At 31.6% G+C, this 72,089-nt stretch overlaps 6 protein-coding genes across 8 annotated transcripts; all 6 read left to right on the top strand.

The window, feature by feature from the left end:
* The first annotated feature begins 12,850 nt into the window (after window positions 1-12,850).
* FH (frataxin-like protein) lies at window positions 12,851-17,545 on the top strand. 3 transcript variants are annotated; one of them, XM_020363453.3, is made up of 7 exons: window positions 12,852-13,048; window positions 13,686-13,826; window positions 14,990-15,233; window positions 15,589-15,661; window positions 15,946-15,993; window positions 16,278-16,372; window positions 17,011-17,545. In XM_020363453.3, the coding sequence occupies exons 3-7, from the start codon at window positions 15,007-15,009 to the stop codon at window positions 17,138-17,140; spliced, it is 573 nt and encodes a 190-aa protein (XP_020219042.1). In that variant the 5' UTR covers window positions 12,852-13,048; window positions 13,686-13,826; window positions 14,990-15,006; the 3' UTR covers window positions 17,141-17,545. The 3 variants fall into 3 exon arrangements, with proteins under 3 accessions (XP_020219043.1, XP_020219042.1, XP_020219041.1); XM_020363452.3 differs by having other exon boundaries at window positions 12,853-13,048; window positions 13,697-13,826; XM_020363454.3 differs by lacking the exon at window positions 13,686-13,826 and having other exon boundaries at window positions 12,851-13,048.
* Window positions 17,546-19,530: 1,985 nt separating this feature from the next.
* Window positions 19,531-23,729, top strand: VAR3 (zinc finger (Ran-binding) family protein). The gene is made up of 5 exons (XM_020363856.3): window positions 19,531-19,920; window positions 20,020-20,137; window positions 21,374-21,648; window positions 21,821-21,919; window positions 21,999-23,729. The coding sequence occupies exons 1-5, from the start codon at window positions 19,568-19,570 to the stop codon at window positions 23,566-23,568; spliced, it is 2,415 nt and encodes an 804-aa protein (XP_020219445.1). The 5' UTR covers window positions 19,531-19,567; the 3' UTR covers window positions 23,569-23,729.
* Window positions 23,730-34,590: 10,861 nt separating this feature from the next.
* Window positions 34,591-37,431, top strand: LOC109802537 (putative lysophospholipase BODYGUARD 4). Its single transcript, XM_020363938.3, has 4 exons — window positions 34,591-35,115; window positions 35,474-35,823; window positions 36,524-36,720; window positions 36,963-37,431. The coding sequence occupies exons 1-4, from the start codon at window positions 34,608-34,610 to the stop codon at window positions 37,279-37,281; spliced, it is 1,374 nt and encodes a 457-aa protein (XP_020219527.2). The 5' UTR covers window positions 34,591-34,607; the 3' UTR covers window positions 37,282-37,431.
* Window positions 37,432-51,122: 13,691 nt separating this feature from the next.
* On the top strand, window positions 51,123-56,003 carry CBR (NADH:cytochrome B5 reductase 1). The gene is made up of 9 exons (XM_020364012.2): window positions 51,123-51,392; window positions 52,783-52,924; window positions 53,132-53,222; window positions 53,335-53,412; window positions 54,304-54,384; window positions 54,482-54,571; window positions 55,163-55,228; window positions 55,409-55,495; window positions 55,611-56,003. Exons 1-9 carry the CDS (start codon window positions 51,284-51,286, stop codon window positions 55,701-55,703), a joined length of 837 nt encoding a protein of 278 aa, XP_020219601.1. The 5' UTR covers window positions 51,123-51,283; the 3' UTR covers window positions 55,704-56,003.
* A 2,270-nt stretch (window positions 56,004-58,273) lies between these two features.
* On the top strand, window positions 58,274-61,579 carry LOC109802658 (putative arabinosyltransferase ARAD1). The gene is made up of 2 exons (XM_020364075.3): window positions 58,274-59,488; window positions 60,699-61,579. The coding sequence occupies exons 1-2, from the start codon at window positions 58,511-58,513 to the stop codon at window positions 61,227-61,229; spliced, it is 1,509 nt and encodes a 502-aa protein (XP_020219664.1). The 5' UTR covers window positions 58,274-58,510; the 3' UTR covers window positions 61,230-61,579.
* An 825-nt stretch (window positions 61,580-62,404) lies between these two features.
* LOC109802057 (S-sulfo-L-cysteine synthase (O-acetyl-L-serine-dependent), chloroplastic) lies at window positions 62,405-67,207 on the top strand. Its single transcript, XM_020363264.3, has 10 exons — window positions 62,405-62,662; window positions 62,747-62,856; window positions 63,867-63,924; window positions 64,007-64,270; window positions 64,410-64,547; window positions 65,112-65,163; window positions 65,263-65,312; window positions 65,707-65,766; window positions 66,338-66,418; window positions 66,632-67,207. The coding sequence occupies exons 1-10, from the start codon at window positions 62,435-62,437 to the stop codon at window positions 66,710-66,712; spliced, it is 1,122 nt and encodes a 373-aa protein (XP_020218853.1). The 5' UTR covers window positions 62,405-62,434; the 3' UTR covers window positions 66,713-67,207.
* The last annotated feature ends 4,882 nt before the right edge of the window (window positions 67,208-72,089 follow it).

Here is a 72,089-nt window from a genome sequence, read left to right as displayed (position 1 = left end):
AGAAAGGATCTACCTTCTGACCTTTTCTAATTTCATCTATCAAGTTATTAGTCACCTTCAAGGTTCCCAACCTAATACTCTTAGAGGTTAGTTCACACCCTAAACTCATATCCCTAAATTCCTCAATCATGTGCAATTCCCTCATCATTAAAGAAGAAATTCTCAAGGATTTCCTACTCAAAGCGTCAGCTACCACATTAGCTTTGCCTGGGTGATAGTTCAACTGAAAGTCATAATCCTTAAGAAACTCTAACCATCTTCTCTGTCTCATATTTAATTCCTTTTGGTCAAACAAGTACTTAAGGCTTTTATGATCACTAAACACCTCAAATCTAGATCCAAACAAGTAGTGTCTCCACAACTTAAGCACAAATACTATTGCAGCTAACTCAAGATCATGGGTAGGATAGTTTTGCTCATGGGTTTTAAGTTGTCTAGACGCATAGGCTACTACCCTTCTCTCCTGCATAAGTACTCCACCTAAACCTGATTTGGAAGCATCACAAAATACCTCAAAAGTCTTGCTAGGGTCAGGTAATACTAACACAGGGGCACTAGTTAGTCTTCTCTTAAGTTCTTGAAAACTCTCTTCACACTTAGAGTCCCACACAAAAGGTTGGTTTTTCCTAGTCAATTTGGTCAAAGGTAAAGCTAATTTAGAAAAACCCTCTATAAATCTCCTATAATACCCAGCTAGTCCTAGAAAACTCCTAATCTCAAAAACTGACTTAGGTGTTTTCCATTCAAGAACCGCCTCTACCTTAGAAGGATCTACAGCTATCCCATCCTTGGATATCACATGCCCTAGAAAATTTACACTCTCCAACCAAAATTCACATTTTGCCAATTTAGCATACAACTGTTTCTCCTTAAGGGTTTGAAGAACGATCCTAAGGTGCTCAGCATGCTCCTCCCTATTCTTAGAATACACTAGGATATCATCTATGAAGACCACTACAAATCTATCCAAGTAAGGGTGAAAGATCCTATTCATGTAGTCCATGAAAACACTAGGTGCATTAGTCACACCAAAAGGCATCACTAAATACTCATAGTGCCCATAGCGGGTCCTAAAAGCAGTCTTTGGGATATCCTCAGATTTCACTCGGATTTGGTGATAACCTGATCTCAAATCTATCTTACTAAACACACAAGCCCCAACTAGCTGGTCCATAAGGTCATCTATTCTAGGCAATGGATACTTATTCTTAATGGTTACCTTATTCAATTGTCTATAATCTATGCACAATCTCATGCTCCCATCTTTCTTCTTGACCAATAGAACAGGCGCTCCCCAAGGTGAAACACTAGGCCTAATGAATTGTTTCTCTTGTAGTTCCTCTATCTGTTTCTTAAGCTCAACTAACTCTTTAGGAGACATCCTATAGGGTGCTATAGATATGGGTGCGGTACCTGGCACTAAGTCTATACTGAACTCAATCTCTCTCTCAGGTGGTAAACTAGACACATCCTTAGGAAATACTTCTGGAAATTCTCTCACTAAGGGAATCTCATCTAGCTTATTCTCAGTCTCAACTGTTAATGAAGATAAGATCATGTATACCCTTTCATTTTCCTTTAAACAAGTTTTAATGTCAGAAGCACTAAGAAATTCCGTACTCTTACATTCACCAAATGAAATGGATTTATCAAAGCAATTTAAAAGAACATGGTGAGAAGATAGCCAATCCATACCAAGGATTACATCTAATTGACTAAGAGGCAGACAGATTAAGTCAACTAGAAACTGTTTATCAGAAATTGTCAAAGGGCATTTTAAACACACTAGGGATGTAGTTACTGAACCATTAGTAGGAGTTTCAACAACTAAATCAAAATTTAACAAAGACACAGGCAATTTCAGTTTTTGGACACAAGAGATGGAAATAAAGGAATGAGTTGCACCAGAATCAAATAGTACAACAAAAGGAGTCTCAGCTATGAAACAAGTACCTTGTATCAAATTTTCTGACTGAGCAGCTTCAACACCACTAAGAGCAAATACTCTTCCTACAGTCTTTGGTCGTTCGGTTTGCGATCCTGATCCAACGACACGTGTTCTTGGTGGTTCAGAACATTGAGTGCTAATATGTCCTTTACCACTACAGTTGAAACAGGTAATCTCCTTGTCACGACATTCTGACTTGTTATGACCAACACGTCCACACTTCCCACATCTCCCTGAAAAAGTAGATCCTCCAACACTTCCAGTAGTATTTACAGTGGTTCCTCTAGTAAAGGAATTACTTCTATTATTAGTAGTCATATTCCCTTGAAATCTTGTAGGGTTGGAATAAGGCTTACTTCTACCAGAAGTATTAGAATTCACTGTACGAGCAGGGCCTCCAGCTCCTTTATAGAAAGCAGCACGAGCACGGTTGTCACGATCATAAATACTGCACTTATTGACCAGAGTGGGAAAATGATATATCTCCTGATAATTGATTGCTGTTTTCACTTCAGGACGCAGACCATTTACAAACTTTATGCATTTGGCCCTTTCCCCACCTTCACCATGATAGTGTGTACAGTAGCGGACCAAAGCATCAAACTTTGCAGCATATACCTCTACCGTATCGTTTCCTTGTTTTAGTTCAAGAAATTCCATTTCCTTCCTACTCCTTACATCATCTGGAAAATATTTTTCAAGAAAGACCCTCTTGAAGTTCTCCCAATTCAAATGTACGCCTCCATCAATTATCCTCCGAAGTGCTCCTTCCCACCAAAAGTAAGCATCAGCTGTCAGCATGAAGGTGGCTAGCTTCACTCTCTCTGTAAGGGGACAATCCATAACATTAAAGATTTTCTCGATCTCTGATAACCAATTCATGGCGGCATCTGGGTCATAACCTCCTTTGAAAGTGGGTGGATTATTCCTCTGAAATTGCTCCAACCAGTTAGGAGCAACTCCATTCATATTATTGTTGTTCATAGCTTGGGCTAATGCTTGGAGAGCATCAGCAATCGCACGATCATTTCTACCAGCCATATTCTAAAGAAATAATACAATTAATAGACATAGGCAAGCATCATATCAACATAATAGATCTCACAATCAATTCATTTATCAATAAATATAGTAGACACATAACTCACGGCCGATAAAACCGACCTGGCTTTGATACCACTAAATGTGACACCCTCTACCCCAACATTATTAATAAACCTAAACTATATTTATAAAAGATTATCATAGAATGATATAAAACAATAAGTATCATAAGGTAGAAGATGCACATTCATAATTCATACACATAAATATTAAACTCAAGAAGTTATTATAAAACAAAGATTATAAATCAATCCCAGTAAAGGTGGCAGTGCCTCCTAGTTAGGAATCAATTTATAATTTATTAAATTACACAAGAAAAGAAAATATTTTTAGAACAAGAAATACATAAGAGAAATCCTAGCTAAACCCGATGTCACATCCTATCAGAGCATGCCCCAAGAAGCCTTTAGGCCTCATCACCAACATCCTCATGATGATGATCACCTGCAACATAAATTTAAACATATACAAAAAAAATAACAAGGGAGTGAGAAACATCTCACTCAGTTGTAGATGAAGAAATAAAAGTTAAATAGCACACACACATAATCATTATCATATATAATAATTATTTATCATGCAATGATGTCATAGACTCAACTCATAAATATATGCATGTGGCGCCATACGGAAGTTCACATATCATCATTGGTGACCCTAAGGCACACCTAGTTAGCATATCGTGGGTGACCCAAAGGAACACCTGGTTACATCATTGGTGACCCAAAGGCACACCTTGTTAGTCGTGGGTATGCGGCCTCAGCGGCACACCTGGAGTATATATGCATATGATGCATGTCATACAATCATAAACTTAACATTTCACATATTACAGAATTTCCTATAATATACCATATCATAAGCATAATTCATACTTATATTATATTTTATTAATCCAATAGTCCAAAGGTCCAATAATTCAATAGTCCCATAGTCCAAAGGTTCAATAGTCCAATAGTCCATTGTCCAACAGTCCAACAGTTCAATAGTCCAAGGTCATTAAGTCAAGGGTCCAATAGTTCAAAGGTCTTTAGGGATCATATAATTTATATTTCCTGGTATAATTATATCCTTAAGTAAAATAGGAAGCTTAATGAAAATAAGGAGGCTCGGCCTTCCATTTAGATAATAAAGTCTAAATTTATAAGTTAATAGGAGACTTAGTCTTCCATTCAATGAATATTTTAGAATAGTAAAAGTGAAATTATCCATTAATTATAATTATTAATTACCGCAACAAGAAAATCAAGTAGTACAAACAAAACACAGTAATAATGTATATTCAAATAATCAAACAACAGACAAGGGATCGGGAGCCAATCCAACAAACAGACTATTTAACAATTATTTCTACACCCCCAAGCAAGGTTTCCCACTCCCCCCTTACCTGGATAAATAGGAATTTGGGCAGAATCTCCTCTCTTTCTCCTTAAACCGGAACCGGAACTAGAGCAGAACCTTCTCTATTCTCCTCCTCTTTTCACAACCTAGGCAGAACCTTCTCTCTTACTTTCTCTCTCTATTTCTCTAGAATTTCCTTCTCTCTAGAATTCTAAATTTTCCAAAACCTTAGGCCCCTATTTATAGAAATTTTGAAGTTACTATGCACTATGCACTATTCATTAAAATAATATTATAAATTACTATGCACTATGCACTATTCATTAAAATAATAATATAATTACTATTCATGAATAGTAAAATACTATTCATCCAAATAATTTGAGTTTTGCGTAAGCGCTTACGTTTTTTTTCAAAATTACTATTCATATGAATAGTAAAATACTATTCATAAATACGTATACATAAATAGTAAAATACGTATACATAAATAGTAAAATACGTATACATGAATAGTAAAATACGGGAATAAAATACTTATTCACATAATAAATAACTCTTTTCATTTGAATAAAATTTTGGGATATTACAATTTTTGTGAGTAACGATGCTAAATTCTTGTGTACATAATATAATAAAAAAATATTTGATTTTTCCAAAGTAAAGAATTGTATTTTAGACGATAAAATACGTTTATAATTATTGATTATAAAATTAATAATTAAAATTTATGATAAAACTAAATTCTTGTAAAATTAAAATTAATTATAATATTATCTATTAATTTTTAAATCAATATATTATTATACTTTATTATTTAAATTGAATTCTGTAAAATTAAACAAAAAAGAAACATATATTATTATGCATACTCATTAATTTTAATTGGATAATAAACATCACATATATTTTAAAAAATTATTTTAAAAAATTAAATTAATGCTTTTAATAACAAAGAGATGAAATTAAATAAATAGAGAATTTAGCTTTTAAACTAAAAGAAAAATCTTCCTTACGGATGATGATGAGTGGATAAGCTCTGTTTCCAAGGACTATGGGTACTGGCCATGAATTTAAGGCAATCAATTAGTTAGATTCTGACCTTGTATTTGATTGATGTAAAACAAACCACTAAATTTATTTCGGTGCATGATCATGACCACCTTAATAACACAATCATCACAAGTTTTTAATGACTTATCATAAATCTAAACAATTTTTTTAATGATTGTGTAGCTTATTTTCAACTTTTGTTTTCTTTTGCCAAACCCTTTGGCTTTGAGATTTTTACTTCTGCTTCTGTAAAGTCTTGTCATATCCTTGGTTTGAAAAGGACACCACTACAATTTCAAGAAAAGCAAATTCCTCCTCATAGATGAGTCAATTATACTTAACCATGATAGAATTATTATGAACAATTCTTCTAATTAAATTAAAATAATACATGGAACTTGATTAATCATGAATTTGAGACTTGTATTAAACATTTGAGAAATTTGTAGAAATGGACGAGTTTGAAATTGTTGGGATGCTATAATTGATGTTAGAGGAAAGAAGTAACAAGTGACAGATGAAGGCAGTAGTGGCAGAAAAGGTGTAGTTAGGGCGGTGGATTTATGTGGCAAAGACATGACATATAAATTTGTCCCATTATTAGTTCATGTGTGAGTGTGAACATCACTTATGTCCCATCCCTTTGTGTTGCTTCCCACCTCTCCTTTGCTTCTATTTGGTGACGTCAAACATAACATGTGCCAACCATTTTAGCTTTCAATTATTTATGTTACAAGTGTTGTGTTGCTTAATATGAATTCTTTTCAAGTGTTGCAAATAACTTTGTAACTAATTAATCAAGGGGATAATGAGCATTGTTTTGGGCTACAACTTTGTCATGTCCAAAATCTTCTGAGTAATGTTGGTTTGAACATGTGGTTGGCCCAATGAGCGTTTGAGATCATATATTTGCAAGCTCACAAAATACTATTAAATAACAACCCTCAAAAATCACTGAAGATGTAATTATCCAAACATGTGAAGCATTACCAAATACAAAATAATACATAATACATGTTCCCATCAATACAGCATAAGTTGACAGAGATAAAAAAATAGTAATAATAATGTCTTGACCAATTTCAACAACTGGACAATTTTAAAAGCCTTGTCAAATAGAAAAAGAAAATGCTAATTAGTCTTCTTATAGTACTGGGTAAAAAGAATATTAAAAAAAGAAAAATGATAGAGCTTCTGAATTTTTGTTCCGAAAAACATTCCAAAAGATCAAAATATTAACTTAAATTATAAAATATTAAATTAAATAATTATTTAATAATAAATTTATTAAAAAATATTATTATTTTAAGATTCGGACGATGTTTCAAGAAAACTCGAAGGATGTATCACAACTCTAAAAAAATGCAATAGCACACTATACTAGTGAGGTTGGGTCTTCTAGCACATTTAGTCATGATTGTGTCACAAATAAAATTATATATATATATATATATATATATATTAAGTATCTGCAAAAATATTTATGTCTTGTGTCAGTCATTGAAAAAAAACAAATTTTCAGTTTTAGATTTTTGACATATTTTCAGTGATGGTTTAGTCTTTATCATTAATTTCAGTTAAAACATATTCAATTCAATACTGATGCTTAGGAATGGTTTATTATTAAGATATGTCGTTTAAAGAAAATTTGCATTAGAATAAATGAGTTGACAATGAGTATTTTAATTGATATGCTTAAATAAATAATGTTGTTTACTAGGTTTAAATAATTAAAAACTATTTTTTTTCTATAGATAAATGTTACACTAGAGATAATGATAATGTTTATTGTTTTATGTGAGAGATAAAGTTGTATAATATAATCATAAATTAGAGTTAAGAACTCGCTTATATCAAAGAGTGACATTTGATAGAAGTTCTTACATTTACATGGCATTGTAAGGTCCATAAATTTAAAGTAACAATCTACTTAAGCAATTCATGGTTGAAGATGCTCTCACTTTAGTATAAACTATACTTATGATTCAAAATTATCATGTAAAAAAATTATAGTTTTAATTATAGTATTATTATTTTTATCCAATTATAATTAAAAATTTGTTATCACAGTAGATTGTGATAAATGAGGAATAATTCTCTTGATTATAGGATTATTATGAATAACACATTAATAATTTAAATCAATATATGTGTAATAGTAATTATTAGATAAATATTAATAGATTTTATTTATTAAATTATACTACATGATGTATATAAAAATGTGGTCTGTTAAATTAAAAGACAATTTAAATTTTTTGAACTCAGAGTTTTAATATTAATAAATAAAACGTTTTTATAAAGAAAAAATATCTACAAAAACTTCTTTGAACATATTTTTGAAAAGTTTATTAGATGATGTATAAGACACAAATCATTTGTAAATAAAAGGTACCATTTGCTTCTATTAGAACACATCAGTGCATATAACCCATATGTCACCACAAGAAAAGACAATAAAGATAGACGAAATAAACCTATGAGTTGGACTTAAAGTGTTGCAACGGTCATCTTTTCTAAGCTACTGTATAAGAAGATACAAAGTTCAAAAAAGACATAGACATAGAATTTACATGCGATATATACATTTATACATAAATACTCTATAAATTTATTTTTTATTGCAAACACTTATAATTCTCTATTGATTATATAATGTCTAAGTTAGATGACCATAATATTTGTGTAACCTTTATAGTCATTGTTATAAGGTTGAGTCTAGAGAGATGTACTTGTCTAAAAAATAATACTTGTTTTTAAGTCTAAAGAGACTTGATTGTAAAAGAATACTTGTTAAGTCTAAATAAGCTTGTTGTTAAAAGAATTTTATGATAGCTACTTGAAGGGACAAGTTAAAGAAACTTAGGATTGAGTTAGAAGTAACTTGTTGAAAAATATTTGTATTTTTGTTTTAAGATAATGAAATTCAATCTAGTTGGATTGAAAACTAGACACAATTTTGGTAATTAAGACAAATTAGTATAAAAATACTCAGTATTTCATTTAACTACTCTTTGTACTTCATCTCACTAGAGTTACTATTTTAGTATGAAAATCATGCGAATTTTTTTATACACATTAGTCAACTTTCTTTTTTAGTGTATATCTTTTCTCCAGATGATCATTGAACTAACTTGAAAGAGAATTCCTAATGGTTAATATTACCTTGTATTGTCAATAGGAAATTTTCAAAAAGAAATATAAATTTTTCTTTAACATAAAATTATCATAGTAATTATTTAAGAAGAGATCTATCAATTCTGAGTAATGATTATGAGCTCTATAATAAAAGGAGAGGGTAAGTAAATGAATGAAAGAAATGAGTTTCCTATGTCATTTTATGAATAAATTTATTGATTAGCTTATTTGAATTTGACATGAATACCATATTCAAGAGTTATAATCTAGAGCTATAAATGATGGGAAAAAAGTTTATATTATTCTTTTGTTGGTTCTTCAAAAGTAAAAATATTATTTCATGGATGTTGAAAAGTGTTACTAGACATTGATTAGTAAAATTAATTTGATTAATTTATTATTAGTTTAATATTGAACTGAAATCACACACAAACTGCTGTATTAATCCTTGTCTGTAACGTAGTTAGTAGACTGGAACGGGACGTTCTCAAATTGGAATGAGCTGTTCTAAACTACTAAAATAAGGGTGATTTAGTAGCTCAGAACGGGTTGTTCCCAAACTGGAATGGGCCATTCCAAACTGCTAAATAGGTCTAAAAATCCTAGTTGAAAACAGGTCATTCCAAACATAGTTATTATGAGTAAAACTCGACTCCAGAATGGGTCGTTCTGGTTTAAGAACGAGCCGTTCTACATGTGAATTTTACACATGATGAAGGAGTGCAGAACGGGCCGTTCCGGATCTGAAACGGGCTGTTCTGACGACTCTAGACTTCTATAAATAGGTCACATACACGCAGTTGAGGAAAAAGAAACTTAGAGAGAAGTTTTAGAGAGAAGGACTCTGGACTAGGAAGCTTGCTTTTGGAAGATTGAAGTTCCCGGGTTGAGCTTCGGAAGAAAATTTTGCTTCTTCTCAATTCTTAGCTGTTCGGAGCCAATCTTCAGGTGAGAGAAGCTAGAATGTAGGTTGTTTGGTTGCATGTGAGTTTAGAAACTCAATTGATGCGTTTGGTGAATGCATGTTGAATCTGAGTTGGTTAAGTTAAAAGTTGCTTTGGGTGCTTAGGTTGATTGATGTTGTTTGGGTGTGTAAGTTGGCATGATAGATGGGTTGTAAACATGTAGTATGATTTGTGTTATGTGATGAAAATGTTGTGTGTTGATAATATGTTATATGTTGTTAAAGTTGCTATATGTTGAGTATTTTGGTGAAACTAAGTTGTTTTCATGTTGTTTATTGTTGAATTATTAATAAGTTGAGATGTATAAGTTGAAGTAGTTTATTGTTGTAAAATTGATATTGTGTTGACTATAGTTACTCTAGTTGTTTAATTAAGTAGTATAAAGATGCCTATTGCTGTAAATTTGAAAGTTGCCTTAAAGTTGTTGAAGTTGAGATTGATGATTATAGTTGCTTATTGTTGTAAAGATGACTATTGTTGTAAAGTTGTTATGACGCCTATAGTTGTAAAGTGGTAAAGTTGTTAAAGTTGTATAGTTGAATAAAAAGTTGTCAAGTTGGTATGTGATGTCTATTGTTGAAAGTTGCTTTTAAGTTGTAAGTTGCCTTAAAGTTGTTCAGTTGCTCTAAAGCTGTTGAAGTTAATATTTTGATGACTATAGTTGTCTGTTGTTGTAAAGTTGTAAAGTTGTCTATTGTTGTAAAGTTAAAAAGTTGGGGACATATGGTGAAGATATATGTCCTATGTTGAGATACATAGTACTAAGGTGATAAGTTGAAAGTTGTTTTAAAGTTGAATCCCTTAGTACTGTGTGGACAACATGGAAGTAGTCGATTCATGTCATGGTTGAATGACCAATTTGAGTAAAGTATCTAGTTAGATATGTAATCTTTAACTAGGTACTGGAGGGTGCGTGGTACTTGGAGGACAGTGGGTGGGCTAACTTCATATGTGGATTGGTGATGCTAGCCAAGGTCGTGGTAGGCTCATACCCAAATCCTTCTGTCTTGACAGCAGTACTGGACCTCCGAGTCTAAGTGGCACACCCAAGTAATCGCCTATTGTTGTCTATACCTAATTCTCTTCAGAGTTCCTAACAATGTCCTATACCTGACCTAGTTGAGATAGGTCAAATGTTGGATTCGATAGGATTTATGCCACCTAGACTGCTCAACCTTAGTTGTCGGAGATCTCCTAGTTGTATATGCGTGACGACGCATTAGTTGATGTCGCATGTGTTATTGCATTCAAGTTGCATATAATGTTATATGAATGAGCTGAGAGTCGAACTATTGTGTTAAAAATTATGTGATTGTGCTGTGATGATTTGTTGTTGATCACTAGGACTAAAGGAGAAGTTTTTGAAGTTGTTCATCCCATTGTGCGGATTGAGATAGTTGTGGTGCTCTAAGAGCCCAATTTGTTGAAAAACCCTCCTTGGGAAGTTATCCCTTGGAGTGGGTGATGTGTTGTTCTTCTCTATGAAGCTTAGTCGGTCCCATGTGTGGGCAAGGTCGAGGCACACGTGTATGAAGCGACCACGGTATAGGGGCCAGGCCGAGCTATACCGATTACAAGCGGCCAATTTGAGTAAAGTACGATGTGTTGAAAATGTTGTTGCTATTATATTGAGTTGTCTAATAGTTTGCGTTGAGGTGTTCATACTGTGTTGATCGGTGTTGGTGTGTTGAACTAAGTTGAAATGATGTTAAGATGTGTAGTAGGTGTGTTGTTTGTCTTCTATGTTAGACGTGAAGATGATTCTATAGTTATTTGTGTTGCATATTTAATTATTATGAATTGTTTATTGTCTCTAGCTTACCCTTGCATGGTTTCATGTGATTTGGACTGCGATGATCATACGATGTATGAGAGCAGGACAATAATAGGCTGAGAGATAGCTGCTAGAGACCACAGGAGGTGCCTGGAGTGAATGTTTTATCTTGTAGGTTACCTTATAGTAGCATATTTTGTTGTATATAGCTGGGTGTTATTGGTTGCTTGCTTAGCAACTTGTGTTGTAAATATTTTATTATACTATTTTAGTATATATTCTAGTAGTGCGTAATATTGTTTCGTAGTGTGACGGCCACAATAAGTCGTTACATTATCAGAAAAAATATTTTATTTAATAAATCAAATTAGATAATTTATTAAATATTTTTCTGTATGTAGATATATGAGGAGACTTTACAATGAATAAGCAATTTTATGCTTCAAGAACCGATATCCAGGTACATGTTTATAGCATTTTTTTTCAATGATATGCTTTTGAATAAAAATATAGCATTTTTTTTAATGTGTTGTATATGTTCGCGCACAAATTTTTCATGACATAATATTAATATAATTAAGTTTTTTTAATTAAATAAAGCATAACATTTTTTCATTAGAAAGACCCTATAAAAATGAAGTAATATCTCTTTTTTAAATTAAAACAATTAAATTATATTTAGGTGTCTTATTTAATCAAGTAATGAATTTATTATTTTATATAAATAAGATAATTAATTACATATAATTTACTTATATATACATATATAGTTTTTTAATATTAACATATCATCAACAACAATTTTTAATTTAATATTATTTTTGTTTTTAATTTTATTAATTTAATTTTAAAATTATTATTTTTTCAACATATATAATTTATTTAGAGACATATAATTTGTTTTTAATATATTATTTTTGTCTTTGAAGGTAAATCATTATTTGTGATTTACTATCATCAAAATTAATGAATCAAAATACAAAAATAACATTAAAATTATGATATATATATATATATATATATATATATATATGTTTAAGTAAATTATAATATTTTTTTTATAAAATACAGTGTCAAAAATAAATTAAAAGTAAGAACAACATTAAAACCAATACAAAATATTATTCATAATATAGTAAAAAAAACATTATAATTTTTTTTATATGTAATTACTTTAATTATATAAAATAATAAATATATTATTTAATTAAATTATATATCTAAATATAAACTAATTATCTTAATTTAAAACATCTTTAATTTATTTTTTAATTATCATAATTACTATTTTTATTTATTTATCGATATCAACCAGCAGACTAATTAGAATTAATAAAAAAATATATATTAAAAAATTAAAAACTGATTAAAAATTTGTAAAAATCAAACGACAATAAACTATATTTAGATAGAGTTAGAACACACTTGAGCCAAGTATCGTAATTCATAGATAGAACACGTGTGAACTAAACTAGGTTTTTCCAAAACCCACAAAACGACGTCGTTGATTTAAAAACAAAAAACAAAAAACTTTGAAGTGTCATCTTGTGCACTGTGCCTTTCGCGGCGAATTGGGGTGAAGTCGTGAACCCCTCCGCAGTCGTAAGGCCTCCGCACTCCGCCGCCGCTGTTCCGTCCGCACACTGCTGTTAGTTACAACTTACAGACGTCGTCTTTCTCTTTGCTGCTAGTCCGCGTTTGGTGTTTCACAATTGTGACTCTCAGGTTAGTAATTTCACATTTTCACTAATTTGATTAATCCTAATCTAAAATTCTAAATGCCCTAATTAATTGCTCTGATGTAATTGTTGGTTGTTAATTGCCCTGTTGTAAACTAGTAATTGTAGATGCTGAGTTGCTCTGTCAGTCTGTTGTAAACTTGTAGGTTGATCTAATTTCGACAATCTCAATATGAACCAATAAAAATTTTGAAGTTACTATTTGACGAGTCTCACCAAAGAAAGATTAGGCATATGATACACATAATATATGATTTATTATAGATAGAGCAATCAAATCATGTGATATGATATGAAATTGTGTTCCATGAGTGAATTTTTCTTAATCTCAAAATTTGCAAAATAAAAAGTTTTGAGATTTACAATTCTTCATAAGGCATAACCTGTTCCATATAGCAAGCTATTGTCTGGGTGCAAGTTTTCTCTGTATTTGAAGACTAATTGGTCTTCCTTTCCAATTTAGTAAATTTGATTTTAAAATACTAGTTTTCTATAAGACAAAAAAGTGATCTCTACTCTAGTCTGAGTTGCCAAAAGAAGTGGAAATTCTTTTAAATTATGAAGTGTTTTAATTTAGTGTAGTCATTTTGGCAGAGCCACCTATGTTTAAGATAACCAAACAGACTTTTTGCAGTTGCAAGCCCATTTGTGAATCTCTCATTGCTAGTAGATTGAAGAAACCTGAAACAGTAGATCTCCCTTGTTGCCTTCTGATCCTTACCAGAGTTCAGGCTAGAATCAGAGCTGACTATGTTGACAAGAGGGTACCTTACTGTACTTTATTGCTGTGATTATTGCTTGTAATTTCTTTACCATTGCTTTTTACATTGGTATCCTTTTCGCATAGAATGAATGATGTAATTGGCTCATTACCATGGTATTTCCTATTGCGAATCTGACCCTGTAGATGTAATCTGGAATATGGGAGATGCATATTGAAAGGAAAATGATCCCCATTAGTACAAAAGAATAGCTACTTTCTTGAAACCTATCTTTCCAAGATTCTGCAAGACCTATCTTAAATGATTGCGGTTGAGCTACTTTGATAGTATGAAAGTTCTGTTCTTTTACTTATTTTTTATCTGCCTACTTTAGCAACATGTAGCGAAAAGTAATTTTGATTATCTTTGACTTAACTAGCTCTTATATCAAATGCAAAAATTCCTATGACTGCTGCAATTTGGAAGAGGAGCATTGCCTTGTCCTAAAAAATGGGGGAGAAGATGCAATTGCACAAATTTACACCTTTTTTGGAGCAGAAAATGACATATTCATATGTTCTATTAATATTGGTCACAATTCAGATAAAATATTTCTCATGATATTTTGCTGTCCTTTTTTGGTGTGCTTACTTTATGTATGATTATTCTGTTCCAGTTTATTCAGTTACAGCCACAGATCTTTTGTGTGATTCAACAACACGCACTTCAAGCCTTTCAATTTTTTTTAGCTAAAAAGTGCATATAGAAGGCATGTAAATGCAAATTGGATTTTCAATAATAGATTTTGTACTCAAAACAAGTTTTAAAAAGTTGCTTGTAGAAATTGGATTTTTGCAAAAATGATTTTAAAAACCAGTTTTTAAAATTGGTTTTGGCCTAAACAAGTATTAAAAACTGGTTTGACCAAATCAAACTGATTTTTCTGTTTTTAGAAGGAAAAATGGTTTGGTTTATATATTCTATTTACATAACTGGTTTACATTTAGATTTGATTTGATTTTATGCTAAACTGATCCATGCACACCCTAAGAGAGGGTGAAACATGTCCCATTTCCATGCCTAATTCATTTGTTCAATTGCTGTATTTCCTTGGTTGTGTTTTTCTTTTAAATATATTGATCAATATGACAAAATTAATATTTAATAATTGTTAGTTCATTATTTATTTTGTGACAACTCATAAGTTTTATTTTTCACATTTGCAGCTGAGGTGACAAAAGCTATGGCCTCAAAGCTTCTTTTGCAGAGAAGGCTCTTCAGGTTTTTGCAACTGTCACCACCCTTTTCTTCCATTCATGCAGCCCCGTTCTATTCAGTGAAAGCTTCACAATTCTTGTCTCTCTACAAGGAGAATGCCGTCCTTCCTCCTCTCTCATCTTCTTCTAGAAATATCTGCTCTCGCAGTTCTAATCTTGATGACTCTCAAGGTCCCTTGACTATTGATTACAGGTATGACATGTGCCTTCTTGTTTTCATCAATTATGTTTTATTTGATTCTTGGAAACTGTTAAAGTTGAACTTGACTGTTTTAGCTGTTTTTTAAATGGTTTTCTCTTTTGAGCTTTCAAATTTTAATTATGGTTTGCTTTTCAAAACTATTAATTTTAAAATCCAAAGCATTTCTTGAGCTGGGTTGGGGCTTGACAGTGGGATTTGTGTTCTTGAAGAATATTTCTCAGAATTCAAGTGTCAGTCACATATGCTAATTCCTCTGGTTGTAAGATTCCAATATTGGTTGGAATTGTTATGTTTCATTTTTTTAAGCAGGTGGAAGTGATTTTGCTAACGATTAATGTGAATGCAGTTCTCTACTACAGGAGGGTGAATTCCACAGACTGGCTGATTCCACAATACATAGCCTACAAGAGAAATTAGAGGTATCTCTAGTATTGCTTTGTGTTTTGCACGAACTTATATTTGTAATTTTGCAATCACAAGTCTTGACATCCCCCACAAATTTTGCTCTTAATTTAGCACTAAACAGCCACCTGCAATGTTTGACAAGTATACAAGCTTGGTAAAATATGCTTAAAATCAAATGGATTTCATTGGAAGAGTCTTAGACGTGCTGGAAAGTTGACAGTCACAAGGCATTCAGTTCATGTTATTTGAAATTTAAGCTATGTTGGGTATTTATTTTGTTTTGTTTGTTGCATGGCAGGACTATGGAGACTCAGTTGAAGTTGATGGATTTGACATAGACTATGGGGTGAGAGAACAAGTTATAAAGGATTGTTAACAACAATTACTTGTCAACAAAAAAATATCCTACAACTTTTTTGTATTTTAGAATATGAGCATGAAAACATCATATGTTTTGTATTGCTTATTTTGAATAATCACATTTTTATCTTGATAGCTATCATTTGTTTAAATGAAACTCACCAATTATTGCTTCTTTTAAGATTTTAATTAATTTCTTCCTATTAATATTAAGAAGTGGCTTCCAAGCACGGGGTGTATTGCTTGTTTTGACATGACTTTCCGTTTCAGAATGATGTATTGACTGTAAAACTTGGCGATCTTGGCACCTATGTTTTGAACAAACAAACACCAAATAGACAACTCTGGCTGTCTTCTCCAGTAAGGTATTAGATCTTGTCCGTGGGTTATGTGCCTATATATGGTTAATTTTTAAGCTAGAATCTTTTGGTTTTAGTTATAATCTCCGACATCCAGGTCCATATAATCGATCACTTGTGAATAAGTTTTACCACAGCCAAATACATATACTTCTTTTGTATCTTTATGCATGAGAATGAACAGGAGAAAAGTGAATATTTAGTGGTAAGCATCCAAATGGTGTCGAAAACAGTATCGTTTGATAAAATATGTATCTTTAAGTGAGGTGTTAACAATGGTGCATTTAAAGCCTTGTGCATATAGACTTATTGGTTGAACTTAATTTTATTCTGCTTGCTATAAGTTTAATTTCTTTGTTTAAATTGTTTTACTGGTATTGTGGGGGATATATGCTGTGTTGTATGTCGGTTCATTTATTGATCGTAGCTGTGTTAATTTAGAGGCCTTTATTCCAAGGCTTTAACTGAAGTTTTGGTTATAGTGGATTGCAATTTGATCCTCTTCACATATATATCTTGCCATTTCTTCCATTTGTCTAATTAACCTACATAACTTAGATGGCATTCAATATCAGAACATAGGCTGACATGGGTATAATGAATGATCACTTGGACTTGTCCTAATGACTCCATCTCTTATGCAGTGGTCCATCAAGGTTTGATTGGGATCGGGATACTAAAGCTTGGATTTATAGGCGGAACAAAGCAAACTTATATAAAATTTTGGAAGGTGAATTGGAGCAGTTATGTGGCAAACCTATTGTACTTTCCTAAGCTGTGGAGAAGGTGCTCCCTAATCGTGATTTTTTATTTTAGAAGGTAAATTAATGATGATGAGCCATTGGCGTTAGCATGCACGTGAAGTTTTTTATTTATTATTTTTTCCCCCACACTTGGCACCTTCACTGTATCAGTTATACTATTTCTATCATAAAGTGCGTGACTGGTTTAAAATAACTTGCGTGATATGAGATAAATGTTCACTTGGTTGGTTTCACATTGGAGAATTGATTTTGGCTCCCGAGTATGGATTGGTAGACAAAATTTTGTGACTCAAAATGGAAATGGAAATATAGACTAAACTAGTTTGGATTTTGATATTTATTTGTTGTGTATTCTATTCTATTGTATTTACTGCTGATGAAAATAATGTTCTCGTTGGACATGTGTTGCTCTTTACTTAATTTGGTTTTCCACATACTACTTTTTAGTATTTTTTATTTACCCAATTTAATCGTTGTTACGCATTGCTCAATTAGTTAACGTTTGTGTAAGTTGGGTAACAAAGAACTTAAACTACGGTGAGGTGTAGTCCTTCTGAAATCAAATATAGGCAAAAATATGTTTTGGTCTCAAATAAATGTAAATTTCAACTAATTTCATCTTTATCTCAAAAAAATACTTTTCATTTAATTGATGTTTTATTTTTAATGATCTTTTTTATTTTTAATATCAAGTTTTGATTAAAGGTAATATAAAAAATATAATAAAATAAGATCGATAAATTTAAATGCTAACTTTCTTAACTAATTTTTTTTAATATTTGAGATTGGAGTATTATTTAAACTCATTGATTCTTTTCACTTTATTTTGGTCTCACCAATTATCGGTAGTACTAGTGATCCATTCTTAATATAAGAAAATAAATAAAATTTACATAAGAACTTTTTCAAACAAAGAAAAAATATAAAAAATAAATATAGTGAAAAAGGGTAATTAGTTTATGTAAGTGGATAAAAAATAAAGAATAACAATATAAAGCAAAATAAGAATTGCAGATTTATTGTATTTAAAAACAAGGTAAACAATATTTTAGTCTGAGTTATACTAAACATCTAATGGCTCATAATAGAATTATTATGTGTATGGGTGTCTGTGTTTAAAATTTGTATACTTGATTTATGTAAAAATAATAATTTAATGGTCAAATAATTAAAATTTGATATAGAATATAAGTTATTGAGTAAAGTAAGTCAATCAAGACTTACTCTTGGAGTAAATGAATCTTTTCCCTCTCTATATATACACACATGCTATAATTTAAGTATTGTAAATATCAATAAGTGATAGATAGTTCTTATTAGCGATGAACATGAATTGGGTTGGGTCGAACTTATCCTTATTCAAATCCAATCAAAAATTTTGTTGGAACCATTTCCTAAATTCTAAACCTGACCCAATCAAGATAAAAAAATATATGAATAAGATCGAGTTGATTCAATTTTGTTATACTGTATTGATTTTAACATTATGTATAATTAATTTATAAAATAAAACAAGTAAAAACTTAAATTAAGGTATAATTTATAATATATATTTTTTTAAATAATTGTATTACACATATAATATCATGTTATAAAATGTATTACTAAATTTTTATATTAATACACAATAATTAAAAAAAATTATACTTTATAAATGAATATTATATATCAAATTAGGTTAGATAATTCAAAATGTAATACAAACTTATTCTAAAAATGCATCGATCTAATTCCAAAGTTTATACCTATCTAAATCAACCTTGAGTTAAGTTGAATTAACATGTTGGATTAGATCATACTCACCTCTTATTCCAACTAAAAGTATGTAAAGTTTTGGAAACAAATTATTCATCTCAAAAGTCAAAACCTTAAAAAAAAATGTAAAAAAAAAAATAGTTTTCCAAAAAATTTGAAGTTTATATATTTTTAGTACTTTAAATTTAAAATTTGAGTTTTTAGCCTCTAAAAATACTATAAGATTATTATTTTAATATCTTAAATTTAAAATTTATTTTTTAAAATTTTAAATTTATTTTAATCATTAATATTATAATTAATAATAACAAATCGAGAGGATTAAAATAATATTTTTAATATTTTAAAGATTAAAAACACATTTTAAATTTAAAAGAGAAAAATAGTATATATCTTAAATTTAAGAGATAAAAAAAACACATACATACAATGTTTTTTTAAATTGATTTGGATTCGATCAAAAAATGCATCTAAGGCATGAAACAACTTAAAGTGAAAAGGAACATTGAAGTTCATTTCATGTTCCCTATTACATTTACATGTCTAATGTCAAGAATGAATTGGAGAAAGAATAATCATAATTCCGTAAATTAAAATTTTAAAACATGATTTTGAGATTTTCTTCCCGTATATTAGTATATTATAATGAAATTACATTTGCAGCACTCCGCTGAGGTCGAAAATGGGTGGCGTTGCCCCAAGGTTCCTCTTCCTCCTCGGCGCTCCCATCCCTCTTCTCCGCCGCCACCACCACCACCGCCGCAACCTCTTCCTCTTCCCTTCCCACTCCCATTCCCTGCGCCTCCCTTCCTTCTCCTTCTCATCCTCTCCCTCTCTCCCACTCAAACTCAAAGCCTCTCACTCCTCCGCCTGGCCCGAGTGGTCCTCATTCCTCTCCCACATCTCCTCCGCCGGCTACCTCCCCTCCCTCCCCGACCACGCCTTCGTCGAAGCCGCCGCCAACCTCCCCCACTCCTTCCTCCACGACGCCGCCGCCTGCTTGGCCTTCGCCCGCGACCGACCTAACCTTCTCAGGTTTCTCTCTTCTCGATTTCAATTCGGCTTCGTTCGATTCCTTTCTGAATTTGAATTGAATTGGATTGGATTGGATTGGATTGAATTGGCTTCTTATAGGTTGCTTTCTGTGAGAGACATTGCGGCTGTCGTTGAGCATGGCTCCCCCTTTCTCTTCCGCGACGCTGAGGATTCCGTCAGGAAGATGAGGTCCTTTCTCTCCGACGCTCATGCCAATGTTAGTTTTCTCTAAACACCTTCCTAATTGTGTTTCCTCTTGCTCTTGTCAATTATTTTTTGGTTTCAAACCTTCATGTCGTTTATTTTCACTTCCTTGTTTTGTATGAAAATTGTAATCCCCACCAGAGTGGGCTTTTAGCATCTTTCAGCAGTTGTTCTTTTCTGCTTTTGTTGCTCGCTTCTTCTGTATATACTAGGAAGGATAAGACTTGGATGCATTACCTATATTGTTGCCTTGCTTAGTTGTTCTCCCATCAGAATTGAAGTTTTACTTCGGTAATATGTATTTATATTTAATGTAATATTTAATTATGCATATTATCTAGGTGAAACTCCAATTCTGATCGGAGAGTAGCACCAACAATATTTATAACACTGTACCTAACTTTTGTCCTACTAGAAAATCTTGTGTGTGTGTGTGTGAGAGAGAGAGAGAGAGAGATGTCAAGATAAGACTTCATGGGAGAGAAGGAACAAAATTCTTGAGAAAGTATGCGGAATTTTTTTTTAATTTATTTTATTTTGTAGTTACTTTATTGTAACCCTAGAATTTTAATAGTTTGTTTGGCAACTATTTGATTTGAAGTGGATAAAGATGTTTTTTGAACTTTCGGAGCAAAAAATAAAGATGGAAATCCGCCTCCCTGTTATCTAGAAAATTAATGGTATACATCATAGTTAAACTTGTTTTTCCCACTCTCATTGTTATTTTTGTTAACTATTACATTTGCCACTTTGTATGTTTTAATTGTTATATGCAATATGTCTGGATTCATGAAGAGGTGTCGTGCAATGATTGATATGAAGCACCTAGTTTTTTATGTTGGGCTCTGTTGGCTTTTCTTTCCCTAATAAAATTGGGTAATCTGTGCTCAAAAAGATAAATACTTTATTCAAATTGAGTTACTGCTTCTTTTAATATCCTAGTATTGGTACATTTAGTAAACATCATTACTGTGTAAGTAGCATATTGGTAAACTAAAATGCAATTTCATAACCTTTTCTTAAATGCGTATCTCCTATGGGTCAAAATAAATGTGGAGATTGACTGAAATCCTGAACTTATGCAAAGGCTAATTGTTTCAATTTATTCCAAAATAAATGAGACAGTACATGCGTATTGTATGTACGGAATGGAACTTGTCTTCTTTCATGTCTTAACACTTGATTTCTAATTTTGACAAGTGCGTTGAAACAGTTGCTGATCTAGTTATGCTTGATATGTTCTTTACAGGACGCTGATAGAGCAAATACAGTTGATCTAATGAAGTTTCTGCTGAGTTATGCAAGTAACCCATTTGTCTCTTCAGAAGGGAACAGTCTCAATAAAAGAGAACTTGTTGAATCATCTGTCAGAAATCTATTCGGTGAACTTTTCAAGCTGAGTTATAGTGCACCTGGTCCTAACTCTTTTGCTTCAGTACAAAATCAAATGGCTGGCAGATTTGGAGAGACAAAGCCTCCTGGACAAAAAATTGAAATGAAGAGGGGTGATTGGGTTTGCCCAAGGTACTTTTTATTACTTTTAATTTTAACTGAGTCCCAATGAACTATCAACTGTTACTTTGTGTAATTCCGGAAAACCATGGAGAGAATGAGGAGCAACTGTTATAATTAATTTTATTTCCTCAAGTATTATACTACATTCTGATAACTCTGCACACTGTTTAATATTGAGCAGGTGTAATTTCATGAATTTTGCAAGAAACGTCAAATGTCTTGAGTGTGAGGAAGCAAGGCCGAAAAGACAACTGGCTGGAGGTGAATGGGAATGTCCTCAGTAAGTATCATCCTCCCGGGTTTTTCCCCGTAACCTTTGATGTAGATTACATCCAATTAACAGGATTTTCATTATGAAGGTGTGATTTCTACAACTATGGGAGGAATATGACTTGCTTAAGGTGTGATTGCAAGCGACCTGGACAAATATCTTTGGGTGCCACTGATACCATGTCAAATATGGGGTACGAAAATGGAAACAATCCTAATACTTCAGATGTCAATGTGAGGTTAGCTGCTAATGAAGAAAAGGCACAGCGTTGGTTTAGCAAGGTTTCTCAACTAGACAGCGGTGCTGATATTAACAGTGTGATAGCAGATGAAGATTTTCCTGAAATAATGCCATTGAGGAAAGGGGTAAATAGATTTGTTGTAAGCACAAGGAAAACTCCATTGGAGAGGAGGTTGGCTAATGCTCAATACAAGAGAAACTTGTCCAATAATGACAATCCCGGGATTGAGGATTTTAAAGCTGGGGAACCAATCAAGTCCCATGACACACTGGATGACATTCTAGGTCGTTCAGCTGGCTTTCCTCAATCTGACAATAAGAACACTTTTGCTGAACAAAATACCAGTGGAGACAGCCTGCCTTCATTTGCTAGTAACAACACTAGTACTGTTCCTCCCATTCCATTGTCTGCAGACGCACTTGCGCAAAAGTCCGAGAACTTTCTAGCAGAGGAAAGGAAAAAGGTGGTATTCGACACTGATGTTAGATATGCTAGTTCTGGAGACAGTTCACAGCTTTATAATAATTCTACAAGCCAAAGCATCATAGAGGATAAGGAGAAAGAGCAAGCAGAAAAATCTGAGAGGTGGTTTAGAAAGGTTTCTGAGCTGAATGATTTTCCAGATATAACAAGTGCAATATCTGATGAGGAATTCCCTGAAATAATGCCTATGCGTAAAGGAGAAAATCGATTTGTTGTTAGCAAGAAAAAGGATCGTTCTTTGACAACACCAGCATATAAGAGACGCGCGGCCATGGAGCAATCCGGCAAAACCAACTTTGTCCCCTTTGTTCCCTTCCCCCCAGATTACTTTGCCAAAAAGGACAAGCAGCAGACAGAAGGAGCTGCAGATTCAGCGGATACTTCCAATGATGATACATCTTCCATATCTGAAATGGCAGAGAAGCCTCCAGAGATCTCAGATGGTGCTAGAGCTAGACCTGAACAAGGTCCAAAATCTTCTGAGCAGAGCTCAAATAACAATGATGTTGGTGCTATGTATAGGGCAACAACTGGTGGAAATTCAAGGCAGAGTTTCAGTCAAGATCATGTTCCGAATTTGACAGGGAGTTCAACCCCAAGTCCAGCTTCTGAGAACCAGAGTGTTAGAGCAGAATGGTCAGGACAGAGTTTGGAGGGGTCAGCTGTGAAGGAACCAGATCCTTTGGACATGTCAGAGGAGGCAAAGGCGGAGAGGTGGTTCCGTCGCGTGGCGCAGATTAAGGATATTTCTGAGCTCAGTCAGATTCCAGATGAAGATTTTCCTTCAATAATGCCTATGCGCAAAGGGGTGAACAGATTTGTTGTAAGCAAGAGGAAAACGCCACTGGAAAGGAGATTGTCATCTAAGCAGTACCGAAGAAATCTTCCAACTGTGAGCTCAGATCCTATTAAAAACGAAAATGAAGGCAGCTGAAGAGTAGTGATATTATTATCCATTTGTTTCATTCTTCAATGTGAAGTTAAAATGTTGGCAAATATAGAAAAGGATAACGAAGATGATGGAAAACACTACCACTCAAACCTTTTATTTACACCTGTAACAGAGTTTTGACATCAAGTATTTATCTTTGTTGAGGTGATCTTGCTTTATATCATGTTGAGGGACTAGCTTGAGAAATTTCATAAATAAGTGATGCATTAAAACAGTTGTTTTCATACTCAGTTTTTCTAGCCGGAATGTTGAACTAGAACTCAAATTTAAGTTTTAGGATTAAACTGTGATTTTTAAAGTATATATCTCGACTATCTATGTTTTAAGTATGAACTTTAACATTTTAAAATATATTAAAAATTAATAGAAGTATTTCTTTTTGTCATCTGTTATTATTTTTTTGAAAAATTTAATTGACCACCTTCTAAAAGTTAATTTAAAAATTGTAACCACAATTAACTAAATTAAATTTATTTAATCATTTAAACTAGGGTTGTTTCATAAGTTTTTTTTTTTTTTTTTTTTTTTATGTAGAAGTGCTACATAGGGAAGACAACGGGACGAGTACAACTGTACAAGTGTCAATATCCTCATTTTCATATCTTTTACCTGTTCTCATTTCTATACTTGGTGAGTATAAAATTTTCATCTTCATTTTTGTTTTCGTTGGATATCGGGTATACCTATACTCGTTCAAAAACTAATTGAGTATCTTTTTTATAAAAAAAATATAAAAATAAATAGATTTTTTAACAGAGAATAACAATTATAAAATTATATTATTTAAATTTTATTTAAAATAAATTTAAAATAGAATAAAAATTATATAAATGTCAAGTAAATTCTAAAAAAAATGTATTTGTATTCAATCAAATTAGGTATTTTTCGTCAAAGTCAGAGCGACTTCGCGTATTACCTAAGAATACAAGTTTACTTATCATTCTTAGTGGTATAAGTTAAAGATATAGTTTATTTAATGAAAAATGCTTCGGCATCTAAATATACATTCCAAAATATTGTCCAACTTAAAAATAATAATAAAATATTATTTAATTTTAACTTTTGAAAAATTTTACTTCTTCCAAATTTATCCCTTGCACTTTCCTATGTCAAACACTTTTTTTACTTCTTTTTCTTCCTTATGCTTACTAATTCGTGTGAGAAACTTAAAGAGTAAGACTTTAACAACATATTCAAAAGTAAAAGAAAAAAAAAGGAATAGAAGTTAAAGACCCATGCCATTTTACTAGGCATTGACTACGGTGGACAAGCTTATCATATTGTCCACCAATGGATAAGTGAATAATAACAATTTTTATTTATTATTTTATATAAATTATTTAAAATTACTATAAAAAACCCTGTTTTTAGAAGTTGCCACTTGTCGATCGTTGTTGCCACTATAGAACCCAATGCAAGCAAGGTGGATTTAGGGAAGCGGGTTAGGGCTTTGTGGGCTTGATCTGATTGGATTTCAGTGAGAGAGATGCAATTATGGAGAAGGTGTGCGACAGTGTTGGAGGTGGAGTGGAAATGATGGTCTTGTGTGAGTATGTGATGATGAGGTAGTGAGCGGAGGAGAGCAAAGATGGCACAAGAGAGTAAGAAAGGGGAGGCAAAGTTGTTGGAGGTGAGGTCGAGGGAGTGCGAGCAGTGGAGTGGGAAGGGTGGTCTTGTGACTACAATTATGGTTGCGGCGGGGCGGGGGAGGTCGACAACCACATTGGTCTCCTCCTTGAAGGAAATCGATTTGGAAATTTTGTCTTCAAAGGCCTTCTTTGCATCTTTGATGCTTGCGGGTTTCTCTTCAGGTTCAACTTCGGCTTTGGTGGTGGTTATTAGCTTTTCTACGAGTTCAGGTTCAACTGGGTAGTTGGTGGGGGGAAAAAGATCGACAACGGGTAGACATGGCAATCTAACCCGCCCCGTGGGTACCCGTCCGAACCCGCCCCGATTTGGGCAAGAAAAACTCGTGTTTATCATATTCGGTTCGAGTTCGAGTTTTCCCCGATTGATAAAATCGGGGGCGGGGACGGGGATGTTAATACCCGTCCTGCCCCCGGCCCCATACTCGCCACTAGCCCCGCCCCGCTTAATAATATAATTAAAAAATTATTTATATATATATATAAATCAAAATTAGAAATATTTATATGTAAAAATTTATATTTTTTACTTTTCTTTTATTTTTTTTTAAATTTGTTCATATTTATTTAAAAGAAAAAAAGAAAAAAAGAAGAAGAAAAAATAGGAGCGGGGGGTGGGGGCGGGGGCGGTTTAAACTTACAGGGGTGGGGCAGGGAACATAAAACCAACCCCCGCCCTGCCTCGTTGCCATGCCTAACAACGAGCTGCTCTTCTTCTGTCGAAGCTGATTTTTGGGGTTTGTCGATGCTAGTTTTTGGGGTTCCCTGACCATGGATGGATTGGAAAGGAAAAAATTATGAATAAAAATAAACACATTTTAAATAATCTATAAAATTAATGCAATATTTCTTTCAAAATTTTATTTATTGAAATTCAAATTGTAATGACCCGCCGTGGCCGTCACACTACGAAACAACACTACACACTACTAGAAAATATATACTAGAATAGTATAATAAAATATTTACAACACAAGTTACTAATCAAGCAACCAACAACAACTAGTTATATATAACTAAAATATGCTACTATAAGGTAGCCTACAAAAAAATATATTCATCTCTAAGCATCTCTTGTGGCCTCTAGCAGCTATCTTCCAGCCTATCCCTGCCGTGCTCCCATACAACGTATGATCATCGCAGTCCAAACCACATAGAAACATGCAAGGGTAAGCTAGAGACAATAAACAACTCATAATAATTTAATATGTAATACAATAACTATATAATCATCTTCGCATCTGACACATAAGACAAACAACATATATATTATACATCTTAACATCATTTCAACTTGATTCCACATATCAACGCTATATCAACACTTCAACACAACTATTGTACAAACCATTGGAATAGTTATCATATTCGTCATAACAACAACCAACACATGTATTAAACATCTCTCAACAACACATGTTTAAAAGCAACTTACAACATAACAACACTATCATCATCCTCAACAGGATCAACATACAACACAATCACAACTTAACAACACAACAACATATACACAACTCATATCAACAACAAATCAACTCATCAACAACTTATGCGTCATCACGCATTTCAACTCGGAGATCTCCAACAACTGAGGTTGAGCAGTCTATGTGGCATAAACCCTACCGAATCCAGTGTTTGACCTATCTCAACCAGGTCAGGTATAAGACATCGTTAGGAACTCCAAAGAGAGCCAGGTATAGACAACAATAGGCGATTGCTCAGGTGTGCCACTTAGACTCGGAGGTCCAATACTATTGTCAGGACATAAGGGTTTGGGTATGAGTCTACCACAGTCTTGGCTAGCATCACCAATCCACATATGGAGTTAGCCCACCCACTGTCCTCCAAGTACCACGCATCCTCCAGTACCTAGTCAAAGATTACATTTCTAACTAGATACCTTACTCAAATTGGTCATTCAACCATGACATGGATCGACTACTTCCATGCCGCCCACACAGTACTAAGGGATCCAACTTTAAAACAACTTTCAACTTATCACCTTAGTACTATGTATCTCAACATAGGACATATATCTTTACCATATGTCCCCAACTGTTCAACTTTACAACAATAGGCACCATAACAACTTTACAACATTAAACATCTGACTACTTGTAATCGGTATAGCTCGGCCTGGCCCCTATACCGTGGTCGCTTTGTACACGTGTGCCTCGACCTTTCCCACACACAGGATCAACTAAGTCCTAGAGGAGAACAACACAACGTCCACTCCAAGGGACAACTTCCCAAAGAGGGTTTTTCAACAAATTGGGCTCTCATAGCACCACAACTATCTCAATCCACACAATGGGATGAGCAACTTCGAAAACATCTCCCCTAGTCCTAGTGATCAACAACTCATCATCACAGCTTAATCAGCTTACAACTCAACAACACAGCTCAACTTAAACATCGTACAACTTTTCAACTCATCATCTCAATCAACTTTTAACTTAAACATGGTATATCAGCACAACAACTTATCAACGCAGTTTAACAACACTTTTTAACAACACAACATCTCATTTCAACTTTAAACAGCACAATCAACTCAACAACTTATTAACTCAACTCATAATTTACAACTCAATCATCATAAAATAATATCTTTTCAACACATGGCACAACATACAACTTTATAGTAACATACAACTATTCTCTAACAACTTAACAACATAGTCTACTAATAACATCTATATAAATCACACACATCTACACACTTCACATCATGCTTCTCACAACTCACAATATTATCATCATGCACTTCACAACTTTCAACTATATCATCTCATCATATTTCACAATAACATAAACATGTCGTCCACACATAACATATAACAACTTTATCAACTTAATTTCAACATGCTTCAACAATATCATAGATCAACACACAACTTGTAAAAAACTTCACTATACTCAACATGCATCTCTTCATTTCACTTTTTACTCATCATACATCTCAATATAATTATACAACTCCATATGAGTTCCTAAACTCACATACAACCAAACAACATACAATCTAGCTTCCCTTACCTGAAGATTGGCTCAAAATAGCCAAGAACTTGAGAAGAAGTAGAATTTCCTTTCTGAAGCTCAACCCGGAACTTCAATCCACTCAAAGCAAGCTTCCTAGTCCAGAGTCCTTCTCTCTAAAACTTCTCTCTAAAAACCTCTCCTTCTCCTCAACTGCACAACCTCTATTTATAGAAGCCTGAAGTGGCCAGAACGACCCGTTTCAAATCCGAAACGGCCCGTTCTGGGCTCCTTCATCATGTGTAAAATTCACATGCAGAACGACCCGTTCTGAAATCAGAACGGCCCATTTTGGCACGTCTAGAATGCCCCGTTCTAAAACCAGAACGGCCCGTTCTGGAGTTGAATTTAACTCACAATGACCATTTTGGAACGGCCCGTTCCAGTCCAAGATTCATAGGCCTATTTAGTAGTTTAGAACGGCCCGTTCCGGGCTACTAAATCACCCATGGCCTTCTAAAATACTTACTACGTTACACAAATATATATATATATATATATATATATATATATATATATATATATATATATTCAAAGTGATTTCATATTTTCAATTTTTTTTAAATAATTCATAAATAAAATAAAATTAAATAATTTAATATTTATACAAATTAGTCAAAATTAGAAAATATTTTTTTAGGAAAACACCACTGGAGAGGAGATTGTCATCTAAGCAGTACCGAAGAAATCTTCCAACTGTGAGCTTAAATCCTATTACAAACGAAAATGAAGGCAACCGAAGAGTAGTGATATTATTATCCATTTGTTTCATTCTTCAATGTGAAGTTAAAATGTTGGCAAATATAGAAAAGGATAACGAAGATGATGACAGAGTTTTGACATCAAGTATTTATCTTTGTTGAGGTGATCTTGCTTTATATCATGTTGAGGGACTAGCTTGAGAAATTTCATAAATAAGTGATGCATTAAAACAGTTGTTTTCATACTCAGTTTTTCTAGCCGGAATGTTGAACTAGAACTCAAATTTAAGTTTTAGGATTAAACTGTGATTTTTAAAGTATATATCTCGACTATCTATGTTTTAAGTATGAACTTTAACATTTTAAAATATATTAAAAATTAATAAAGTATTTCTTTTTGTCATCTGTTATTATTTTTTTGAAAAAGTTAATTGATCCACGCTTAAGCAAGGTCAGGGGTTTGAATCCTGCCTTGTGTATGCAGCCGTGTTAAATCTTGGGGCCAGCTATCCCACCCTTTGAGGTGCCTCCAACGTAGCGAGGAGATTAGTCACTACTATCGGCAGTGGATACTCCAGGGACGAACAAAAAAAAAACTAGGGTTGTTTCATAAGTTTTTTTTTTCTTTTATGTAGAAGTGCTAGATAAGGATGACAATGAGACGAGTACAAGTGTCAATATCCTCGTTTCCATATCTTTTACCTGTTCTCATTTTTATACTTGGTGAGTATGAAATTTCATCTTCATTTTTGTTCTCGTTGGATATCGAGTATACCTATACTCGTTCAAAAACTAATTGAGTATATTTTTTTATAAAAAAATATAAAAATAAATAAATTTTTTAACAGAGAATAACAATTATAAAATTAATTATTTAAATTTTATTTGAAATAAATTTAAAATAGAATAAAAATTATATAAATGTCAAGTAAATTCTAAATTTTTTTTTTAGAAATTTAAAACGGATACAGGTATGGCCGGGTATGAGGTAGGTATCTATATACCCATCCCCATTCTTGCACCTAATTCAATAAATCAAATATTACTTGTATTTGTATTCGATCAAATTGGGTATTTTTCGTCAAAGTTAGAGCGACTTCGCGTATTACCTAAGAATACAAGTTTACTTATCATTCTTAGTGATATAAGTTAAAGATATAGTTTATTTAATGAAAAATGCTTCGGCATCTAAATATAAATTCCAAAATATTGTCCAACTTTTAAAATAATAATAAAATATTATTTAATTTTAACTTTTGAAAAATTTTACTTCTTCCAAATTTATCCTTTGCACTTTCCTATGTCAAACACTTTTTTTACTTCTTTTTCTTCCTTATGCCTACTACTTCGTGTGAGAAACTTAAAGAGTAAGGCTTCAACAACATATTCAAAAGGAAAAGAAAAAAAAAGGAATCAAAGTTAAAGACCCATGCCAATTTACTAAGCATTGACTACGGTGGACAAGCTTATCATATTGTCCACTAGTAGATAAGTGAATAATAACAATTTTTATTTATTATTTTATATAAATTATTTAAAATTACTATAAAAAAAAACCTTTTTTTAGAAGTTGCCACTTGTCGATCGTCATTGCCACTGTAGAACCCAATGCAATCAAGGTGGATTTAGGGAAGCGGGTTAGGGCTTTGTGGGCTTGATCTAATTGGATTTCAGTGAAAGAGATGCAATTATGGAGAAGGTGTGCAACAGTGTTGGAGGTGGAGTGGAAAGGATGGTCCTGTGTGAGTATGTGATGATGAGGGAGTGGGCGGAGGAGAGCAAGGGTGACACAAGAGAGGAAGAAAGGGGAGGCAAAGTTGTTGGAGGTGAGGTCGAGGGAGTGCGAGCAGTGGAGTGGGAAGGGTGGCCTTGTGACTACAGTTGTGGTTGCGGCGGGGGCCGGGGAGGTCGACAACCACATTGGTCTCCTCCTTGAAAGAAATCGATTTGGAAATTTTGTCTTCAAAGGCCTTCTTTGCATCTTTGCATCTTTGATGCTTGTTGGTTTCTCTTTAGGTTCAGCTTCAACTTTGGTGGTGGTTATTAGCTTTTCTACGAGTTCAGGATTAACTGGGGTAGTTGATGGGGGTAAAAAGATCGACGACGGTGACGGGCTGCTCTTCTTCCGTCGAAGCTGATTTTTGGGGTTTGTCGATGCTAGTTTTTGGGGTTCCTGGATGAATTGGAAAGGAAAAAATTATGAATAAAAATACACATTTTAAATAATTTATAAAATTAATGCAATATTTCTTTCAAAATTTTATTTATTGAAATTCAAATATATATATATATATATATTCAAAGTGAATTCATATTTTCAATTTTTTTTAAATAATTCATGAATAAAATAAAATTAAATAATTTAATATTTATACAAAATAGTCAAAATTAGAAAATATTGTTATAGGAGAATCAAAAGAATTAATTTCTAGTCGAACTTCATACTTTTTTTAATGATCTTATCATTAATCATAATATTTAATAAAATTCAATCTTTATATTTATTTTAATATTATTTTTTATCAAAATTTAAAGTATCTTAATGAAAGATAGTTTTTAATAATTTTATAATAATATTTATGTGTGTATATTTAAACAATTGTATAAACTTCTATACTAAGAAATTATTTACAAATAATATAATAAAATGTATAACTATTTAAATTAAAATTTATTATTTTAAAATATATAAAATAATTAACACTTTGGTCGGGGTCTAAGGCAATGACCTTAATGACCTTGCCTTAGTCACGACCTTGTATTGGAGGGAGAGAGAAAGGAAGAGAGGAGAGAAAGAAAAATAGAAGGAGAGATAGGGAGAGGGAGAAAGGAAGAGAGAGGGAGAGGTAGAGAGAAAGAGAGGGGGAGTGAGTGAGAGAGACTGAGAGAGGGATAGAGGAAGAGAAAATGTGTGATAGTGAGAGAGAGAGAGAGATAGAGGAAGAGAGAGTGAGTGATAGTGAGTGAGAGAGAGAGAGAGAAATAGAAGGAGAGAGAGATAGAGGGATAAATTTTCCATTTTAAAGGGGATATTGTGATCTTTTATATGCATGAAACTTTCTCCTATACTTAAAAAAGTTGGATTCCCACTCCCATGAGAATGTTTTTGTGAGAAAGCGGGATAACAAGTATTGAATAACCCGGATAAAACATCACAAAGATAGAATACCTATATATTCGAGTATTATGATGAGACTTCTAAATAACATTAGAGCTGTCAAAGTGAACTATGACTCGTGGGTCAACTTGGCTCACTTGAACTGAACTTGTGGTGAACTGAACTATTCACTTAACCTACTTACACCTCTATTTTATTATCCAATTTTATTTATTTGTGTATTATGGTATATAGGATAGAGAGTGTTATAAATAACGTTAAACCTTTTTCATTAGTAATACAAGACTATAAAACCTTTTAATTTTTGTCTATGTAAATTTTATTTTTCTTTTAAAAAATATCAACTTTTAAAACTTTTATTTTTAGTTTATATTGTTAAACATCATCACAAGAACATTAATTTGTTGACATCATTATTTATCCTAAACAAAAGATGACATCATCATATCATGTCAATATAATGGCACATCATCAATAACGGTCACCATAATGACATATTATCTATTATGTTAGCAATAGTACCACATTTTTTATATGATAAAAAGACTAAAATTAAAAAATTAAATTTATAAAGACTAACTTTTCTATTTAACAAAACAGAAAATAGATGAAATACTAACAATGTAAAATAAATTTTCATTGTCAACCAATCACAAACTATTATTTATGATTAATTGCTAATTTTTATAATAAACAAGTGATAAATTATATCAATAGTGATATTTTTTTTATTGAAAAGTAAAACTCTTTTCTATAAAAATAAAGTAATATTTCCAATTATAACTATCAAATTGATTTTAATCTTATTTTTTAATTAAAAAATACAAATATTAAAATAATTGAGTCAACAATATTATTTAGTCATATTATATTCTATTAATTAAATTTGTAAATTATTTTATAGTGAAAGGAAGTATTTTAACTCTATCACACCATTTATGATATTCTTCCAATATGATAAATATATATTAATTAATTTTGAGCTAAAATCAATTACTTCAATCAATTCATGAGTACTCTTTTGATTTTTACAACTGATAGACAATAAATCAAGAGTTAAAAAAAAATGTCCGGCAATGTGTTCGACATTGAATTTTTTAAATTAAGAAAACTTGAACATGTTATATAAAAATTATAGATTATGACAATTGGCACACTAAAAACAAAGAAATGCAACAAAGAAAGAGACAGCAATGGTTGAGTCTTTGTGTTTTGCATTGGCCATTGGTGGGCGTGAATGCGGCATCCCATAGCCCATTACGTGGCCTAACCTTAATCACCATTTTCACATGTTCTCCCCAATTTCGGTAATTCAAACTTTTCATATATCTTTACCTTTAATTTTAACCATAATTTCATTCATATCATTTATGGATGCTTTTTATACATTTCATCAATACTTTTAAAGATTTTAAAAATTCAAATATAAATATCATAGATTAAAATTTCAAATTAAAATATTTTAAATATAAAGAGAATTTTTATTTTATTGTTTATTTGTAAATTATAATTTTTTTTTGTGTAAACTACAACATGGGCATTGAGTAGAATATTTAAAATAACTTGAAACAGCCCATATTGTACTAGTTAATCAAAATGTTTGTTGGTTGCTAATTGTAATTTAAAATAAAATAAGTCACATCATTAAGAGTATTCAAATGAAATGTTAATAATTTTTTTTAATAAAAATGATATAAATACTACTAGATTAGAATAAATTTAAGTGTTTATATTTATAGCAAAAATAATTTATTAAAAATTATAATTTAAAATTAAATTAAATTAAAAAATCATTTAGATATAAGAAGAGAGAAAAAAAATCTGATCTTTACCTTTTAAGTTTGTATAGTTAAAATTATTCTATTTTAATTTTTATGTATATGATTTTTGTCCTTTTAATCTCTAAAATGTCATAACTTTTACTTTTTTTTAAGTCTGTGTAATAGATAAACATAAGGAATCAAAACAAAACAAAAAATTATAAACAAATGTAAAAAACAAACATTTTAATTATAAAAACTAAGATGAAGTATATGAGTTTATATTCTTTTCTGCATGATTTTGAGATAAAGTGATATTCTAATTTAAATTAACTCTTAAACGACTACCGTATTTAAAAGTTATTTTTAGATAGGAGCCTTTTGAGGAGATTTTTAATTTTTTTTTAATCTAATTTAATTTTTTATTTATCATATTTATTTATGAATTATATTTAATATTTTTAAAACAAGTTATCAATAATTAAAAATATTTTTTTTTATAAATATAGAAAAAAATTACTAAAAAAATATACTTATTTATCTCAAATCTAAAATATAATTTTACATTTAAAAATATTTATTTATACTGATCGATATATTTAAATATAATATTTATTTATACATAATTATTATAAATTTTAATTATATATAATAAATATTTTTCATGCCATACTAAAATACTGGTATAGAGAGTAAATGTAAACAAACATGGTCTTCCTTTTTTACGTAAGCACGAGTCTACGAACAAGAATAGATGTCCAACGATATAACGTGTTTATGTTTCAATGAAAAACAGAATCTGGTTCCACCCAACCCCATCTCCATGTCTCTACCACTTTCTTCTCCAAAATGGCTCACGCTCACCATATCTGCTAAACCACTCAACTCAATTCTATGTTATCTTGTTTTCCTCATCTTCGATCTTCTTGATGCTGTTTTCTGCGTTATCTATGGATACCTTGATGAACGCATTGAAGGGGAGGCTTCCCCTTGTTGCTGCTCTAACCGGGAAAGGCAGAAGAGGAGGATGAATGTGGCAGATGATGGTCTATCTGATAGCTTGTATGAGAGGAAGAACACTTTCAGGGAAATGGGGTTCCTTCAATTTGGGAGAAAGAAGGAAGGTTCCAATAGAAAACATGGTGGAGGTGGTGGAAGGTCACTGAACCGTTGGTCTGATTGTGGCTGTGAGTCTTGCCTTTCATGGGCCAATGATGGAAGTGACTATAAACTTCATTTTGTTTTGAAGGAGCCCTTGTTGGGTAGGGAAGTTCTACTAGTTTGTTACTTTTATGGACAAAACTTCCATGTAGTTTCATTGGTGTTCTCGATATAGTTCTAAGATCAGAATTGAAGTTTTATTTCGATGCAGTTTCATTTGGTGTTCTCGGTATTGTTCTCTTATCAAAATTGAAGTTTTACCCCAATATTCTACATAATTTAAGGTATTCATTAAATGTCAATGCAGGTTTATAAAATGAAATTCCAATTCTGGTTGAAGAATAATGTGAGAAACACTTGTGCAATTGCATCTAAGTTTTGTACTACTATTTGGTGATCCTTTTCATGTCTCTATGCATTTTTCTGTGACTGATTTTGTTGTTAATTGGTGTTTGACAGTCACTGGTGAGAACTTCAGGGGAAACTCTTCTGAGAATGTGATATTCTTGCATGGATTTATGTGCTCTTCTTCATTTTGGACACAGACAGTGTTTCCATATTTTTCTGAAGAAGTGAATGGTGACTACAGATTGATTGCCGTAGACCTGCTAGGATTTGGTAAGAGTCCAAAGCCAAGAGATTGCTCATACACTTTGAAGGATCATGTGGAAATGATTGAGAAATCTGTGATTCAACCGTTGGAGTTAAGTAGTTTTCACTTGGTTGCACATTCCATGGGTTGCATAATTGCATTGGCCCTGGCTGCAAAGTATCCCATGAGTGTAAAATCAATCACCCTTGTTGCTCCTGTAAGTACTATTCACCAAACTGGTTACTTTGCTTATGAGGTTTGAGAATTGAACTGCTAAGAACCAAATTAAAAAATTTGTGTAAATTATTTGTTGCCACTTGGAAATTGGAATCAATACCACTTGGAAAATAAAATAAGAACAAATTATTAAGTGGTCCAGTTTATTTGATTCCTAGTTAATCATTACATGACTTGTAATGTGGAGATTGTTAAAATCATGGACACTTGTTTCTGAACTACATAAAAATTTATTCAAAATAAGAGTTTTGATTTTTCCCAAAGACTAATCTGTGCCCAAAGCATTGATTAAGAAATTAAAGTAAAATAAATTGTACAGAAATATTATTAATGCACTTTCACTGTGCTTATAATGCAGAGTTTAGCACCTCTGCAGTTGTCCTGCCACTCTAGCAAAGATATTTACCTTTTATAACCAATTATATTTTCACCTTTTATAACAGTTAAATGTAAATCTAATAGCTATACCAAAAAAATGTAAATCTGTCTATGAATATATGTGCTAGAGAGAATCCAAGTGTTTTTTTAATGCATCCCCAACATGATTTCTAATATAAAAAAAAACCTTTTATTTTTTAATTTCTTAACCAGGACCTGACACTGGTTAACAAAATCCTTATTTAATATTTGTTTTGTAATGTCTCCTGAATTTCTTCATTCTCCTATGGTCTTGGTTGCAGCCATACACATCTTCAGAGGGAAATGATGCTTGTTTAAATGCACTATCAATGCTTGCTGGAAAGAAACTGTGGTCCCCATTGTCATTTGGTTCTTCATTTATGTCATGGTATGAGCACTTGGGTCGAACCGTTTGCCTTGTCTATTGCAGAAATCACAGAATGTGGGAGAGCATTCTAAAATTCATTACTCGCAAGAGGTAATATTCATTCAGAAAATAGGTTAAGCACCGACAGTGTAAAATAATTTTACAATGTTATCTAATAACAAATCATCAACTTGTTAAGTTTTATAATAAATAAATAAAAAGTTATATTGACATGGATTTCTGATTAGTTGATGTAAGTGTATACCAATTAAACTCATGAACATTTATTGAAAGACTATAAGGTATTTTAGGACACTGAAATGATATGCATGCCTTTTTTCACCTTTTCCCAGGGATCTTCATTTCTTGACCATGGACATGACCAGGCACACTCATCATTCAGCTTGGAGTTCCATGCATAATGTGATATGTGGGGGAGCAAAATTTGTGGATACTTACCTTATAATTTTGACCAAAGTTGGTGTCAGAATAAGTGTCATTCAAGGTGATCAAGATCAGGTTGTCCCAATGGAGTGTTGTAGAAACTTCAAGTTGAAGGCTCCAAATGCTGAAATCAACATCATTCCAAATGCAGATCACAGCACTGTAATATTTGGCAGAGAGAAGGAATTTGCATATAGTCTGGAGCATACATGGGAATCTTGCTGTTGATACGAGTGAATTTTAGTGGTGAAATATGGAATCATTTGTAGTAGATTTTGTATGAGAAATAAAATAGTATACAACATAACCTACTAATGCCAAAATGTTTAATGCATTTTTTTTATAAATCTTTTGTAATGGACAATTATTTGTTGTGTACTCAAGAGTGGCTCTATTAAATATTTTTCTATTGTTGAATTAGGTGAGAAATATGTAAATTATTTTTAAAATGTATTATACTATAAAATAGCATATTTTATTTTCAACAAATTATTATATATGTTGTTTAACAGTTTTAAAATAGCATACTATACTAAAAATAATGTTTGGTTGAATTAATTGATCATGTATAAATTAATAAGAATATCATGTTTTGTCATATTTTTTTTACATATTTAATTTGTAAAAAATTTGACATTTTTTTAAAAAAATAATCTTATAAAACATTGTAAGTATAAAATATAAATAAATGTGTTCAACACACGGAATATAAGAAGAGCAAATCCCTACCAAAAATATGAGAAATGATTTACTAAGAATAGAGCATGTACATGTGCTAAGAAAAAGAAAGAAAAGTTTTAAGCTAGACGAGGATAAATCAAATATCAAATGAAGGAGTGTCAAGGACAACCTAGAGCACTACATAAGAAATCAGACGAAGCATTAGTCAAAGATCAGAAAAAAGTCAACTATGCAACAGACGAAGGACAACACAAATCGAAAAGTATTCCAGATGGAAACAAAGTCTGTCCATTTACAATGTTGACCAGATCATAAAAAGTCAAAGCATTAAGGACAAATGCTCAGATGAAGATCAGATCTTGAGACGGAAATGGACTAAGAGACGCAGACGAAGACTGCCATGAAAGCCTATGAAGAATCAAGTCTCAAGGGACAAATTAGGCATCATCTATGATCATACGAAAGCTCTCAACATAATCGCGTGGTTAAAGGAAGAGAAGAAGAAGAAGAAAAGAACACAAAAGTAAAAACATGCATGTGTCAGAAAAAGTGCATTCCTTTTTTAGATAAGGACAACGCTCTACAGCTACGTGACCGGAAAAGGACAAAAAGTTCCTAGGTCTCAGCTAAAAGTCAAACACAACAGCTAACAAACATAGAAGACTTCATGCAATGTCCATAAACAGGAAGCAACATTTAATGTAAGATCTTCTGCATTAAATGAAAGATCAAACTGGTCATGAACGATTACATTCAGCTTCAATGGACATTTGCAACGGGCAAATTTCACAAGACTATATATATCACAACTTCAAACCTGGAAAGGTTGGCTTTTGTAGAGATAAGAGAAGAGTGATATCAAGCCCATGAAGCAATGAAACGAGAGAAAGAGCTTTAACAGTCAAATGTACCATAGTGTATTTATCTCTGTAGACTAAGGAGTTCCAAGTGTAACTTAGGAACATGAACCTTAGTGAGTGTAAAAATATATGTATCCTCTCTATGAGAGTAAACCACACACTCAATCTTTGTAAAACTAAGGTTGTATACCTTAATGAGTGTAGAAATTCTTGTATCCTCTCTATGAGAGTAAGCCAAACACTCAACCAAATCATATATCCATCAATGGTAAAGCCTGAAGAGGCTAGGGAAAGAATACTTGTCAAGCCTAGAGAGGCTTGTCAAAGAATACTCACTGAGAGCCAGAAGTGGCTGAACAAAGAATACTAGCGCTAATGGTGAAGTTAGCAGGCCAAGAGTTAGTCGATAATACTCACTAAGAGCCTGAAGAGGCTGATTAAAGAATACTAGCGATAATGGTGAAGTTAGCGGGCCATGAGTTGGTCAACAATACACATTGTGAGCCTGAAGAGGCTGATTAAAGAATACTAGCGTCGACGAGTGAAGTTGACAAACCAGGAGTGGTTGAGAATACTCGGGACCAAGAGTGGTTGTGACCTGGATGATCTAGAATACTCACTACGAGCCTGAAGAGGCTAATTAAAGAATACTAGCGCTGATGAGTGAAGTTGGCGGGCCATAAGTGGTCGATAATACTATATGTACTTCATTAAATATCTAGTGGAACCCTTCTATTAAAGGAGATTGGACATAGCTCAGTCTGAGCGAACCAGTATAAAAAACCTTGCACTTCCCATCTATTTATTAGACGCAGACGTAAATTTTGTTTAGCAAATTTATTATACTGAAAGCTTCGTCTACTGTTTATTTCTTAATGCAACTATCTTCAGACGAAAACCACACATGTTTAATTTATTATCTTAAAGAACGATTTTCATTTAAGAAGTATTTTCCTTATGCAAACGATAAAATCCCAGACGCAAAAGTCTTTTGTTGAATTGACCCTACACATGTCCAGTTTAGCATTCAAAATAATATTTTAGTAGACGAAGAAGAAATCCCTTGCGAAAATGTTTTTAAAATTCCTTTGTTCACACACACCCATATTCAACCCCCCCCTTCTATGTGTATTTCCGCTAACCTCAGTAATCAATTGAATCATTCTTCTAGGCCTTGAGCAAAAATCAGGAATAAAATTTTGATTTCCTTTAATATGCTTGGTAGAGAAGTTATACCTAGAGAACCAATATTTTAATATGATAATATGAGGATCAGGAGGCATGTTGTTTTTTAAATTTGAGGATCTTTGGAAAAGATGAATTATCCATTAAAACTTCAAATTGGTATCCTCTTAAACAAAAATCAAAATTTTTAATTCCATTTTTAATAGTCAAAGACTCCTTGAAGGTAGTGTGATAATGCTTTTCAGCTTCTTTAAATTTTCCACTGACATGTTACTAGTAGAATTTCTTATTGTTGATTTTTTCAATAAGAGCTCCCCAAAAATGATCACTTGCATTTGTTCGAAGGATTTTTTTCCCTTGCTCTTGGAATTTTTAGTGTTGGAAGAGTTTGAACAGTATTTTTTAACTCTTGAATAGCTCAAGTTTGTTTTGATCCCCATGGTGGAGGGTTCTTTTTCAAGAGCTTTGACAATTGACTGGTATATTTAGCTACTTGAGGAATGAAGTCTTAAATATAATTAAGAATCCCCAAATATTTTTGAATTTGCTTTATTATTAGGGATTGATCCTAGAAATTGAAAAGTTTTTCAACTATGTGAAGTTAAGTTGATAAGTTATTTGAGAAAATGCATTCCAAGAAAATCAATCTCAGATTGTGTTAGATGAATTTTCTTCTCAAACAACATGATACCATATTGATATGTTATTTCAATTGATTCAAAAGGTACTTGTAAGAATCCATCTCCTTGGAGAAAAACAAAATATCACCTATGTAGATGAAAGTGTTTTCTAGGATAGATTCAAAGATTATGGTCATCGCCTTTTGAAACAATGAAGGGGCTACCTTGAGGCCATAATGTAATACCTTCCATTGATACTATGCATTGGGAATGCAAAAGGAAATTTTATGTCTATCAGCTGGATTGATGCCCAATTGCCAAAATCCATACTTGAGATCAAACTTTGAGAAAATATTTGTCTCTTTGAGGACAGACAAAGACAAAGCCTTAGGAATAGGAAACTTACCATCTTTTAGAAAATAATTAAGATGTTTATAAGCAATAACCAACCCTTTTTTTTTCTTCAAAGCTTTTTTTTTAATCTCTTTTCAACATAGAAAGCTTGACAAATCCAATTTGATTATGTGGATTCAATGAGACCTTGTCTGAGCTATTCATTATATTCTTGTTTGGCTAATTTGATTTTTTATCTCCAATTTTTTTTATCTCTTTACATCTTCATTAAGTTTGAAAGGGATTTGAATGAAGAAATCTTCATTCTTCCATAAAGGATTAATTTGCATGAGAGAATTCTTCATGACTATTAGCACACTACGAGACTATCTTACTTTTTATTTCAGCAAACTCAAAAGAAGCCTCAGTTAAGGAGAACAAACTTATTACTTCGGTGAAGGGTTTGAATTCTCTTTTGAACTTTATCCTAGTGGGATGTATTTGAAGTTTGTTTATAGCAAATTACTTTTGACCAAACAATACATTCTAGGAAGAATCTGATTCCAATAGAGGCTTTTGTAACAAGATCTATCCTGAATATATATTTCCCATCAATGCAACAAAATAGGCTACTTATTTTTTCTAGAATTTTTTCGAGAGAATATTTGGATTCATCATGGTTTTTTGAGCTCCTGTATCCATATATGCAATGGCTTTAATGGAATTTTCAAACTTTGGCAACAATTGTTGGATCTTTACATAGGTTTGTGGAGAAGATAGATTAATATTGCAACTTCTTTTAGAAAAAAAAACTGGAATTGATTCAAGTTCAAAACCAGAAGAATCATTCTCATAAAGGGATTCTTTTAAAGCAAAAATAGTTTCCTCATTTGTAGAGCTTTGCTTAGAGTAGATAGATTCTACTTCATCATCTCCAAGATATAGGGATGAGATGAGTTTGATGGCCTTTTTTCTACTTTATTAGTGGAATTTATGAAAAAAAAATGACCTTTCTTTTTGTAAATAAAACACCTTTGGTCTTTAGATCTTCTTTTTTTTTTCTTAAAAAATTTGAAAGATTTATTGTTTCTTTTGTCTTTAGAAAACTTGGATAGCTTTTTTTTTGTTGAGCAAGAACAAGTTTTATCCTTGCATTTGATCTCTAAATAGGATTTCTTACAAACTTTGTTGCATTTAGATTTTTGATTCATGATATCAGAAAAATATTGATGTTGTATACAAATCTTATCTATAGTCTGTAGATTCATTAGATGAATTTGGCCCATAATCATGGTTGAGAAATTGTTTTGAGAAGCCGTAGTCATTCTATTAAGTTTTAGCTGAGTTTTTTATGGCAAAGAAGCTATATAGGTGTTTTTCAGGTTGGGATCATTGAGACCATTTTGGAGATAAATTTTTTAACCAATTCTTTGAAAATGTTTGTCAAGATTTCTTATTTTGAGAGAACAACATCTTATATCAAAGAATTCCTATCTTAGTTTTTTGTCAATGATATCTCCATCTCCAATGGATTATTGATGAAGAGCTCTAAGAACAATTGTTATTGTATTCAGGCTATGAAGTTGATCTTGTTGCATAACTCCTAAATTATGGTACAATTCTTTCAAAGTATTGGTCATTTTGCAACAAAATTCTTCAATAACTTTGTAGGAATCAATATCCTTCATTTGTCGGGAGGAATATCATCAAGAGTAAACCAAGGTCCATAGTTGAGTTTTGAACTATTAGATTTACGAGGAGAAGAATTGGCTTCATCATCAAAAGAATCATAGAATATTCCTCACTTCTGAACCGGATGTATGGTTATGACACCCACTACCCCTAAGGCAATATTAAAATTATTACAAATACAATAATTGTAGTAGTCTTCAAGTTCAGTAACATTCACAAAATTGAAAACATGTTATTAAATCGAAAGAATACTTAAGAATCTTCATAACGTAACAAATCAAATGTCTAACATTAATCATAATTCAATAATAAGAAAATCCTATACTATGTCCAATGGTGTCACATTCTATTAGAGCATATGCACATTGAACAAGGATCATGCCTCATTGCCCTCATCATTAACATGATAATCATTACCTGCAACACACTCAACATGAAATAATAGAAAACATAGGAGAGTGAGAAACGTCACACTCTACTATAGTCAGCATATGCTTAGAAGAACAAAGTAGAATTTTTAATTCATAACAAGCAATAATGTAATTAAAAAGATAACAATTAGTTCAAAATCTCAATAACATTACTCCTGACCTGAAGGCTTAGTCTCATGGCTTGAGGGCTTATTCTCATAGCATGAAGGCTTATACTCGTGGTTTGAAGGCTTATACTCATGACTTGAAGGCTTAGTCTTATGGTCCAAAGGCTTATACTCATGGCCCAAAGGCTTATACTCATGGTCTGAAGGCTTAGTCTCATGGCTCGAAGACTTATACTCATGGCTCGAAGGCTTTATACTCATGGCACATACCTCATACTTATAACACACATATCATACTCAATCGTTGCACATATTTCATACTCATTCCACATATCTCTTACTTATAATCTATATCTCATACTCAATTGTTACACACATCTCATACCATGTAAATTATCAATCAACCATGTCATCCCATTACACATGTTGTAACATCAACCCATTCACATTCATCATCACACTCTACTTTATGCACCATCATAAATTAACAAATATAGTACAAAGACCTTCATCATGCATGCTTCATATACAAAATTATATACAACACTTTATCTTATAAATTCAACTCATACTTATTGTGAAATTTATTCTACCCAACACATATAGTAATAAAATGAAGAATAAATTATCAAAATTCTAGGTAAAATGGTTCACAAATGAAACCTCCAAATAATCGTCTAATCAAAATTTGAAAATTATAGTTTGCAATTGTAGTTAAATAAAGGAACATGAAGCCCAAATACAATAAAAAAATTATCAAATAACATCCCTCGCCCTGATGTCACACTATCAGAGCAATCTCTTAACTCAACTGTCAGCACCTTGAGTGCCACTCACATTCAGATATTCATCACCTAAAAATAACCACAAAACATATGGTGAGAAAAGAAGACATTCATATACAAATCACAATAAAAAAATCCAACTGATACACCCTCAATTAAATAAATATACACAATTAAATTCGGTCAATTATACTTCATATTATCAATTATAAGTTCATTCAATTTCCATTACTAAATCATGGTTTAAGTATACATCATGTCACACATTTAGCACCATGTCACACACACGCCTATGTCGATGTATCACACACCCAACATCATGTCACGCACATGCTCATGCCAATGCATCACACATCCAACACTATGTCACGCACACACCTGTGTTGATGCATCACACATCCAGCACCATGTCACGTTCACGTCCGTGCCAATGAATCACACATTCAATTACCAATCATTCGCATTCAATCACATTTATATATCACTCATCCAAATATGAACCATTCATACTCAAATATACTTAGCCAAATACATACCATTTATATCTATTCATACAATAATCATTACTAGACATCATACGATTTACAACCATCATCAAAATCCATCAATATAATACCATATTTCACAATCTCACATCAAACTCATTCAATCACATCATAAGTATTATAAAGCATCACTAAGAAATCATAAAGTATCACAAATATGCCCAAAAGGGGTTCCATAACGTCAAAAAAAACGCAAATTGAAGTAGAATACCCGCGCTAGGCACTGTAAATCTTGATAACTTGACTTCTACTCACTATTTTGACCATAACTTGAGTTATAGACATCTTTTTTGAGTGATTTCAACACCATTGGAAATATAACACCAAAGTCTACAACTTTGTGAAGAACACAAAGCCTAAAAATGGCTTTAAGATCACCTCGCATGACTGACAACACAAAACTTAATATTTCACGCACTAGAATGGGGATTGAACTTATAACTCGTATAACTTAATCAATTCTTAATATTTTTACACGATTCTAGAGTCTAAATTGTAGCCTTAAGTGTCTACTTTCTAACCCAGCAAACAAAACTTAATTTGGTTAATCATACAAAAAGATATTACAAAAATACTAAGGGACATCCATAAATAAAATCTATCAATTACTCATTAATTTATATAATTAAGGGTGCTCATCAATCTACAAAATCCTAACTTATAGAGCACATCCCAATGAATTCAATTATCATCTAGATTATTAATTTTACCAAACAAAATGACAAATACTTTCATAAATCAATATAAAACCCGATTGAATCATTAATTTCAAGGTCAAAACAGAAAATGGACAATCTTAGGAATTTTAAGAGTTTCTCCCATTACCCATTCTCTCTTGTAATCCAACAAATATAAAATTTAATTGAATCGTTAATTTCACAAAACAACATACCAATTGAGAAAACCTCAATTCCTCATGAATCCTAACTTACAAACACATTTCAATTAATTCAATATCTCTCTCGAAACATCGATTTTTAACATCAAATACCAGAAATACAATCACCAATACAAGTAGAATTTATCCAAATTACCAAATAGACAAATACAAAATATTATAAAATTACTAAGAATCCTAAGGAACTTTCTCCCTCTACCCATTCTCTTATGTGACTTCGCATACAAAAATCCCTTTTTTCCCCATACCTGATTGCGTAAATCTGACTAATTCTGATGCAATGTGAATCCCTTTTGAGTACTTCTCCTCAGAGCTCTTATTTTTCCTCTCCTCTTCTCTTACACCTTTAGAATACCAAATGAAAACAAAAAATGAGGGTTAATCTGTTAACCTTTTTTAACATTCCCTCGGTCCAGGTCAACCCAACCTACAATTTACTTCTCGACCCACTTCTCTTTTCTCCCAAAATAACTAAGTAAATAAAAGAAAAATATAAAATAAAATACTCTCTCCTTCAATAATAATAATAATAATAATAATAATAATATTTCTAACCCCAAAAAATATAATAATATACTATTATTATTATTTTTGAAAAATAGGATGTTACACTCATCTCATTCGCTTAACACATCATCTTAATTTCATACATACACATCATCATTGTTTCATTCTCATTTCATGCATTATCATCATCTAAGATCTCATCATTAACCAATATTTCAAATGTTGCACACTACATTCTCAACTCAAACATCAACATCTCATCACATTAGGCATTACTATATCATATCACATTATGTATGATTGTCTCTTATCACATATAATTTCTCATGTTATACATAAATATATCATACCATGCACATCATGTAGGAACATCTCACATTGCATACAAACACAAAGCTTCACGCATAATGTCTCACAAACATAGTTTTGTATCTTCATAATAACTCATTCAAAAATATCCCTTTCCCATTATATCTTTTTATTAACCACTGATATAAGTTTCTCTAAATTTTTTCTTCTTATCTTTACAACTCCCAAATTGTTTCTCCTTATCTTTAGCTCTTATGACATCATGGGGTATGATATATGGAGTTATACTTATGATATCAATTTGATCTCAATTTTGTTATAAAGTTGATACAATTATCTAAAACTCTTATGTTGACCTCACAAGTTGATTTTACCATCTATTATTTTAAAAAAAATTTACAAAACTGCAATATTTAAGCTTAACTCTAACAATTTGACATTTTCTCACTAATTTGATCATAACATGAGTTCTAGACCTCCTTTTTGGTTGATTCAAGCTCCATTGAAAATCTAACATCTAAGCCTACAACTCTTTTGACTACCACAAACCTAATTTGGTTATCTGAGGAACCTCGAAATGCTTACAAGTTTTAGATGTTTTGTTTTGTGCACAAAACATGACTCATATTACAACTCACATAGATCATTGTTTCTTAACTTTTTTTAAGTGATTCTTGAGTCTAAACTATAGCTCCAAATGTATAGTTTTTAACCCAATGAACAAAACACTATTTGGTTAATTGCGTAGAGAGAAATTACCTAAATGTTGATATATGTTCATTCTAGCTACAGTGCAAAAATGCGATCGGATAGCTAAACACAAAAAAATATACAATAAGACATAGCATACACATGTAATCTCATTATCACGCTTGGTTCATTCATGACATAATAAACAATAACATATAACACTATAATGCATATGTAATGGATATGAACTACATATTATAATGCATGTGACACTAGTAAAAACATCACACTTGTGCATTGCTGCTAGCAATACACATAAAGTAGTATAGAAGTATATGTCGGATCACATCCTCTACGCGCTCTCACTAGAAGGACAAATTACCAGGTTTTACGAGATAGCTAAGTCGTGCAAGATACATCCTATACATACAAGGGTAGGATTGAAGCTTCCAAATCGAGTTATCCCCAAGGACTAATCCCTAAACTTTTACACAAGGGAGTTTTTCCTAGTGGCATGATCCATTTCATACCCTTAAAACACATTTTTATGTGAATGATGCATGTTAAATAGACTCAATGCAATAACATACACATGATCTTATTTCACATATCACATATTCCTCATATCACCTCATATATCCCATGTACATTCTCAAATACATCAACTAATCATTAGTAAAAATGTAGTATCAAGATCATAAGGGTAAAACAACCATCTAATAGTCCTTGAGCGAGTTGAGCTCCATAGAGCCTTGTAGAGCGAATAACATCCAATTGAGCCACCAACATCTACTTGATTGACCAACATCTAGCTGAGTGAGTTGAGCTCCTTGGAGCTTCTCATTGAGCGACCAACATCCAGTTGAGTAAGTTGAGCCTCCTAGGGCTTCTCATTGAGCGACCCAACACATCTTGTTGAGCGAGAACACAATCTTCCTTCCTAGAAATCACGTTTCCTTAGCGACTTCATGTTATCCACATCCAATTTCATGCATAAATACATATACAATCGATGAAACTACTCTATAACATGCGATTAACATTTTGAATCACTCAATTTACACATATCAATCAATATCTTCACAAACTATCACAAATTCCCTTAAGATTTCCCATGGGAACCCGCATGAACCTCAAACCATACAATTACAATCCAAAACATATAATTGATCATACGTTCAAACAATTTATGTCATTAGGAACGTGTAAGAAGAATAAGAGGCTAAGAAAACACATTTAAGGAAAATCCCTCTTACATAAATATACAACAAAGATAACATTGGTGGCGAATCTCACTACCCAACATACAATCTCACACTTAGAGCAAGGTTTCTCATTGTCCCCTTTACCTAGATAAGCACTAGATAACGGTTGCATGACTTCGAGGTGATTGCCTTCCTATTCTTGTTCTCTAAGCTCTGAAACACATATATGAAAATAAAAGGGTAAAAGGATTTGATCAGAAATCTGTTCTTTGAAAAATCTTAACCTTTCTTTAACTCTATAGTTAAAACACATTAACTATAGTTACAAATTCCCTTTCCTATTAATAAACTATTATAAAATTTAAATAAATCATATAATAAAACACCTTATATTATAATCCAAAATATATCAAATAATTAAATAAATATTAAATAACTCTTATTAATAAAAATCAAAAATCAAAAATCAAAATCATCAATAAAATACTTATGAAAAACAAAAGTGTTACATGTGTTGCACAAAATTGTGTTTTAGTCTTTTTCACATTTTAAACAAGTCACAAGTTTCTTGCATTTCTTGTTTTGTTAGAGGAAAAGTTTGATAACTAATATTAACATAAGTGATAATGGTTCGTATCTTTTAACTATAATATTTAGAGTTTGAATTCTAATCTTAGATAGAAAATAAATTATGTTAGGGAAACAATAACTTTTTAATATGTAAACTTATAATCTTTAACAAAAAATTTAATTATTAGTTTTAATATTTCATATCAATATTACAATTAAAGATAACAATTCTATGACATAAAACGTGCACATATCTAAATATTCTTCACTCTCACACAACTGGATTCCCTTGCCATCAAGTTTCTGGTTTCCAAAGAAGGGGCAAGTACAAAACATTCTATTTTGGGACGTTAGTTTATCAAATTTGGGCAAAGCAGGTTGAAAGCAAAACCACGTGCGTCGCTAACAGAAAACTGAAAAGCGGATTTAAGCGTCTCCAATATTAGGGCCCTAATACTCAAAAGTCAAAACCTGGAAGATAAAACCACGTGCGTGCCAACTTTTCTACCCTCAACTTTATAATGATAATTACTTTTAAGTTTTAAATCACTTTTTCATTCATATTATCAATTTTTAATTTTTAACTTACCATTAGAATATAGAAAAATATAATATATGCAAACAAGTTTTACACGCTAAACTTGATATTTTAGCTCTTTTTTTTTAGAGAATATTTTAACTTTTTAAGACTAAACTTTTGATCTACTTCTTTAAACATTAGTCAACATTATTTTTTAAAATATTTGTTATATTAAGTCATTCAAACATTAAAAAAAAAAGTATAAAAAATAACCTTTATTTGAAACTTCAATGATAATGATAATTCAAAAGAAAGATTATTTTTTTTTATGTTATTTGGTAGACTTATTTAACATCATAATTTTTAATAATTACTTTAAAATGATATCCATGTAATTTTTAATTGATTAATAATTTAAAATAAAATTAAACTCTTAATTATTTTAAAATATGAAATTATACTCTTGAGTCCCATAATTAGATGACACAACAGTCCATTTGCCACACATGCACATACTTAATTTAATTATCAGCTATTATCAAAGTAAAATATTAAATTACTTTTTAAAACAATGTTATTTTATTCTCTACAATTATTCATAGTTAGTTATTTTTATAATTTTAATAATTAAAATATTCATCAGTAATATAAATTAAATGATATTTTATAATTTAATATAAACATAAATATGTTTTTAATTGTTTTTCATCTCGTAAGATTTGAAATTATTATTTTAACTCTTACTATAATATGACAATTTTTAATTACTTATGTATTTAATCGAAGATTATGTGATCATTTTAGATAATATTACAATTTTCTGTGATATTTTATTTGTATGTGTCACTTTTAAATTTTTGTACAAATTTTTAAAATAACTATTGTACAAATTTACTTTTATATATGTGTACATTTATGTAGGTTCGCCTTATTGATGTCGATTTATTGAAATGACCTACATAATCATACCTTGACATTAGTCTTGGCTATGTTGATTGTCAAACATGCAGAGACGATTAATACAATCCTTAAGTACTCAATTACTTAACTAATGAAAAGGATAAACAAGATTAAGAGACTAACTTGTCATCAATAGTTATATTACCTAATTAGTAATTAAGAATAAATACCCCACAGATCCAAACCTATTATGATTAATATAAATAATTATATAAATTTAGATAAAATTACTATTTACTTATTGTTACCCTAGATACTTGAGCTCTTCCTTAAGCGATAAAATATTTTTTACAAATACCTTACCTTTTCTTTTGGAATTGTTAGTCAACTGAGGAGTTCATAGCCTAACGTTAGAGATTTAACATTGTATTCTCAAACAGGTACAAAATTGAATCAATCATCATATTATTTAACAAATTTTATTTGAATCATTTCAAATTAAAAATTATTTGAATCATTTTAATAAATTAATTTGAAAATTGTTTTTCTTTTTTACATATTCCTATTTACAAAAATTATATTAATTCAAAATTATGTAATACTTTTTTATAACTATATTTATTTAATACATCTAATCTACTTAACACATATTTTTAAATATATAAATATGAATCATTTAATTATTTTTTTTTATCTTTGTTGTTTTTCTAAAATTTGACACAAATAAATAAAATAAAATAATATTATATTTCAACAACTAAATAGTTAAAAATTACATTTTGTGCAAACTTATTAATAATATAATATTTGATGTAAGTTACACATATAATTTCATTATTCTAATTTTTTTTATTATATGGATTAAATAATATATTTGTTAGAAATTCATTAAGAACATGTTTAAGGCAATTATGAAAATTAGATTATTTAACAATTATCAAAACAAGATTTTTTTATTTTGATAGATTTGTTAAAAATAATTTTGAGAAATTTAATTTTGTTTAAATATAAAAAAAATCATGTTTAGGTAAAATTGTTAAAAAAAAAAAAAAGAAGTCATAAATTTACAAAGTTTAGCTTTTGTCTAAGCATACAATTTTATTTTATCATTACATACAGTTAAAAAAAGACTAAAATGTTGGAAAATAAATTTTTGAAATATGGTGTGAACAATGAAATTGATTTAGTACCAGATTTGTGAAGCTAAGTAAGAAAGAGATTAGAGAGGTTGGTAGTAGTTGCACCAGATCCCTCACCAATTACCATTCATTCCTTCAATTCAAACCCAAACTCCAATATTTCTCACTCTTCTCACCTACCCCTTTCTCTTATAAATTTCCCTTTTTTATTTTCCACTCTTTCTTCTCGCCTCACACACCCATCATTCAAATCATGGATTTCTTGCAAGCACCAGAGAATCAAATACTCGTGGGTGTGGCCGTGGCTGTTGTAGCCATTGGGGTTGGCGCAGTCTATCTCTATTCTTCGAAGAAGCGCAATGGTTTGACCTTCTTCAACTTCATCTTTTCCCCATTTCAAATTCCATGCTTCTGCTTTGATTTATGCAAAAGGGTCTTCTTTCTCTTAGTTTTGTATGTGAGAGAAGATCCAACATGTTTTGTCGTTTGAGAATTCGATGTAAACGAGGTAGTTATATTTTTTAAAAGATGTTTTTTTTTTGTTCCCTCACATAAAATTTAACATTGATAATGACATGAAGGGCAGTACTTATGTGTTTGATAAGGTCAATAGTGTGCCTAACTTGCCAGCTTCAGTTGCGTAATTCTGCATGGAGAGTGCTCGTTGTATTTGTGTTCCAAGTTCAATTTGGTTTTCATTGGAATCGATCTGATGTGAACTACTCCTTGGCTTGATTTCTGTTCATACACTTTGTTGGCGCATGTTTTTCCCTGCTCTTGAGTCTTGGCTGTTTGTGTTTCTGATTAATTAATATCTCATCCATGCAAATTTGTAGGACTTTGCATCCTGTTTGTCACTTATTCAGGCTGAATTTTGATGAATTTTGGGTTTTTAATCTAATCATTTAGAAATTCTTGGATATTAACATTTTTGAATCATCTGGGAACTCTTCAGCTTCATACTTGTTATTAGATAACCTTGTCTCTGCCTAGTTGTTTAGGTTTATTACATGCTAATTCCGTTTGGTCAGATTTTGCGTTTCATCCTTTGAGTATCTTAGGGGTTGTTCAGCAGAATTATATGGTCAGGAGTCCATCAGACCATAACTATTCACTAATTACTCTGAATGGGTGACCATGCTTACTCTCTCTGTTCTCTATTATAAGCAAAAAAAGAAGCACACAGATTTTTTGTTCGTAAATATAAGTAAATTTCAACTACTTTTGTCTCATTTAATGATACTCTCCCTAAAATATTCATCATTTAATGCATGATTATTCAGTTGCACCACTTCTTTTGACATTTATGATAAGGACAATTTAGAAAAAAATATCATGGAATTAGTAAAATTTAATGTAGATAACGAATTTCCTTAGCATGCATAAAATTAGTTTTTTTTCTTCTTATAATAGAGAATAGTGGTAGCATGTGTTAAGAGTTCACAGTGCTATTTTCCAGCTCATTTATGTGCTACTTCCAGTCGTAATACTAAAAGCACTGTCACTTTCCTCTTCTTCACAAAGTGCATTAGTTTTGCTATAGATTTTCTTATTACATGGAATCTTGTTTACACTAGAGAAAGTGAAAGACCTTGACTACATCTTTGATTATGAAATTAAGTTACGCTGAAGCTTGGTGGCAGCCTGAGATAATGTTGAACTCAGTGCACTCAACCTTCAGTGTTCGTTCATGTTAAATTTGGTTATTGTATCTACTTCAAGTGTTCATTCATGTCTTCCATGTGCTTATAGGTTGCTTGGACCCAGAGGACTTTAAGGAGTTTAAACTTGTTAAGCGTGCACAGCTGAGCCATAATGTTGCAAAGTTCACATTTGCACTCCCAACACCTACATCTGTTCTGGGCCTTCCAATTGGGCAACACATAAGTTGCAGGTTCTGTTGCCTGATCTTTTCTCGTGTCCTTTTTCCTTGTCATTGCACAGTTTGTCTTAAGTCTAGCCGAGAATAGTTACTGCGATCTTTCAATTATATTATAGTGATAACTAATAAATAATAAAATATTACAAGAATTATTTCCATTTTTTAGTTTCTTTATCAATGTTTTGTTGTCACATTGTGAACAAACAATTCTTCAAACAGGGGTAAAGATGCTCAAGGTGAAGAGGTTATCAAACCATATACCCCTACTACTTTGGATTCTGATGTTGGACATTTTGAACTAGTTATTAAGGTATATTCAGAATCCATTGACTTCATCCTTGTGCTTTTTCTAACTTAGTTGCATTATTTTTTTTGTTTACTCCCTTGATTATTTGGTTGTTTCTAAAATATGCATTAATCAGATGTACCCACAAGGAAGGATGTCACACCATTTCCGTGAGATGCGTGTTGGTGACTACCTTGCGGTGAAAGGACCCAAGGTAAATGTTTCTTCTACACATTTGTATAAAAAAATTTCAGTGTATCACATCTTAGTAACATTGATGCTTTATACTTGTTCACATATAAGTCTTGTTCCCAGAGCCTCAGATAGTTCTTTTAGAAATTTCTAGTACCTTCAGTATATTTGAAGTTGTTTTAAATTTTTTAATTATTATTGAAAATAGGAAATCAAAACAGAGAACATCTTGTCAAAGCAAACAAGCTGTTATTTTCTTGCATATTCTCAACAATATTATCCTGCTAGATTGTTAGACAATATTTTGGGACTTTCCATTTTGAGAAAGCTTATGAGTAATTTTAGAAGCCATTGCTCTTTGTTCGGTATATCCTGGTAGTTGGACTGTTCACCCGCTCCTTTTTTTTTTTTTTTTTTTAAACTGTTTAATTTGTTATTTGATCTTTTTTTTAATTACTCAAATTAATTGAAAATAAAGTGGTAAATTTAAAAGTGATAAATATATATATTTTTTCTTATCTTAAGCTGAATTTCTAGCATTATTTTAAATTTTGTGCAGTAAAATATTATAATGTTAATTTTTCTTTTTGGTTGTAAACCTGCAATGAATATTTGCTAGTGACAATGTTCCAGCATTGTCTCTAATTTTCATGTCGATCCATTTGATTTTGTAGGCTCTGCATAGATACTTATGTCCAGTTGGCCTAGCTTTCCTTCTTTGACTTTGCAATGAACCTTTTTTATCTTTATCATTTTTCCTTTTATAAAAGGCATTTTTTTCATTTCCCTCTTTTTTTGTCATTGTGAAACACAGTATGTTATATGCATTTCTGAATTCATAATGTTTTATACCAAGTAAAAGACTTGTTATTTAGATAGTTGGGCTTTAAAACATAAATGCTTCCATTTCTAGGGACGTTTCAAGTACCAACCTGGCGAGGTTAGAGCATTTGGGATGCTTGCTGGAGGGTCTGGAATCACCCCAATGTTCCAAGTATATCATTAAGGACATGCTGTTCTTTTCATCATTAAGAGGAAATTTTTTTCATGGAATTCTGTGTTACTAATTTGCTTGCTTCTTGTTGCTGAAGGTTGCTAGAGCTATATTAGAAAACCCTAATGACAGGACCAAGGTACATCTTATCTATGCCAATGTTATGTATGAGGACATTCTTTTGAAGGTAATTAATATTCTTCATAATTTCTTGATTCGCATTAATCCATTACTTCATGCTGGCTATAAGTTCTATGACTCTTGATTTGCTTTAATCCATTAAGATGCAATTTTTTATCATTAAATGGCAAACCCAGAAATGACAGTATGTGATAGCTGTCCCAAAATGTCCCCAAGGTCATTTTGCTCAAGTTAGAAGTCGTTCTTAGGAGTCATAAATATTAAATAGGATATGGAAATATATATAATTTGGGGTAAATTTATGTGTCCATTTGGAAAAAGTTAGATTATGTCTCTACCCCTTACATACTTGCCTCTGTGGGAGAGCTTACAAACTGTTCTAGCAATTTGTATCTTGCTGCAAGAAAAATATTTGTTTCTTTGGTTTGAGGTACAAATCTATTCTTAAGAATTCTATAAAGTAAAAGAATTGAAGAACTGTTTTCCTGCAGAGGCGATAATTACTTTCCTCAACCTTGGTTCATTTCCTATGTCAATGCTATCATAGAATAGGCTTGTATCACAAATTCCTCTCACTGGCCAATGCCTGCATTTTGAAACTTGTCATTGATGAAAATCCACTTATTTGTGTGTACAGGAAGAAATTGATGGTCTTGCTTCTAACTATCCAGATCGATTCAAAGTATACTATGTGCTGAATCAGGTTAGTTTCCATGGCATGTGGAACCATAATTTTCTTCTTGTCTACTACATTTGTTGCTTCTGCTGCTTCTGCTTTGTTTCTATATTTTCATTCTTCTGTAATCCCAAACTATAATTCTTGTAAGCTATAATTATGACCATTTGTTTTGATGTTATTCCCTTGAATTAAATAACTCTCCAGCCTCCTGAGGTATGGAATGGTGGTGTTGGATTCGTGTCAAAGGAGATGATTCAAACCCATTGCCCTGCTCCAGCACATGATATTAAGGTAATTGTTTCATTATTTCACTTCATACTCCAAAGTGAAGTTATCATGTTTTGTTTTTCTAATCATAGTGTAAAATGAAGATAAATGATTAGACGCATTTCTTGCGGATTTTCAGATTTTGAGATGTGGTCCACCACCTATGAACAAGGCCATGGCTGCTCACCTTGAAGCCATTGGATATGCTCCTGAGATGCAGTTCCAGTTCTGATTCTCTTCATTGTGGTGCTTCACATTACATGCATTTCTTGTCCCTGGCCATTGAGAAACATATAGCAACTTTTTGTTTCTTTTTTCCTGAATATGAATCTGTGAAGCATTGGACCTCAGTGCATTCAAGCCTGAAATAATTGCTTCCCATATGAGAATGAGATTGATGCATTGACCATCTGCTAGAATTGCAAATTGTGAATTAGACTTGTTAGTATTGACTAAAATTGTCATCACACTGGCTTTATTTTTCGAACGAATTTAAATTAAAGCAGATACAAAGGTCTTGAGTTAAAAATAATCTTCAATTTTTTAGATAGGGATTTTCAAGTTCAAATCATTTATTATGGGTATGTTTGATTACACGATTGAATTCTGTAACTTGGTTAGTTTATCTTGAATATAACACTTACATGTTTGACAATTTTTTTCCCCCTTTTATGTTGAGTGTGAAATGCAAGTACATTTCAGTTGAATCAAAAGCAAGAAGACTGATGCTTTTTTGAAAATTGGTTTGAAAAGTTAGGTTCAAATTAACTTTCTAGCTATAATTCAAACATACACTATACCATATCATGGAAATTATCACATCAAGATTATTAGCTGCATGACAACTTATGTGATTAGAGAAATAAATATAAAGTTGTTAAAAATGAGGTATTTTTTGGTACTTTCAAATTGATGAGAAAGTCCTTCTTTTGGTTTCTATTTCATCTCATTAGGTTGGATTTATCTTAGGATTATCCTATTATTATACTTTTATTGGGTTAATTTTTTTACAACAAAACGTAGCCATAAACCTAGTTAGGATATGGTTTTTCCAGGGCTAAACAGTCATGAAATTCATTATAAATTTTTTCCGTGTCTTTTGTTGGTTAAACTAGCATTTTGAAACTATGTTGTACAATTGAATTGATAATTGATCAAAGATTGGTAGCGTTTCATTTTTTTAAAATAAAAATTTCGATTTAGGGTATGTTAATAAGGAAGTTTAAGTGCAATTTAAAATTCTTTGTATTAAAATATTTTGCTTGGATAGTGAATATAAAAAGTACTTAGAATTCTAAAATCTGTTAGAGAGTTTTGATTACTTAAAATCATAGATTTTTAAATTTCACAAAAAAAAGTAAATACTTAGAAATGCTCTGTGCTTATATAAATTACATCTTTATTAAAACATGTTTGAGAGGGAAGATCTCAGTATATATGTTTAGTTAGGTTTCTCGACAATTATTAATTAACAAAACTAATAAATATATTGTATTAATAATATAATTATTAAAATAAATAAAATAATACATCTCTATTGTAGACTCAGATTTCAACACACTGTTGTAGTTGTATAAAATATGTGTTTGTGTGTATAAAAAAAAAATATATCGGTATGGAAAAATATGATAGAAAAGAGATTAGTTTCAGTACATACTAAGAAGATATCCTAGAGAATAAATAAAAAACAAAGAGAATTGTCTCCCTTTTTCATCTCTTGTTTTTCATTCCTTTCTCTTTGCTGTCTATTTGGCTCTCCTCCATCCTTATTCTTTTCTCTCTATTCAAGTACAAAAATTTAGAGATGATGAAGGAGTTTGTTTATTTATCAAAATAAAAAAAATGAAAAAATGATTAGCTTATGCAAAAACAAATTTAAAAATAAATGAATTTGATAACTTTATTTAAAAAAGAAAAAAAAATTCAATTAAAACAATTGAGATTATTTGAATTTTAAATTTTAGAATTCTCAAATACTCCATCAAACACGCACTTAGTGATTTGCACGTTTGCATTAAATTGGATGAGTTGGGAATTCATTTTTTTAAAAGGATAAAGTCAAACAACTTAAAATAATTTTAGAAAACTGATGTTATATCTTCATGCAAACGTTTTATAAATCTTTATACTATCTTATAAACATAGTATTAAATGAATAAATAAACACATTTAGTATTTTAAAATATAAAAACACTTAAAACTTAACATATGAGAGAAGTAGAAAGACTAATAAGATGTTATATAAAGATTTTCAATTTTCTTTATTTAAATTCAGAATCGAGATTGTTAACAGAACTATAAGATAAAGAATAATTTACTGCCATTTTTAAAGAATTTAACAAATATACTTTTTTTTTCTACATTGTCATTTTTCAATCCATCAAAAAATTTATTTTATTATGAATTTTTAGGTAATTAATTTTGGTGTAAAAAAGTAATTAATTTAAAACTTAACAAATTTACTATATAACTTTTTAAGTAATTTATAGTGATTTAAATTTTTTATGTCACTTTATTATCCATCACCTAATTATTTTAAAAATTAAGAAATTTATCATAACATTGCGATGTTTATCTTGAACATGTCGACTGTACCTCAAACAAGATTGTATTAGATAATGGATAATTGTTGTGGGAAAAAAAATTGTTATTAAATGATAAATCAACAAATTCGTTATACTCCATAATGAATATGATTAGATGTCAACTAATGGTGCTATGTATTCATTGTCGAATCACAAAATGTCTCATTAATTGATGCAAAGTTTAGATTGATTTATTTGTATGAAATAGACCAGAAAAAGGTGGAGACCCCTAAGCCGAGTAGAACGCTTCCACAGTTAGACCCTATTCCTACGCTTATATCATGTCACTTGCACACAAAAACACAATAAACAAAGAATTCAAAATCCATACAAAGTCTTCTCTTCTGTCACCAATCGCTAAAATTCATGGACCCTCACATTTTTCTAATGTGATTGTGTCTGTTCCATACGACAAAGTTCACGTTAATCGGTTCCATGTAATGTTGTTGTTACAATGGGAGAGAGAACTGCGTCTGGCTTTGCCATCAAGAAATCCTTGTGTTTTTTCTTCACATTGACCACGTTGTTGTTCATGTTGTCATGGGTGTTTGTTCTTCGTTCCACGCGCTCCGAGGCTACACTTGGTTCCACTACCAACTCAAATCTATTCACTTCCTTTAATGACTCAGATTCTGATCAAGTGCAACAACAAAAGAACGTGGAAGTTGAATCCTCCTTTGGCAATAGAGCAATACTCGTGGACAATGTTGAAGCACCAACAACACTTGTTGAGAAACAACAACATGTGCATGGAGAAGAAGGTGTGACATGCAAACCACGTCACCATGCCGTTTTGAGAGTTTTCATGTATGATTTGCCTCCTGAGTTCCATTTTGGACTATTGGATTGGAAGCCTGAGGGGGGTGTTAACAGTGTTTGGCCTGATATCAAAGCTAAAGCACCCCATTACCCTGGAGGGTTGAATTTGCAACATAGTATAGAGTATTGGCTTACTTTGGATCTTCTTGCTTCAGAAGCTGAAGCATCATCATCATCATCATCTAATGCTAACAGTGTGATGAGAGTTGGAAACTCTAGTGAAGCTGATGTGATATTTGTGCCATTCTTTTCTTCTCTTTGTTACAACCGGTTCTCCAAAACTGGCCCACGTGAAAAGAGGAGCAGGAACAAGGTGCTGCAAGAGAAGTTGGTGAAGTATGTGACATCGCAAGAGGAGTGGAAGAGGTCAGGGGGGAAGGACCATGTGATCTTGGCTCACCATCCAAATAGTATGTTGGATGCTAGAATGAAGTTATGGCCTGGTACTTTCATACTCTCGGATTTTGGGAGGTACCCTCCCAACATAGCCAATGTTGAGAAAGATGTGATTGCACCTTACAAACATGTAGTTGGATCCTATGATGATGATCAATCCAGCTTTGATAGCCGTCCAACGTTGTTGTACTTCCAAGGCGCAATATACAGAAAAGATGTATGTTTATCTCACTCTTTAGTGTGTTATTTTTCTTTTTTTGAATTTGAATCTTTCGCTTTTGTCTTTACATCGTACTCTTGCGTAACTAAGTTTGACACCTTAAGACGGAGCTCCTACATTAATTGATTCAATAACAATATCCGGGCAACTAATTCTTTGGAAAAATGTTGTTTTGGTCATCTTTGTTACATAATTAATTGTACACAACTATTTGATGTATGCACCCTTAATGATAAAAAAATTAAGAGGCTAGAGTTGTGGTTTATTGATAAAACCAGAAATTCAAGTAGTATGTTTTGTAATTCACCTTCATGCTGTGTACGTGGGATTTTATTCCAAAAATGAAATAAATAATGTTGTTAACTCGGAGTTATCAGGAAGTATTGTTTCTCTCCTAACTTTATTCTTTAGGAATTTCTGTTCTCAAATGCTTCTCAGGTTGTATCACATACTCTATCATAGTTGTAAAGGAAAATAATGGAACGAGTTCATGTTTGCAGCTTATGCTGAAGATGAAGACCATATTAATTTCTTCTTTTGAAATATCAAACCTATTGTTGTTGAGTCATCATATGCCTAATAATGTTTAGTCGTTTATTTAGTGAACATTCCAAGAAAAATATTGAAATTATTTTGCTTTTGTTCACTTAATTAAGCTGAGATTCAGTTTTTCCAAATGGCTTCCTTGTTCTGCAAAATTAAACAATTTGTGGATTCAGTTGCTGTCAGCTCATGCTAAATCTACACCGTGCTTCTAGTTGTAGCTAAATTTGCAAATATTTGTAGTTGGCACCAGCACAGTGGAAAAAGTTTGATATTTTGCAGTTTAGATTATAGTCATGTAATTCTTTTTCGTTTAGAATTCCTATAACCAAATGTTATGTTTTTGGTCCTTCCATTCTAGAAAAGCTTATTTCGCTTCATCAGGTGTTCTTACGTGAAAATGTCATGTTACAAAAAATGTTCACATGATATCAGATAGAGTCATGTAAGCATTTTTGATAATTGGACAACATGGAGATCATTAACAATTACTTTTTACATGAGTTAAAAGTGAAAATTGATATATTTGCAGAGAAAATATATTGAAGTCTATATTGCAAATCCAAGTTTCATTTCCTTAGCTTTTGAAATATTCCATGTAATTTACTTTTTGATAAGAAAAGCAGTGTTACTCGACTTGACTTTTTTCCCTCTCAATACTCAGGGAGGCCATGTTCGGCATGAGCTATACTACCTTCTAAAAAATGAAAAAGATGTACATTTTTCATTTGGAAGTGTTCAAAAGGGTGGAGTCAGAAAGGCCACAGAAGGCATGCGTTCTTCCAAGTTCTGCCTCAACATAGCTGGTGACACCCCATCATCAAATCGCTTGTTTGATGCTATTGCCAGCCACTGTGTACCCGTCATCATCAGTGATGAAATTGAGCTTCCATATGAGGATGTCCTTGACTACTCTCAGTTTTGCATATTTGTGCGTACGAGGGATGCTCTCAAGAAGAGGTTCCTGATAAACTTCATTAGGAGCATTGGTAAGGAAGAGTGGACCAGAATGTGGAACAGGTTGAAAGAGGTTGAGAGTTTCTTTGAGTTTCAGTTCCCATCTCAAGAGGGTGATGCTGTCCACATGATTTGGCAGGCTGTTGCACGCAAGGTTCCTTTCATGAAGCTGAAAACTAACAGGTCTAGAAGGTTTTTTAGGTCTCTTTATGGGCGTGCACCACCTGATTTTTCTTGAAAGAAAAATAAGTACTTGTTTGGAGTAAGTTGTGCACCAAAGAGCCATAGGATGTTGTGGCAAATGACTTTAGGTTTCACCTTTAGAAACGTTAGAAGTTAGAACACTTCATAGATATAAATGTATGTAGTGGTTTTGATGCTGACAATGTAACGTTTATACATGAAGAAGATTCATTATATATTAAAGGAAAGTGGAAAGAGGATTTAGGCAATTTGGTTCCACTTGTGTTGTGGTTGGACTTGAGTGTACTGTATACATTGAAAGTGTCTTTGTTTTCCATTTAATCAACCTTTTTCTCTGGGCCTGTTTTGAAAGTGATACAACATTTAATTATCACTTTTCTTTTATCATTCTCTTCATAATTACCACATTTCAACATTATACTGTTGTTCATATCTATAATAACCAAAATGTTAGCAATATGCATATGAACTTTGAAAACTTATGTATAGGACAACAAATAAGCATCTCTACCGATAAAAAATGATAGTTCCCATTGCTTTTTTCAGGGATACACATTTTTTTTCCATATATAAATGCTTAATGAAAATGATGAATTACGTACGAATCTTATTTAGGTGATGACCCAATTTGAGAATGTTGGCTAATAGAGAAAAGACAAAAAAAAAAATTACTCCTTTCTATTTTTTTATATAGTCATTTATGATTTTGAACTAAGACTTAAAGAAATGATTGATATTTTAGTTTTTAAAAATATTTATTACTTATTTTTCTCTTATACTTTTTATTTATTTATTTTTTTTTGCATTCAAATCTTGAGAATGTTAATTTGTGTATATTTATTATTATTATGTACTTTTGAGAAGTTTATGAATTAATGCATTGATTATTAGAATACACATGTAAATTATAACTTATTCTATTTAATCACACTTGTCCATGAATTAATGTATTAATTATTAGAATACACATGTGAACGATAAGTAATCTACTCTATTTAATCACATAAGTAGTTGAAAAAAAAAAAAGAGTAGATATTAAAAATAAATAAATATATTGTTCAGTAAATATATAATAATTATCAAGAATAAAAATAGAAAAAAAATATTAATTTTAGTAAAATAACAATAAAAGATAAAATGAATATGAAAAAAGAAATGGTTCCGAGATAAATTGGCACACGTGCCGATAGAGAATAAATTGTAAAACCCATCTAAAATCTTAAAACGGCGAGTGTAAGAATGAGAATGGCGATATCTTGTTCTTTTTCTTCAACAACAACATCGTGTTGGTGTTGGTGTTTTTCCCCAACACCGCTTCTTCCCTTCAAACGGCACCGTATTGTTAGCCTGAAACCCTATACTCGGTCTGAGCACAGGCTCGCCGCCGCCACCAGAGAGTCTACTCCGTTACTCTACTCCGGCAGGCAAGGGTTCGATACCGTCAACATTGCCGAAGATGTTACCCAGGTGCTTACTTCCCTTCACAATCTTTTCTCATTTCTAGTCTAATGTGTGAATTCCATTTTTGAACCATTTTGCGAATTCTTGCAGTTGATTGGAAATACGCCAATGGTGTACCTCAACAAAGTTACTGAAGGTTGTGTTGCTAACGTTGCTGCCAAACTTGAGTCTATGCAACCTTGCCGAAGCGTCAAGGACAGGTAACACTACTTAGCTTACATATTCGATTCTTTACTGTTGTCTGTAATTTATTAGGACTTGTTAAATTATGAATGCGACTCCTAAAACGTGGAGTCAGACCTACATTATTTACATAATTTCGTCTCTTGATGATTTTTTTTAAATAATAAGAGAGCATGTTAAAAAAGAATAGAGTGAAAATGTATGATCCTAGAAGAGGTTAATGAATTATTTATTTATTTATTAATTATTATTATTATTATTATTATTCTTTCAACTACTACTATTATTAGGAAAATGCTGAAAGGTACATAACAGTTTTTGTAAACGCATCAAAGTGATTAGAGATTGAATCCTGACTCTTACAAATGCAAAAAGCTTAAGTTAGGAGGGGATGTTCACCTAGTTGGTGCTTGTCAAACCCTCAAGAGAGATTGTTCCGTATTTGACGGGGAATACTCCTTGGTAATGAATAAAAAAAAAATGCACCAAAGTAAAATTTTCTCTCTCATCATGCATATACTCATCTCTCTCATGATTGATTTAGAAATATGTATTTTTTTTGGGTAACCATGTTATTAGTGTGAAGTATTCACCGACTTTGACAATGATTAATTTCTGTTAGAGGATCTGACTGATCACCTTTAATGAGATTTCTATTATAGGATAATATCCTGTAATAGTTTTTCCTCCGAACCTTGTTTTTTTTCTATTCACAAGAGTCGAACTCAAGAATATACTGAAAGGGGCTAAGCCCATACCACTGAGACTAATGATTTGTTGATTTTAGAAAGTTGTTTGTAACACTGAATATTATACTAAATGACATTATTGTCATTATTGTTATTATTTGTTTTGACATGCTTTAGTTTTATTAAGGATTGGTATTTTGATATTTTAGACAGCCATACTAACAAGTCACTAGTATGGCTGATTTTGTTTGAGGATTTTCCACATTCCATGTTTCGTACTTGCAACACACACACAGATATATCATGTGTTAAACGTATGTTGTTGTTCTAAATGGCAGAATTGGGTATAGTATGTTATCTGATGCTGAAGAGATTGGAGCAATTTCTCCAGGGAAGGTACTATATGAATATTCTGCCTATAGATCAATGCAATCTTTGCTTGGATTTTCTTTACATTCCTGACCCTGTATTGGTGCAGACCATTTTGGTTGAACCAACGACTGGAAACACAGGACTTGGCATTGCTTTTGTTGCAGCAACGAAGGGGTACAAACTTATAGTCACAATGCCTGCTTCCGTTAATGTTGAGAGGAGAATCCTTTTACGTGCTTTTGGTGCAGAAGTTGTTTTGACTGATGCTGAGAAGGGGCTAAAAGGGGCAGTTGACAAAGCTGAAGAAATTGTTCGCACCACACCCAATGCTTACATGTTTAGACAGTTTGATAACATGACTAACACAAAGGTTAAGTCTTAATGCATCTCCTATAAGACCTTCACCTTATCAATCATTCTGTTTTGAATTATTTAGTGCATCAGTAAATATAGAAATTACTATATAAATTAAGTTACACTTTATTAAGATTTATATGCACAAATTACAGATCCACTTCGAAACTACAGGGCCAGAGATATGGGAGGATACCATGGGCAATGTTGATGTATTGGTTGCTGGGATTGGAACTGGTGGCACTGTTACCGGCACTGGGCGTTATCTGAAAATGATGAATAAAAATATAAAGGTTTGATTATTTGTTTGATATGCATTTAGTTGTTCTTTCAAATTGAATGAGATACTTATTGGTCCTATGGCTCTAACTTTCACTGCTAAGTATTAAATGAGATACATATCAGTTCCTGAACTCAAATTCCATAACTTGTATTCTTTAGTATTAAAAGAAGTTACATGTAATTGTTGTTGAATTGAATCAGTATGCTGACAGCTTGTGCATTATATTTACCATATTCTAAATCTTTATAGACTTGGTTCTGTGTTCCTCTGTTGGAGAGCGAGAGGGAGAAGGAGAGGAACAGAGAGTAAATAAAGTAAGGAAAAAGGATCCAGAAGGAACACATCAAATTTTAGTTTTTGCCTATTCTAGCATACATTTGATTAAACCATAATTGTATTCAACAATTTCAAGTAACACTTAAATTGTGTTACATGCCTGGGTGTATTAGGCATATGATAGACAATTATCGGTGAATGCTTTGTATGCTTCTTACATTTGAAGTGAAATTGATGCTTTATTTGTTCTACATTCTTTATTAACTTGCTAAAGTGTTCCATATTACGTATTGCGTAGGTGGTTGGAGTGGAACCTGCAGACAGAAGTGTGGTTTCGGGTGACAGTCCTGGTATGAATTTTTTACTTAGTTCATATCATTAGTCTCAAGGTCAATCCACTTAAAACAGATTTTCTTGTCAGCTGTTGACTGTAATGGAGTTTGTTGTAGGTTTCATGCCAAGCATTTTGGATATCAATCTGCTTGATGAGGTTATCAAGGTAAACAAAAATTATTCCTCCCCTGTTGTATGCTGTCCTCTTTATTTCTGGTCAGAATAACCTGCTTGAGGTTATTCTCTTTGGCTTTGGTATTTCTATACTAAAGGACAAGCTTTATGCTTGGAGCATTTTCAGCACTAGGACACATTAAAAGAGCTAAGAACCAGGTGTTTATTATTGGAGACGTTCTTATCATAAATTTAGGTGATAAAGAGAGCAGTTTTGGAGTCTTATACACATGATTTAATTCTTTTATCTCAAGTGTCATCCACTAAACTCTTCTTAGTTATTGCTTTAGTGCCTTTCTGTTTCTAATTATGCCGTGCTGTTATATTCTTAATTTGCATAATTAGATTATTTGAATAATTAATTAACTTGACACATGAAAATACAGGTTACAAATGTTGAGGCCGTCGAAATGGCAAGGAGATTAGCATTGGAAGAAGGTTTGTTGGTAAGTTAAGATATCAAGTAAACCCTCATTCTAATCCATGATATTGTAACTGTTGGTCACTTTAGTCCTTGACTCGACAAATTTCCTGCTTTAGTCCTACAAAATGTCATTCAGTTTAGGCCTTTTTCACTTTATTTTCCACAGTCACAGTCCGTTTGTACTAAAAAGGACTAGATGAAAATTTTGCGAAATTAGGGACTAAAATAACTAATGCTTACATTTTCAAATACTAGAATGAGGGGTTTACAAGTAAAATTTGTTTGAATATATAATTTTCTTTTATGTTTCATATTTTAATGTCAATTGTCAGCAATGTTTTGCAATATTTTGTTGGCATTATGAATGTCTCTGTTTGCATGAAAACTGAAGTATGCGATCTGCATATAGCTTGCTATAGAATTTTTAGTGTGTATATGCTAGATGCAAAATTAAATTTTAGTTATTGGCTTGACATTCTTCATCTTTAGTTTTGTATGTTGCTTAATATTGCAATGTTACTGTAACTACAGTGTATTTTGGTTTATACTTTTTAGAATAGGTTAGATCATAACTAATTCAAATTGCTGTCTAGGTTGGGATTTCTTCAGGAGCTGCAGCAGCAGCTGCCATAAGTTTAGCAAGACGGCCTGAGAATTCTGGAAAACTTATTGTGGTGAGTTTATTTCTCAAATATTCAAATAGGTGTTGAAAATTGAAATTGATAGAATAGAATGAAGCTCGGTGAATTTTTTCTCGCAACTAATTGGTAAACAGAATCATATAATTAGATGTCCTCTTTTACTACTTTTCATGGCAAATTATTCTATCGTTAGTAAAGCTTCCTGATATTTTTTCTTCCTCTGCCTCTTACTTTGCACATTTGAAGGTTATTTTTCCGAGTTTTGGTGAGAGATATATTTCTACTGCTCTCTTCCATTCTATCTATGAAGAGGTTCAGAAAATGTAAAATTAAGATTCTACCTTCATGAGGACAATTTCCTATTGGAGAGTGAAGCTGCTATCATGGCACTACCATTCAAAGAAGTAGCTTCCTTATGCTATGTATAGGTATATCCTTACACGGTTCTTGGATAGAATCAATCTTAAAAGATAAACTGGTCTTCTGTATATTTTTAAATTTTTTGATGTCATGCATCAGATGCATCATTTGGACAAGGCACAGTTCTTGAAGCTGTCACACAGGAAGCAGAAAAGGGGGATTGAAACGATGTAAAAAAAATTTTAAATGTAGTGGTAATCTAACATGATCTATTCTTTTCATTATTCCTACTTTCCCTAGGCATCAATGATGAGTAGTATTCCAATGTTTTACAGGATTATTAACATTCTTTCCCCTATTTACTATTATCAAACTATGTGTCATTATCATATATATACATGTAATGTATATATAGATACATGTGGAAGCAGCAAGGACTAACATGGTTGAGATTGTTTATTAGTGCGCTATACCATTATTTATTCAGCCGAATTATTGCTTGCGTACCGATTCAACATTGTTTCTTCAAATGACGCAGAACTATATTTCATCTAGAGTGATAATTTAATTTTAGTTTTAAAGGAAAATATATTACAAATCAGTTTCAAAAGGGTTGGTTGTACTAATTTTCATCTTGAGAAGTTGCGTCTAGCATGCACCAGGTAAATCACTTGTATTTGTATATAATGTATTAACAAGCATTTGAATGCTGTAAAAAAAAAGCATTTGAAAAAAAAAAAAAAAACGCGACAGCCAATAAAAGATATTAATGTTGATTGGTGTTCCACGGAGTAAGTTGTAAGTAGTTCATGGCTTTTATGCCATAAACTGTCATTGCAAAGAAGAGGATATCAGATTTTCTGTTGTTTCTCAATATACCTGATTTTGCAAGTTACATGTACTGGTGAATTGGAAAATTTTGCACGCCAGTAATTCTTCTTTCAGAGTTAAAAATTGTTATGTAGTTAAAAATAGCTAGTCTTTAAAATTCCATTGACCTGTATACATCTATTATTTCTTTGATTTTTCTTCCATGGTTTCTTATTGGAAGCAATCATTTCTAGACAACAGGAGTTCCTTCGTGAATTAACGTTTGTCATATGTTAATTCTTTACCCTGAAAACTTTAGTTAACTTCTACAAAATTCCAATCTATTTTTTTTCCCTTTCATTTAATGTACTTTTTACTCTTCATTTTCTTGCATTGAATTTGAATGCTTAGTTGGTAATTTGTTCTATTGGGATTAGGGAGGAATAGAGCAAGGACGAGTTTTTAATCTTGTTGCTCTCACCATCAATACACTGTCCGCTTTACAATAGATAACACTCAGGATCATTCATAAGAGAAAAAAGTTTATGTTTAGTGATGCCTAATCTTGTCCTACATTTTTATACATATTTTTTTTTTTGACAAAAGTAATTGAAAAGTTGGATGATTACTCTTCTTAGTTGTATTACAAAAATATTTTATATGCGGAGGAATATTATATTATACATTATCTGTTGTAAACTCTTGTTTACTTAATGGTTTTATATCAGAACTTTTATAATAAATTAAAGTATCTTCAAGTCAAAAATTAAGGATGAATCTAAATACACCTCAATAAAGATTACATGTTAGATATTCACATGTAATTTATTTATTTTTTACTTTGAATTGATTTTGAAATCACCTAAGCATGGACAAACTGAACACAGCAGTAACACAGGCTTATTTAACAACAACAAAAACAGTTATATTTACAACATTAAATATATATTTTCCATTATATCTTTAACTATTGATTGTAGAGTAAGAAAATATAAAAGGAGCATAGATGAGAGAGAATTTAATTAATATGAAAGATAAATAGTATGTTAAGAAATTGCATAACAACACATCTAAAATATTAATTGTATTTCTTAATATGCATAAAAACCTTAAATGTCAAGAGGGAGTATTATTGAAGTTCCTGTGGGCATTAGTCTAATTTTCTGTTATTAATGGTCCACGTGGGGGGCAAGGGATAGTGTGGTGCTTTGGGCCATGGCTTGGGGATGATGAGTTGAGAAAACAACTCCATAGATGTTAATTAAATCTTTATTGGATCAAATGGTTTACAATAAGAAAATATATGGATTTTTTTTCTGAAATTAAAGTCCTTTTCATCCTTTTATTGTAATGAGACTTGTTTCAGTCCCATCATATTCGTAGGGTAAGTCATTATTTTTGCTTGTGAAATCTCTTGTATTCATATTGCAAGTGTTTTCTCCGATGTTGTGCTATTTAAGGTAAATTCAAGAGTGTGATGAAGAAGGCATTGGAGAGTAAGAATTTACACACTCAAGTTAGTAAGAAGTGTAAAAATAAGAATTAGATTCACATTTGGTAGGCAAAACACCCTTATACAATGGTAAGAAAGCTCTTTAATTAAGTTGTTATATTGAGGTCACATGTAATGTGTGGTCAATCAACCAACTTAATAAGGTTAGCACTACTAACTCGATCTTGGTACAAGTTAGCCATAAAAGTTTCAAAGTAAATTCAATCTTGATTGAGTGAGATTTGGAAAACAAAACATAAAATAGTGGACTCTAGTACCGGACGGTCTATATAAAAACTTAGAAAGAAACCAACAAACTCAAATATTCAAATTTATAAAGAGGAGCAAAAATTGATGCAATACATTTAGGTTATAACATTGAGAGTGTTATAACAAGTATTTAAATACTAAAGTTAATTAATATATATAATTTGGTAAAGTAAAAAACAAATTGTAATTAAACAAATAAACAAACATCATTTTTGTCTTTAGTTACAAGAATCTTTAATAAAACTTACAAGTAAAATATAAAACTATAAAAACTTTAAAATATTTAATTATATATGATAATAAAAAAAAATTTACTTCCAACATGGAGTCCTTGATGTAGAGGATTTATTTTTTCCTATAAAACTGATTAGTATAGTGATGCAATGTACATACCCATAATCTAGAGTTGAATCCAAAACATAATACATACATAATTTATTATTCATTAATATTGTGTATATAATATCAATGATGAGAGATCAAATCTAAAGTAAAATTAAAAAGAATTATTCCTCACCATTATTTTTTTTACACTAACAATTAAAGATAAGTTCCCGTTAGAATTGTTACTATAAAAGAAAAAGAAAGTTGAGAATAAAGTAACTTTTATCCCCCTCAATATGAATTATTCATATTACTTTAGTTGTTCACACATAATTGACCTATTAATATTTGTTGACTCTTCAACTCTCAAATGGGAACCGTACAACATGGGTTTGAATGGTTGGTTCTATCCAATTAGAGTTGTATTTGTATCTTAAGTTTTCGAAATTCTTAAGATAAAAGTTTATACCTAGCTACATATTCAAAAACAAACGAAATAGTTTCTTCCAAACCATAACAGAAGCATTTTTTCCTCAAGCTTCTATATTATGTTTACATTTAACACTTCACCCACGAGTCAAAAGCATAAATATTGTTACATTTTTTTTCTAGGTCCCAAAATGGGGAAACCAGCAACGTGCAACCGTTATTCTTTATTTTAAATGAATGAAAAATTTAATTTCCATTTACATAGTTGTTCCATTTGAGTGACTTGTTTTCTTCTTCTTTTTGGTCATACAATAACAAGAGTACCATAGTACAGTACAAGGTTATCACTTAACACTAACAAAATCTTTATAATTATGGTCGAAACTTACCTTTGTTTTTCTTAGGTTTGCTCCATAATGACCCCTATTATAAATTTAAGAAATTGTCACTCCTTTTCTGCCGTCAATGGTCCCTGTGCTTAGCCTAATTTGAAGGCCAATTAATGTCATGGACTTGTAGTAAGCAAACCACACCTCATTTTCCACATTATATAATAGATGTTGATTTACAATAGAGAGAAAGAGAGAGAAACCTAATGGTTTATATTAGGAACAAGACAAAAACTTAAATTGCATTGAAGGCAGTGGGATCACATTGTAATTGGGCAATAACAATGATTTAGTAGGTAGTCCCATTTAGTATTTCCTTGTGTAGCTGACTTGTTTCAATCCATACTTAACTAAAGTGAGAATCTTCCATGATACGTTTTTCATGTTTAAATTGTAAGTTCAGAATTAATTCAATTTTATAAATTTAACTTATAAGATAAAAATTACTCTTATTTAAATAATTTATTTTGATCATATTATTAATTAATGTGAAACCTATAACATACCTCTCATGTTGAGAACAAAATACTGTAAGTGTTAAATTTAAATGACTTGACATTTATTAGTAGTTCGATAACAACCTAATAAAATAGATGACTTTATAGCATGATAAATTCAACAATAATTATTATGATGAAGTTTAATTAACATTGATATGAACTTTAAGTTTAATTCAATATTCTAATTACTTTTACTTTTTTTTTTTTGGTTCGTCCCTAGAGTATCCACCGCCGATAGCAGTGACTAATCTCTTCGCTACGTTGGAGGCACCTCAAAGAGTGTGATAGCTGGCTCCAAGATTTAACGCGACTGCATACACAAGGCAGGATTCTAATTATCTTTACTTATATACATTATTTTGACCATTTTATATATCTTATATAAAAATAAAAATAAAAAGTGCCACGCGTGCATCTTCAAACATGTGCAGGATGGGGTGATGAAGCTTCACTTGGCATGTTGTTGTGGTCCCATGTATGGACTTGTTTTATGTTTTGCACAAAAGGGAGGGTCTATTCATGAGGATCATAACAAATGGTTATGGAACTCTTATCTCACATGACAGCCATGCAATGTTAGGTAAAAATTATAATAGCAATGTGGGAAACGGATTTAATGGTGGTGTGAAATTTTACACGATTAGCATCAATCCTCACTTAATTATTGGGACAATTCAAAGATACGTTTTGAATTATGTGATCTTCCTGGATTTTGCAGTTAAATATGTGTACATAAATGTCTATGCATCGCAATAGAGGAACCTAACATATTCAATTGTCATTAAAATATAGTATGTATCATAAATCTATTCTCCTACTACAATTTTTTTTATGGGTCAAAATTACTATAATAATAACAAAGTTTAAATATAAGATCATAAATTATGTGTATATTAGCCTAACTCTCTATTATTAATCTGACCTTAAATTTTTGAAAACTTATATATAATTAACTAAAAAAATACTATATTATCTTAGAATCTCTTTTCCTATAAATCTTAGAGCAATTTCAGTGTTGTTGTGTGTAGAGTGAGTTGCTTAAATTCAAGCGTAGCTTTTAATAAAGGAAAAAGTTCCACGGGAATAAAAAAAAAAACTTTTTGTTATAAAAAAAGTAATTAATGGTAAAT

The sequence above is a fragment of the Cajanus cajan genome, chromosome 4 (assembly GCF_000230855.2).
Source record: "Cajanus cajan strain Asha chromosome 4, NIPB_CcT2T_4, whole genome shotgun sequence".
Taxonomy (NCBI): Eukaryota; Viridiplantae; Streptophyta; class Magnoliopsida; order Fabales; family Fabaceae; genus Cajanus; species Cajanus cajan.
This window is presented reverse-complemented; position numbering and strand designations above follow the sequence as displayed.

Excerpts from the sequence above, each read along its gene's own strand:
- FH (XM_020363454.3), top strand. The coding sequence starts at position 15,007 with ATGGCCTCAAAGCTTCTTTTGCAGAGAAGGCTCTTCAGGTTTTTGCAA. Across the intron at positions 15,662-15,945 it reads GCCTACAAGAGAAATTAGAG|GACTATGGAGACTCAGTTGA; the intron begins GTATCTCTAGTA and ends GTTGCATGGCAG. Across the intron at positions 15,994-16,277 it reads GATTTGACATAGACTATGGG|AATGATGTATTGACTGTAAA; the intron begins GTGAGAGAACAA and ends TTTCCGTTTCAG.
- VAR3 (XM_020363856.3), top strand. The coding sequence starts at position 19,568 with ATGGGTGGCGTTGCCCCAAGGTTCCTCTTCCTCCTCGGCGCTCCCATC. Across the intron at positions 20,138-21,373 it reads TCTCCGACGCTCATGCCAAT|GACGCTGATAGAGCAAATAC; the intron begins GTTAGTTTTCTC and ends TGTTCTTTACAG. Across the intron at positions 21,920-21,998 it reads GGTGAATGGGAATGTCCTCA|GTGTGATTTCTACAACTATG; the intron begins GTAAGTATCATC and ends TTCATTATGAAG.
- LOC109802537 (XM_020363938.3), top strand. The coding sequence starts at position 34,608 with ATGTCCAACGATATAACGTGTTTATGTTTCAATGAAAAACAGAATCTG. Across the intron at positions 35,116-35,473 it reads TTTGAAGGAGCCCTTGTTGG|TCACTGGTGAGAACTTCAGG; the intron begins GTAGGGAAGTTC and ends GGTGTTTGACAG. Across the intron at positions 35,824-36,523 it reads CAATCACCCTTGTTGCTCCT|CCATACACATCTTCAGAGGG; the intron begins GTAAGTACTATT and ends TCTTGGTTGCAG.
- CBR (XM_020364012.2), top strand. The coding sequence starts at position 51,284 with ATGGATTTCTTGCAAGCACCAGAGAATCAAATACTCGTGGGTGTGGCC. Across the intron at positions 51,393-52,782 it reads TTCTTCGAAGAAGCGCAATG|GTTGCTTGGACCCAGAGGAC; the intron begins GTTTGACCTTCT and ends ATGTGCTTATAG. Across the intron at positions 53,223-53,334 it reads ATTTTGAACTAGTTATTAAG|ATGTACCCACAAGGAAGGAT; the intron begins GTATATTCAGAA and ends TGCATTAATCAG.
- LOC109802658 (XM_020364075.3), top strand. The coding sequence starts at position 58,511 with ATGGGAGAGAGAACTGCGTCTGGCTTTGCCATCAAGAAATCCTTGTGT. Across the intron at positions 59,489-60,698 it reads GCGCAATATACAGAAAAGAT|GGAGGCCATGTTCGGCATGA; the intron begins GTATGTTTATCT and ends CTCAATACTCAG.
- LOC109802057 (XM_020363264.3), top strand. The coding sequence starts at position 62,435 with ATGAGAATGGCGATATCTTGTTCTTTTTCTTCAACAACAACATCGTGT. Across the intron at positions 64,548-65,111 it reads TGATGAATAAAAATATAAAG|GTGGTTGGAGTGGAACCTGC; the intron begins GTTTGATTATTT and ends CGTATTGCGTAG. Across the intron at positions 65,313-65,706 it reads TGCTTGATGAGGTTATCAAG|GTTACAAATGTTGAGGCCGT; the intron begins GTAAACAAAAAT and ends ATGAAAATACAG.